The following is a 72089-nucleotide window of genomic DNA, read 5'->3' as shown; positions in this document are numbered from 1 at the left end:
AATGCAGCTACATTTATACAATAGTCTTGGTCAGCATATATAGATTCATGTAATACAGCATCCTTGTAAACACAGTATTGAACTAAAAGTTTGTGTCTTTTCCTTGGCACAGGGGTCCCCACAAAATTAGGGGCCCCACAAACTAAAGTTAAAAAAAATTGACTTGTTTTTTATATTGACGACTTGATTATAGTAGACACTTTAATCAAGAACAAAGAGTTATCAGAACAAAAACTTTTGTGAAAGGTAAACTTCATTAAGTTATTTAAAAAAAAATTCAAAAAAGTTTCTATAAACCATTTTTTTTTAAATAGCATTTTGAACTCAAAGTTATTGTACTTACGTACAACAATTTTTGAACTTTTTTTGAACTCAGTATTAATTTTTGAACTTTTTTTCAACTCATTATTTTTTTTTGTGTGCAAAAAAAACAACAACAGATTAAAAAAAACGTTTTTTTTATTTGCAACTCTTCTTTTAACCTTTTATACTTTTAACATTTTAACCAATTGCTGATTTGAGAGATAGTGTGTTTAGCACCCTACATTTATACTTTATGTGTCAAAGCAAATAATACTACTGTATATTTAATATATTATATTTAGGTCAATTTTTAAAACACAATACATTCAACTAAGGTTTCTATATTTGCAAAATAATCTCTAATGTGTCAGTTTTTTTTTACTTTTAAATAATGATACAAAATTTTATACACACAGACAAACAATAGTTATTAAAATAATGTAATTATCATAAAAAATAATGAAGTATATACATAGTCAGCAATAATATTAAATTTAAAATTATAACAATTCATGGTTGTAATTGTTCAAAATATAATACAATAAATTATCATTTTATATAACCCATACCTGTCTACTTCTGGGGGATCCATTAAATTTTATACAAGTAAAATACTTTTGTAATACTCATAATTCAAGTTTCCCAGACAATATATACATATATAATTTTTAATTACCTTAACAAATAATTTTTGCTTTTTAATGACGAGTCCCGTAAAACGTGACGTAAACTAACTGTCCAAATGGTTCGTGTTTCACTTAATTATCACCCATACTCGGTGTAGTTAAGGCGATTTACAAACTAATCGAATTCTTTTATTTTAAATTAGCTTGATTATATAAGCGTATTATGTACAAACAAAAGTTTAAGATGTTATAATTTTTTTCGCTTCAGGTTTTTTTAATATTTGAAGAAACTTTTCTCTTTTTTAAATAATTTTCTAAACCTTTTTACTACCCCTAATAGTGAATTTAAAGAACACCATTTTGGAGTCTTTAGATCACTTTCGCTCATCGGCGTTAACATGAATTTAGTTGAAATCTTTTGAAAAAGTGCCTTAATTTACTATAGATCCTAGTTCTAATCGGTTTTGACGTATATTAGCATTATATAGTTGTCAAAATACTATACTTCTATCAATTTTTACTAAAAATACTAAAATTGCGACCAAAAAAAGAGCTAATGATTAAGAAAAAGCGCCAATAAACGATCAGAACAGATCATATTTTTAAACTATGATGTTCATTTTACCTAAAAAAAACGTATTTATTTCAAATCTTATTTGAATTTGCGATTGGGATTTAAGAAGATTTAAAAAAAAAAAAAAAAAAAATTTACGGTCTGGGTTTTTTCGCTACAAACATTTATATTTTATGATACCGCAAAATTTATTATTTTAATTTTTTTTCGTCTTTTTATAATTCACAGACCTGATCATTAAACGGAAATATGTCGTAATCAACAAAATATCATACAGACGCTATAGTATTTCAAAGTTGCCTTAACTACACCGAGTAGTAATAGTAAAGTTTGAACTTGTATAATAACCATTTTATTCAGCTATTATTTGAACGATAAATGTTTTTTAATCAGATTTTAAAATGTTTGCTAAAAATTAATTACAAATTCGAAAATTTAATCAAGAATAATGTTAAAAAACTCCTTGTAAAGCAAAACGGGTATAAACGGAATCCTTCGGCAAAGCTTTTTTTTATACCTTAGGGACCATCCACATATATTATCAATAAATGGATGGTGAGGAGGGAGGAAAATGTGCTGAAAAGTTTGACATTAATTAACAATTAGTAGGAGGCGGTATTGAGACAAAAACAATGTCAATTTTAAAAACTATTTTTTCAAAGAAAAACTCTACGTTTACGCCATCTATGAGTAGATTTAAAAAGAAATCTACGTTTACTGTCATCTATGAGCAGATTTTAAAAAAAATCGCTAAAAATATAAAAATTATACCATAAAAAAACAATACCTTAAAAAAATGATAGTAAATACGCATTTTTAATTTTATTTTATGGGATGGGGTAAGAAAAACTGGCATAAACTTTAAAGGAAAGAACTGCCATATGACACAGTTTGGAAAATGGGGAGGTCAACAAATATGGAAAAATTACTGACATCATTTATGGACAATCCATTAGCCAAAGTATATTTCGTACAAACTTATTTATATACTTTTTAAATAAATATAACTTTAGTAAGATTTAATACTAGGCAGCAATGTGCTATAATTGACGATAAATGTAATATTATGCTATGTTTTTTACTAACATTAGCGAGCTTCCAAAAACCTCTACAAATCTTGATTGTTAAATCTTTACAGATGATAAAAACTTGGTTTTGTTTTCCAAATCAATGAACTTTTTAATATCGCTAAATTTAAGCCACAAAAACTTAAACGATGGCTACAAAAACTTAAAAGATGTGCTAACAAGTTATCATGAAATAAAATATGTTTAGTTTTTTGTGCGTTTCGCAAAACCAAATTGATATATTTGCTAATATAATGCTCATGGTAAAACACAAAATGGGATTAGTTTCTACTCGATTTACTACAAAATTCTATTAAACTAATATAAAGAAATTTAGCATAAACCAGGAGATCAAAAAAAATGAGAAAGAAAAATTTTTTCAAAAATATTTAAAGTAACTGTTTTTTACAAATTTCTTTAATTTTTATTTAAAGTTTAGAAATTAAAGCGTATAAAAATACTTTTAACTTCAAAACTTTTCTTTATTTTTAAAAAGTAGTTGTACATTACAGGTGATGGTGCCCATTAATTTCTGCACAACTGTAATTGTCATTTTCTTGCTTATGGTTGACCATTCTTTTGCAATTATTGTACTGAATTAATAGCGGTGCCTGTTTTACACAAATATTCTTTACCAATATCCTAATATTTTTTGATGAATATTGTGGGCAATTTGGTGGATTGAGCTTTTTTGGTACAAAACTAACCTTTTTTAATTTATACCACTCAAAAGTTTTTTTAAAGTAGTGGCAACAAACAAGGTCGTGCGATTGAATGAGTGGCAAAAGTAGCTTTCAAAGACACTCTTGAATATAAATTTTGATTTTAAAGTTGATAACGTCAAAAAAGATTTACTCTTTTTTCAACAAGTACAAATTGCTTGCCATAAAGAGCCATAAGCTTGCCATAAAAGAAAATTTTTCCCATTTTGTCCACAAGTTTGTATTTATATTTGTTGCTGCCACGAACAATTGAAGTGTAATATTTGTCACCAGAAAGTTAACTAAAGTCAAAATTTATGTAAGTTGTGTTTTATGTAAGTTTGCGTAAAATGCAGCCATTAAATTTTGTCAAAACTTGGGTCCAAAGTTATCATGCTCGTATCTTGGTATTGATATTTTGTTTGTTAGAACGATTTGGGTATTTAATTGCTCGGAAAGACTTGTAATAGTAGTATTTCTTTACTTTTCTTACCAAAAAATTAAAAACTTTGTACTTTTTAGCTCTTCCTCTGTTAGACAAGCCTAAATTTCTTTCAAAAGAACATCGAATCTTATAAACCACTGATTTATTGTTAAAATTTTTTTTTCTTCTTTTTTCATTTCGTACACTTCCAACAGTATATAAAGAAATTCTATACATACTGATCAAAAAAGTTCTATATATACTGTTACAGTCGCAAAAACTATATAGTTTTTGCGACTCGCTTGTAGTTCCATGATGGATTTTCTTTATGAGTATGCAAGATTTTTTTTCGATTTTCAAATTGCTTTGATGATATTTTAATAAATAATAATTTGATTTCTTTTTATTATGTTTTTTTTTACAAGTACTATCATTATTTCATTAAAATATTATTATTGCTTTTTTAATATGTTAGTAATTTATTTTATAAGTGGTTTCCGCTTTTCATTTTTTTGATCTCTTGATTTAAGAGCCCAGGTAACTTCATAGTACAGTTATTAGAATTTGATAATTAAAAAATCAAAAATTAAAGATTTTAGTGAAAATTATCACCAGTCATTTTGAAGAGTTCGTTTACTTTTTTTATTCAGCCAGGTAATTGCATGCTAATACAATTGCTCGATGTTATATGTCTATAATTTTTATCAGTTGCATCTTATACTTTACATGATAATTATTATATATATATATATATATATATATATATATATATATATAATATATATATATATATATATAATAATTTTATTATAAACACTTTCGTGTTATATCAAAATTAATCTGCAAATTTTTGAACTCTATAAAGCTACAATAATGTAGATTTGTACAAACACCCTACAAAAAATGTAGCGAGTTTGTCAACATAATTTACGTGAGTGAAACATCTACATTCAATGTAGATAACTAAAAGACAAGACATTTATAAATAAAAAAGCAATACTATTTGTAGTTACAGTCCCTGGCCAATCTATTTGACGCACTCGAGTTTTTTCAGAATTTATCGCATTATACCAGTTTATATATTCGAGTCCGAGTTCGATTCCCACCACGTCCCTGGAAGTACCGCGCTCAACTTGTTTCTCCGCGCAGCGGCCTTATTTGTCAAGGTTCGTGTTTCGGAGTTATTGAGTTGAGAGAGGGTGATAACCACAAGTAGCCTCCTCATCTATAGTGGCCTTCTCAGCTTTGGGGAGGTAAATTATTTAAAAAAAAATAAAAAAATATGCAGTACATTCACATTTAAACATGGATGTGATAAATTTTTATGTAGGAAATTTATTATACAATTCGCGTTTGTATGTATTTTCCATATATGGTATTACAGTGTGAGTCAATTAGTACATTAACGCGTATAAGTCGAAAGCTGCTTCAGTCGTGTTTGCGGTGGCTTCAGTTGCGGACGTGTTTATCTGAAATGTTTGCTTATTTAGTAGTTTTACAGTACGTATTACGCATTTAACTGTTTATTTCGTGTGAAACGTTTATAAATAATAATAAGTTTGAACACTTTAACCATGGGTAAAAAAGCCGATCTTACACCACGCAAAAAAGCTGAAATAAAGGCCCTTGTGACTTTCAAATTGCGAAATATCACGAAGATTAGAGATATCTGAAGCTAGTATACGACGCATAAGACAGAAAATTGAGTCAGGGGAAGAATTGATGCCAAAACGAAAGAAAAAATGCGGCAGGAAGCCTATTTTCACTCCAAGGGCAGAAAGATCTTTAAAGAAAATTTGCCTTGAAAACAGATTTGCTACCACAAAACTGATAACATCGCAACTCCAAGGTGTTAATGTGAATGGTTCTGAACGCACTGTTTGAAGAAAATTAATAGATTTAGATTTTAAGGCCTGCCGCCCTGCCAGGAAGCCCAAGTTAACACCTGCAATAAAAGAAAAGCGTCTGACGTGGGCCAAACAGCTCCGTGATAAAGATCTGGACTTCTGAAGATTGGTAAGTTGTTACAATTTCTTTACAGTTTCTTCACAAATAATGCATTTAACCTTTTTCTATGATGACAGAAGACCAGCACAAATGTTTAGTGTTTTTTGTTGCTATTTTTTACAGATCTGCTTCAGTGATGAAAGCACATTTAAAATTTTGCAGAACAAAGCTTAGTTTGTGCGTCGTTGTCACGGAGAAAAATTTCATCCTGACTGTGTTTCCGCAGCTCCAAGAATGGTTTCCAAATGGGGAACCATTCACTTTTATGAAAGATGGAGCTCCTTGCCATACAGCTAGATCTGTTAAAGCTTTTTTGGCAGAGCAAAATATAACTCTGTTGGATTGGCCGGATAATAGCCCGGATCTGAACCCCATAGAAAACGTTTGGGAGTTGATGAAAAGAGAAGTGGCTAAAGATGTCATTACAGATAAACCTCAACTCATAGAAAGAATAATTTACGTCTGGAATCATCATCCTCAAATGCAGGAGACGGTACAGTCCTGCATTGACAGTATGCCGCGCAGAATTAAAGCTCTTCTAGTGGCTAAAGGTGGCTCAACAAAATATTGACATTTAAGTATATTTATGTCCGTTTTCTTTAAAGAGTCAATAAATACATATTGTTCTTTCATAATAATGTTTTATTTGTAATATAATATAGATAATCAAATGGATAAGCAAAAAACATATATTGCACCTGGTAAATACACAATTCCTTTATGGTATCACAAGATAATTTCCATTATTTATAAAATTTTCTAGTGCGTCTAATAATTTGGCCAGGGACTGTATATAATGCTACATTAATGTAGATTAGTCCACCTCTACAAGTAGTGTAGATTTTTTGTCTACATAACTGTACGCGAGCGAAGCAAATAAGCAGGTTGTATAGAACAATTACAGCCCCGCATTTATTTAGACAAACGTTTATGTGCTTGAAGCATGTTAGCTTTGTTGGTTAGGTCAGAAACAGAAAACCAAATCAAAAAAAAGTTAGTTTCCTTTAAAAAAAATTTATTTTTCTTTAGGAAAAATTAAAAATTTTTAAGGAAAATTTACATATTCTGATTTAAAATTTACCGATAAATTTACCAATTAATTTTACTGGTAAATTTTGAATTCAGGTTACACAACTCTTTATTACGGTGTAGAAATACTAACGTGTCTACTGTTTTAGGTGCCCAAGATGCATGTCGTCAATTGACTGCATGACCAGCAGCCCGGAAAACCCATTTTGATGGCACTATTGTCGCAAGTATGCACATTTAATTGCAAGCTAAAATAGCATCACTATATTTCCCATCTTCCTAGTTTGAAAAAAGAAAGAAAGAGAGACAAATTTATAAAAATGTTGGAAAAGTATACGTTTTACCAATATTTAAAGGTGGAGATGAAACCAGTATCTTGAATTTTTTTTTTTTTTTTTTTTTTTTTAAACATCTTCGCTTCCAACAAGGCTGCAAGCAGCCACTAATTAAAGTTGGAAGTTACTGTAAGAGAAAAGATGAAGGTTGTAGAGCAAGATAACGATTGACAGACGATTTAAAAGATTGCAAATTATATGAATCAGGAAAGCAAGATGAAGGAAGCGAATTCCAAAAAACTGATGTTCGAGGAAAAAAACTAGACGAATAAGCGTTTTTGGAGCACTTAGGAACAGTCACAGAAAAAGGATGACACTTAATTGAATGACGAGTAACACGAGAATGAATTTTAGTAGATGGCACAAGAGACGCTAGCTCTTTAGAGCAGTGCCCATTATAGTATTTGTAGAAAAGAGAAAGAGAAGCAACATTACGACGATGTGATAATGGTTGGAGGTTGGCTGCAAGAGCAGGTCCAACAATGTTTACAATGCGTTTATGCACCTTGTTTAAAAGAGAAAGAGCATCATTAGAAGATCCGCCCCAGATATGGCAACAGTATTCCATACAAGGCCGGATTTGAGATTTATAGAGATAGAGAATAGAATCCAGAGTAAGAAAGTGACGAGCTCGATAAAGAGATGCAACCTTAGCAGATGCTAATTTTGTAACCGATTTGATATATGGTTTCCAAGAAAGATTGGAAGTAAGGGTTAATCCTAGAAGATGAAGAGTAGGTGACTCATCGAGTACATCACCGTTCATAAATATAGGAAGATCTAAATTATTGCGATAACGATTGGCTGAAAAAAATTGAGTTTTATCTGAATTAAAGTTTACCAGCCACTGTGAGCCCCATGCTGTAGCAAAAGTGAGATTCTTTTCAAGCTCAAATGCCCCCTCCAAGCAATCAGAGGGTGATGGTTTCTTATCACGACAAGAATAAATGGTACTATCATCAGCGAACAATGCCACCTTAGATGTGAGAATATCTGGAAGATCATTAATATAAATTAAAAAGAGTATAGGGCCAAGGATAGAACCTTGAGGAACCCCTGAAGTTACAAAATAAGAAGAAGAGTGTTGTCCATCGAGGACAACTTTTATGCTACAATTGGAAAGGAAGGATTCAATGATCTTAAAGATGTTGCCGGATACACCATAAGAAGAAAGCTTATGGAGAAGACCAGCATGCCAAACTTTATCAAAAGTTTTTGAAATATCAAGAGCGATGGCCTTAACCTCTCCACCTTTATCTAATGCACGATAAAACCTGTCAGTTATTACTGTTAGCAAATCAGCTGTAGAACGAGAAGATCGAAATCCATATTGATGGTCAGAAAGTAAGTTATTAGATTCAAGATGAGAAATTAAGTGTTTGTTAATTAAAGATTCAAAAACCTTGCTTATGATAGGAAGAAGACTAATGGGACGGTAGTTAGACGAACCGGATCGCTCTCCAGAATTTTTGAAGATAGGGATAACACATGCCGCTTTCCAGCAGGCTGGAAAGCAAGACTCTGAAAAGCACTTGTTGAATAGTTTTGAGAGTATAGACGACAGCTCCGGAGAACACTTCTGCAAGACAATAACAGGTATGTTGTCCGGGCCACAAGCTGTAGAACAGTCTAGGCAGGAAATCACTTTAGATACAGATGCTGGAGTGATATGAATGTCAAGCAATGGATCAACCTGTTTGTTGGCAATATCAGGTAGAACGCAATTAGTGGAATCAAGAGATGATATTGATGAAAAGTTTTTAGCAAACAGTTCGGCTTTGTCTTTAGGTGAGGTGACAAAGTCTGAACCATACAAGAGAGGTGGAATTATAGATTTGCCCTTATTATTGATATTATTAAAGATTCTCCAGAAGTCACGAGAGCCTAATTTTTGAGATGAGATACGAGATTTCATGACCTGAGAATAGCGGGTTTTGGTGTTAGACAAAACCTTTTTACAGTTGTTTCTAGCAGTAATAAACAGACGTCTGTTTTCTGGAGAATTGTTTTGCTGATAAAAATGGAAGTAACGGTTTCGATTGGCAATCGCAGCAGCACAGTGTGAGGAAAACCATGGAGGAGAGTGAGGGTTGACCTGGAATCGTCGAGAGGGAATAAAAGATTCCATGCCAGCCTAAATCCACAAAGTTATGTAAGAAGCACATTTGTCGACAGGAAGTTGAAAGATTTCTACCCAAGGGCCATCACGAAGAAAATCACGGAAAGAATCCCAGTCAGCTTTACGAAGAAAATTACGGAAAGAATCCCAGTCAGCTTTTATATATATTGATCAATCAAATACTTGAATGTAACAGTACTATAGTTCACCAGATCCTTCAAGTCTTACTCTAATTAATGTCATGATCGTTAAAATCACCCATAATTATTTTACAATTTACATTTTTTGGAAATAATTACAAACTCTTTATATTGATTTATTTAACTCAATGGAAATATAGGTTATTTGTAGGTACATCTTTTAATTAATGTTTGATGATTTCTTATTACAGATTGAACACAGATTTTGATGATTAACCACATATTTTTTCATTGCTAACAAATTTAAATTTTTAATTTCCAATTCCTATAAAAAATTATAAAACTAGAATCAGTTATCCTAAAATATCCTTGTACTCAAATTTGTTAACTGATATGTCATTACGTTTATATCAAATTATCTAAAATCGGAATTTGTTTTCACACGTGACTTTTGCAACCAATAGACGCGCTTCCGGTACTATAAGAGTATTTTCTTATACTACCGACTTTCGGTACTCTATCCACGGCGATAAACTTTATGCCTCAGTCAAAGACTTTGACAAATTTAATTATTTTTTATAATTTGTAATTAAGGCAATAAATTTTTATTATTATTATAAAAACCTCTTTTTTTGAAGCAGCAAAAGTAAGATTTTCTATTTAAAATTTGTAAAGTTAAACTTTCCTTTAAATAATGTTATTTACAAGTAGAATTTAATGTTGCAATTTAATTAATAAATCAATAAATCAAAATTTATTTACAGACTCAAGCCTTAAAAAATAATAAAGATACAGTAAGTATAATGAAGAGAATAAAATTATTACAATGTATAAACAAACAAAAAAAGGAATTACAAGTAAACTCTTCTCTCTAATTATTTATCAATAGAATTTATAAGAACCTGTTTGAGTTTACAAAAGATTTTATAATGAGGTTTTCACTGTTCTGCAACAATAAAAAAGAATAAATTGTTGCTTACGAATAACAAAGCTAAGTGGATGGCAACGATGTCTTACAAATAGCTTGTTAGCACTGCTCCGAGGTGGTTTGTTTAAAATCAGACAAAGTGCATTATTATATGCAACATTTAGACAATGGAATAAGTCTTTTTGCAGAAGATACCAAAGCTGATAACTATAAATAAGACTGAAGAAGGCATTAAACAACATGATTTTTGTTTGAAATTGTGCTGACCAGAACTTCTTATGAATGATGTTAGCTTTAGCCTATAAAAGAACGTATTTGTTTTAAAATATCTTTGTCATCATGGTTATCATTTAAGATCAGATGTCCTTGGTATTTATATTGATAAGTGTACAAAAGAATCATGTTAGTTAATGTAAAGCAAAGTTTTTATCACTGGTTTCATAACTTTTATATATGATTTTTGAGACTTGTTATTGCTAAGTTATATCATGCTTCCAAGCAAAACTAGAGCATAAGTCAAGTAGGTTCTGGAGGCCTTTGGCTGAGGGTGAACATAGGACAATATCATCAGCATAAAAGAGATAGTTAATGAGAGAAAGACTCAAACAGCATCCTATGGGAGTTGTCTTATGTTGAACACTAAGATCATTTATGTATAAATTAAATAGCATACCTCCTTGTTAGCGATTCCTGAGCGCAATGAAAAATATTTGATTTTTGAGACAAAAAAAAATGTAATTTTAATGAACTTAACTCTCATATCTTTTTTTATAATAAAGCCAGAACCTTGAGGTTTTTTGTATCTTATAATCATATAATTATAATTAGTTTGACCCAACTTCTTTCCAACCACATAAAAAAAGTACTATGTTTAAAATGGTTTCTTTTATATATTATTCATGTCTTAAGACCACAATTAATAAAAAAACTTCCACAGGACACGTTTTTTCAAAAGTAGTTTTTGAAGGTAAGATTTCCTTAGCACCAAAACACATCTAATTTGTATGAAGGACAACCCCTTTTGTAAAAAAATTATCAGTTTTTCCAGCACAAAAAATGCAATAGCTTTGGTTCCAATTAACTTCTAAAGTTGAAAGACCCCTCATTTTTTTAGTCTTTTTAAGCTCTATACAACTATGTTAGTTATATAGAAATATTTTGACAAAAAAAGTTCCTCTGGAATGGCTACCTTTGTCGCACTCCGATACATTTACTATTTACCAATAGTAAATGTATCGGATAGTAAGCCAGCCAGAGGTTTGTGCTGTTTGACAAGCATACAAGACAACGAGTAAGTCTAAAGTAACAACAGAGATGATTTTAGAGAGTTTCAAAAGTGTTATGTCAAAATGAACTCTATCAAAAGCCTTATTGATATCAATTAATACTACATGTATATTTGAGCCACGAGACAAGTAAAAATTTAAAAGGTCTTTTAAAATAACAACGAGAATAAAAATGCTGTTTTCTTTTAAAACCAAGTTGGTTTGGAGTCCCAGTGAAATTTTTGTTTACATGTGAAACAAAAATGTGTTCTAAAATCTTGATGAAAGTTGTAACCAAAGCATTGGATGATAATTAACGGAGTCAGAGATGTTACCACAACAGGAAAAATAACAGAGTGTGCAGCACCGTTACGCAAATATCCATGACAAAAAATGGAGGAAAAGTATAACAATAAATAATAATAATAAATTTAAGTCATTAGTGCTGGTATGAAGACAGTGGTCTAACTGAAGTCCAAAGTGGTCAGCTGTTTTTCATGGGTCATAAGTTTAATGATAGATTAGACCTCATCAGGAGTAGGTGTGCATCAGTTTTGAAAAGTTTACAATGATTAAATGATTATCTATACAGCATGTTGGGTTTACAGAGTTAAACAGTGCAATAGTGGTTGTACCATGACATATATATTAGCAGGACAAGAAGTAGAGTCAATAGAAGGAGGGAGGCTACATTTCTTATATGGGTTACAGTAGACCAGAAATAAGTATAATTCTTATTTGCTAAACTGCTTGCCAACTTAAGGATTTTATGATATTTTCTATTTTTTTAAAGTATTTTGTATAGACAGTTAATCTGCCTGATATGCTCAAGTGAATTATAAGAACATTTCTACAGTTGACTACTTCAAACAGATCTATGTTGATTGAGGACACTGAATTAAATACAGTAGAAGTGTACTCTTTTATCATATAGGTTGACATGTCATTAAAATTTATTTTGATAGATCTTTTAAAAATTGGATGAGTAGTAGCGGAGGGAGAGGTATCAAGTTTAAATAAATTATCAAACATTAAGGGTGAGTGATCAGAAAAATTGGTAGACTGAACTATATTAAAGTTATCAATCAAGCTTTTTGAGAAACAAACAATGAGCAATCCTAGAAGTGGTGCCCCATGCCAGTTATTTTATATGTTAAATTATATATATATATATATATATATATATATATATATATATATATATATATATATATATATATATATATATATATATATATATATATATATATATATGTATATATATATATATATATATATATATATATATATATATATGTTGATATATATATATGTTGATATATATATTATATATATATATATATATATATATATATATATATATATATATATATGTCAACCTTTTTATAAATTGTAGTTTTTCTTTATCAACTACATTTTCAATGTAAATTGCAAATGTGTTTAATCTCTAGAAATAATAAAATCAATTTTGTTGTAATCAACTTAAATTAAATATGGCTTCTGTTATTGCAACTCACCAAGATACTAAACAAATGGATTCTACAAATTCTCAAAAACGAGTTGACTGGAAAAAGCAAAAAGAGTTAGAGGAAGCAAGAAAAGCTGGAACTGCTCCTCCTGAAGTTGATGAGGAAGGAAGGTAAAGTACTATGTACAATTGTTTTTTTTTATTAAAAAAAGTATAATTTTTCACATATATTTATTTCCCTAAGACCACAGACATTAAAGTCAAGTAGGTTATTCATTTTGATTTTAATAAACTTTGTACCTCTTGCTTATGAAGCAAGTGCTCCACCATTAAATTATTACTGCATTTCCATTGCAATATATATATATATATATATATATATATATATATATATATATATATATATATATATATATATATATATATATATATATATATATATATATATATATATATATATAAATTAGTAAAAATGCTTATTTACTTTTTTATTTCTTCTACACAGTGTTTCTCCATCAGTAGGTTCATCAGGAAGAGTCCTGATGAACCTACTGATGGAGAAACACTGTAGAAGAAAGAAAAAATTAGATAAGTGTTTTTACTAATTTATTATTGCTCTGTTCTCTAAGAACATTGAGCACTCTATTTGTAGAATACACTAACATAATTTATATATATATATATATATATATATATATATATATATATATATATATATATATATATATGTATATGTATATATATGTATATATATATATATATATATATATATATATATATATATATATATATATATATATATATATATATATATATATATATATATATATATATTGCATTATATATATTACAGTATTATCTCTCCCAAGTATATGGCAGAACTATTTGCAAAGAAATAATCTCTTGAATCAAATGACCATACTTTTCCTGGTTTATCCACTGCTAGACATCTAAATCAATTCTGAATCTGTTGCTTTAGTTATTTTCTTTTATTATTCTACAACTTGTGGACCAGATAACATTCCTGTCACAGTCTAACAAAAGTGTTCTCTTTTAATAAATGCTTTGCTAAATCTTTATTTTCCTTCATGCTGGAAATCAGCATCTATGGTTCTAATTTTTAAAAAACTCCGGTGATTGCTTAGACCCCTCTAAATCTTGTCCAATCAGTCTTCTTACAATTATTTGCAAAGTCTTTAAATCTTTAATTAGCAAACTTCTATTATCTTGAGTCTAACTACTTACTCTCTAACAATTTATATGGATTTCAATCCTCTCGTTTCCTGCTGGTTTATTAACAATTATTATAGAACAATTCTATTGTGCATTAGATAGAATCAGCGAGGAAAGACCCCCTCCCCCATTAATACATACAATATTTGTATGTATTGGTTGTTAATTATTTAAACATTTACTATATACTAAAAAATAAATTTAGTAATTATTAAAATAGTAATTGTAATGAATGCTGTGCAACAATTTCTTTTGTATAATTATAAGTTCTATTTACTCAATTATTAGCAATTGAAACATTATAATTCTTTTGGGTGTAATTCTGCATGAAGGATTTCTTGTATGAATGTATATAAACTAAAGGTAGTGGAGATAAGAGAAAACAATGAATAGTTATGATTTGTTATGTTCCGTGTCCTAATTTTTAAACTTGGTATAAAAGTTTATGCATATTTTGCGAATAAGACACAAAAAATGTAGTGAATGAAAATGCAAGTGTAGCAATTTCAATTATATAACAAATAACATAAAAAATACACCTGTTTCTTTGTCCTTCAAACATAAAATATATATTTTAAATATTCATAAAAGACTTTCACTTTATACTTCTACAGTATTGATAACAATAAATCGTGGATAAACTGGCAAAAAATGTTAACTCAAAAATCGCTGTTTAGAGAAATTTATCATTAAAGTTTTCTTCCAATTTAAAACTTTTATAATGTTATTAAATTGCATTTGGTGTTGACTGTATAAATACACCATAATGGTAAGTGTTTATTTAAGAAAGTATTTGTAGCTTTTATTTTTTTTAATTTAAAAGCTTTTAGCCTGAATAAAATCCCATTTTATGAGTTAACATTAAATGTATTTATATAACCAGAGAAAAGATAATATTTCATTCCACTTAGTGTATTTTGCCAGTTTGTAGGGCACTGTAAACTTTACAATACTGCATTGTTAAGTCAAAACTGCCAAAATTTGGCTTTGAATAATAACTAATTTTTCTAATTTTGAAAAAAAACCTTAATTGAATATTGTTAAATTATTTGAAAAAAAGTAATTTATTATAGATTCATTCTTTAAATTGATCACTTTTTCATAGATTTCATTGTCTTTGAAATGAGTTTTGCTATAAGTTTTTGATTCTTTTTTTCTTCTTATGTATGGTTAATAACTGAATGATAATTTCAACTAGTTATATCATAGATGTGTATTTATTTCTCAGTCTATTGTATTTTTCTTAAGGAAAAATTGACCAGCTAAGATAAAAAATTTGTTAATTACTTCATTTTCTCTTTTTTGTTTCCATTTGTTCTCTTCTTTGTTTTTAGTCCCAACTTAATTAGTGGTTGTTTGCAACGTTGTTGGGAGTGAATTTTTTTTTTAAATAAATGAAGTCTTTGAAGCTTCAGAAGCCTTTGGCTTCATAAAGCAAGAAATTCTGAGTTTGATCCCCATCACGGTCCTGGTATTACTGCACTTAACCTTGTTTCTCTGCACAGTGGTCTTGTTTATCAAGGTTCATGTTTTGGAATTATAGAGTTAAGAAAAGGTTGTAACCACAATTAAAGTAACCTACTTGACTGTAGTGGGCTTCTCTGCCATGAGGAGATTAACATAAAAAAATTATATATATCTTCCTAATATAAAAAATCATGTAAATAAACATAAAGCATGCTAACTTTTTATTTTTATTTTTTAGAGATATTAATCCTCACATTCCGCAATATATCACATCAGTACCATGGTATATTGGAGCTAATAGGTATTGAATGTATTTATTTATACTGAAACAAATTAGTAATATTTTTAATAATAATAATAATATTTGCATAAGTTGTTATATAATTAGTGAATATTTTTTTTTCTGGCTGTGTTTTATTTGTTTTGTATAAAAGTTTAATTCTTAAGTTTAATTTTCAATGAACTTTAATAGGTTTATTAACTTTTTTATTCTGCAAAGTCTTGAATTTTTTTTTTCTCTTAAATTATTTGTATTAAAAGACAGGCCTTGTAATGAAGTGGGGCGATTGCTCTGTGCACATGAAACATGCATGTAAATAGCCTTCCGGATGTGGCAAATAGCGCTCGCTAGTTTTGTAACAAGAGTAAAAAATTGCGCTTGTCTGAAGAACTTGTGAGGAAGAGAATTATAAATTGATTTTATAAAAAATATTTGTAGTATAATTTTTTTGCTGAAGTCAAAATATGTTTAAACAGTAGAGTTAGCATATTGTTAAATAAAGAATGCCACGCAAAATTTATGTGTGACGTGTCTTAATTTATGCGGCATAAGTTCAAATTAAAAATCTCAGTGCATAAGAACCAATGATTTATTTCTTCTGTTTGAAAGCTAAATTCAGCATAATCTTTTTTTTTTAAATTCCAGTTGAACTTTATCATATTATCTGCCTAATCTTACTCTGGTTCAGTGGACCCTAAAAAACTGTAGTTAGTTGAACCATTCGCTAACTACAGTTTTTTAGGGTCCATTTGACTAAAAACTTTGCTTTACTAGAACTTTGACTTTGAATTGCATAAAAGTCCATATAATAAAATATCAAAACTTGTAACACTTTAATAAAAATTCCAAATTTAAATGTTCAAAAATTGAATATCTAGCATAATACTTATAAATATCTAGCGTAATTTTCATAAATATCTTATAAATAAATATCTAACGTAATAATTTATCAAACTAAAACTTCACTTTTTGTACAGGTTCGATCACATTCTATTAATTAATGACTATTATAATTAAAATTCAAAAGCATCAAATAAAATTCAAAACGTTGGAATATCTAATTTTTTTTGTCAAATATAATTTAATAAACTAAATATTTTTACTGATATCTTCGAATCGGTTAAGCTTATATTGAAGTCTATAAAAAAAGTTGAAGCTAAATGAAACTAAAAATTAAAAAAAGGAAGTTTCAATAAACAATACGTTTAACAAATATATTTGTCATACGTATTGTTTATTGAATCTTTTGGAAGTGTGGTCACAAACAACAAAAGAAAAAATGTAACGTCACTAGTTTCACAAATGCATTTCTCAAAATATATGTCAGTTTATAAGTTATTTATATATTATATTTGTATAAGCAGGCCTCAGTGGGATTAAACGAGCACAAGATTGGAGAAACGTTCTCCTAAAAAGTACATGGTGAGTCATGCAAGCTACTCCTTTAAACAGCTTCATACGAGAGCTTTTGGTTTTTGCACAAGCTATGTTTATTCATTCAAAAAATTGCTTGCTAAATACAAAATTTGGTTTTATACTTGTTGCAAGTCTATGTTTGTAAAGTTAATGTTATAAGAATATATACATAACAAGCGTCATTTATTGCGCCGTAAAAAATTCTTTAGACGAGAGTTGTCTTTGGATTTTTACAAAAGCTATCAGTTTATTTATTAACAACATTACTTATTTGATAAACAACCCTCGGAGTTAGGAAAAATGAGGTCGGCAATAATTTGCTGACCTCATTCTTTTAAAGGTCGGCATCAGGTCGGCAAAAGAAGTTTGATACAAAGGTCTTACCATTAAACATAGAAACGAGGTTGGTAATTTTTTGCCAACCTCAAATTTTTTAAGGTCGGCAGTTAGGTCAGTATTGCCGAATGCCGACCCTAATTCCGAGGTTTGGATAAAATATTTTGACTAAGAGCTATAAAAGTTTTTACTTCTTATAAAAATTGTTTTGCATTTTCTTATTGTAATAGAATGCAGGCATTTTATGAATAATTACAACAATAAAAAATTCAACAATGAAAAGTGAATAATATATTTAAATAATATTAAAATAATTAACATATAAAATATATAATTCATTACATAATTTAAAAATTTTTATGCAACAATTTAGAGTATAATAATTTTATTTTTCATCAGATAATTAATTTTATATTTTATCAATATAATTTGGAGTAAAATAGTTTTATATTTATCAGATAGTTGAATCTAATCAAAACATTTACATTTAAATTGGTGCTCTTCTTAATTTTTTTTTGCAACAACCCTACTTTTTAAAAAGCAGTTTATTATGCATTTATTTTTTTTTTTTTTATAAAAATAACTTTAAGTTTTTCATTTTAGTTACAAAGATCAAATCTAAAATTAATCCTCAAATCTAAAGTTGAGGATTACTTTTATGCCAACTGAATTGACTAGCCGACTGGCCAGACAAGCTGACTAAACTCGTAAAAAAACCGACTTTAACCTTAAAATCACCTTCTTTGGAGGACCTCACCATGGATGGCCTCATGGCAACCAATTTCAAACTCTGAAAAGAGTTTGAAATTGGTCCGAGCGCGCATAATCATGGTTGTTGATAAAGTGTTTCAGCTTTACAAGTGGGACAGTTTTTTGGAACACTTTACAAGTTTACAGTTTTATTGCGCTGGGCGATTTTATTCATCACATGCACTGTATATATATACATATATATCAAGCTTGGTCGTGAAAGGTCGTGAAAAAGTACAATTTTTCTTCTTTTCTCTTTGTTATAAAATACAAGTAAACAAAATATTTTTCTTTTCTTGATTTTAAACAATGAAAGCTATATGTTTTGTTTGGTTTTTAAAATGATTTAAAACAATTTAAAAATTAATCATTTTGCTGTATTTAAATTACTGTAACCAAGGATATATAAATTCATGTTATATGGGAGTTATTTCTAATATAAATGTTTAAAAAGGAATTACAACCTTTGTAAAACTGCAAGCTATTATGGATACTTTTCCACTTGTAAGGTTCTGATGAAAATTTTGGGGATTATGGTGGTAATGACAATATAATTACATCTACCATCTTGGACATAATGGTGAGCCATGCAGCTCAATGGGTGTTGTGTTCATTTAATGATTAGCAAAATAGAAAGAAACTAAAAAGTTAATGTTTGCTTCAACAATGAATTTAAATCAAATAATTTATTAATGTCAGGTTTCTGGAAAATTCCAAGATAATACAATGACACACTGGGAATTTCAAACTTCAAAATTTGCAAAAATGAGAAACACTAGTACCCACTTATATTGGCATACTTTTTTATTGTTATTTATTTATAATATATGTTACATGAAAAAGATGTGGTTTGTAAGTTTTAGCTAGTAAGCTTGTATATCTGTAGCAATACAACTATAGATGATTATGCCCTATGGTAGCTGTATTAGTTATTAGTCTTGTTTTAATTAACAACTGTTAATAGTAGATGTATTGACAACCTCATCAGGTATTGCATTCCAAGTATTTGCAATCTGATTGTTGAAAAGTTTAAATCAAACTAGGCAGTTACTATTACTTATATGATAAAATTGCTTGAGATAATTGTCAAAATGTATAATGGGTCAACATACCAGCTAATTGAGACAGTTTTGTTTGAAATTTGAATTTTTGAATTAGATCCCCATTTGTTTCTTTCACTTGGTGAAGTTAGACCACATATAGCAGATTTTGTGTTGCAGTCATAGGGCTTCAATTCTTGGAGCATTATTACAACACAATTATCACAACACAATTATCACATTTTTGGTGCTCTGTGATAAAACTATTAGGTCTACTTGGAGCACCTTAAGTACTAAAACAAAAAAAAACAAAAACAATGCATATGTTCAATTGTATTAGTACTTGTTTTAAGATGAAGAAACCAGGTGATGATCAGAATTTGTATTTGGTAATATTAGGTCATATCTTTATTTTTGTATTTGGTGTAAGTATTTTTGGTTGTTTCATAAACCAGTTGAACCAAGCATTTTTTTTGAGTATAGTTTTATTTTATTAACTAGCATTTTTTTGAATATAATCTAAAGATTCATAGTTTATTTTTGTTGTAACAAATAATCTTTTTTTAATACAAAAATAATTCTAATTAACCTAAAAATTTGCTTTTAAGTGGTATTTGCTATTTTGTATACCTTTAATCAGTATAGTCTTACAAGCTCTTTAATTGTTCATCAAATAGTTTCAGTATTTGTTTTTCAATTACTTCATATTAAGTTAAAAATTTAAAATAAAAATACTATAAAAAAATTATTCAAATAAACATTTTTCTTGTAAAATACAGTAACAATATAAGTAATTTTGTTTAATTTTGTTTCAAGTAGAAATGTTTTTCAGAATATATTTTAGAAAGCCCTAATTACATGTATTTGTATTTATACTTGTATTTGGGAATCTAGAATTAATGCATTTGTATTTATATTTGATTAAATGTATTTGACCTCAACCTTAGTAGTGATAATATATTTTAGATGTAGATGTACATTAACTGTAGAAGTTTTTTCAGATCTTTATTTCTCTGCTAATAATGGTGTGCTTTACAATACCTAATATTTTCTTTGCAACAACAGTAAAATCACTTTTTTAAATGTTGTTGATTCTGTTTAAATTCTTTTGACTACAGTTTGAGTTGTTTTCATTATTGAAATAGGTGTGAGAGACAAATTTGGATCAGTTGATGTAAATAAATTTACATTTTTGGATGCAAGTGGCTGGATAGCCAGCTAGCCACAAAAAAGAACACAAAACTAGCTGCGGCTGGTTTATAAAGAATGAGGCTGGCTAGCCGGCTGAAAGTGGAAAATATCCTCTCTTGTTTTTAGTTATTACTAAATTTATAACACACCCCTAAATTGTTTCACAGCAAATTAATGTTTTCGTGTATAAAAATAATCATATTCATATTAGTTGGGTCCAGTAAACTTCTGTGAGAATTAACAATCAATCCAGCAGTTGAAAACATGGATTCTACTGCTACACTACTTGATGGAATACATAAATATTCATTCGCCAAATGTGCCAGATAGGGAAATTTTTTATGGTTATTTTTACAAAACACCACAGGATCTTTTTCTTTTTCTGTTGGCAGACAATTAACATAATTATTTACTTCCCTTGCTAGTGTTTGATGTTTACTTTGATCATGATTTGGTAGCGTAGTTTTTATTTCTAGAAGCAGTAATTTCTTCGCAGTTGGATAATTTTCTAAAACATAATGATTTTAATTGAACATCATAATGGTTTTAATTGAACAACATTTTTGGTCAATTGAATGTTTGTTTAATATTTGATTAGTTAAAATTAATTTTATTATTTAAAATTTTTATTTTATTTATATCATAACTTTTATTTATTTAGCTTACCGTCTTATTTTATATTATTTAGCTTACCATCTTTTAGTAGTTTATTGTCATTTTTATCAACTGCATTGTTAATTGCTGAATTTGAATTTAAACTTTCTGTAAAACTTGATAAAGTCTCTAAGAGTATATCAGTTGCATCATTATTTGGAAAGATGGATTCAACTGCTGGATCTAACAAACATGATAATTTGGCTGTTTTTGACAGTTTCAGACGCTGTTTTAATTTTGAGCTACAAGCTAATTTAAGCTTTTTTATCATAGGTAAATCGTTAGAAGATACCTGGAGGAATGATGCAACTTTATGCTTGACCAATGGCAAAATAGAGAGAGAGTTACCCCCACTCACAACTTCTGTCAAGTTTTGAAATGGTTTAAGGAACTTTACAAGTTCGCTTAATAATTTTAGATCAAATTCATCTAGACACAATTCTCTTTTTCCAATTTTTTTTACACCATTATATAACTGTTCAATAGACTCTGTCATAAAAAGTGCACTGTTCCATCGACTACATACTTGGAGTTTTAAACTTTTATGTTGTTCAGATTTGTATTTTGAGTTCTCTTCAAATAGATTATCATTTTTTTCATATTCATCCTCACTATCTACAATAACCGGATTGTCATTTGGGTTTAATTGATTCTCATTTGATATTAGTTTAATTGGGAATTGTTCATCAAGATTAACAAGTTCTTTTACTTCAGCAATTTTTCGTAATTTATTTTAAACATCCACATCATCATTTGTACACAAAAATTCGTTAATTAGAACAGTAGATTTGAAGCTCAAACATGTAACAATATTTTGACATTTCTTGAGCAATTTTAAGACTTCAGAACATTTGTTAAGACCATCAGAAACCAGAAGTAAATTCAGCACATGAGCTAAGCAATGTTGTGGCTCTTCACTACCCAGTAGACTAGAAGTCTTCATCATATTTGCAGCACCATCGTGAACATTATGCAAATGTAACTCTCCATACTGCTTGCTAAACATATCTTTAATAACATTCTTCATAAAATCTGCAATATTTTCTGCTGTGTGGTTTTCCAGTGGTGTACAAGCTAAAGTAAAAATTTTTCTATCCCATTCACTGGTTATTACTGAACACTTATATATGACAGTTGTTTGTATTTATCTGTCAAGCCATCAAAGATAATAAGAAATAAGAAATATTTGTTATCAAATTATAAACCGATAAGTAAATAAGAAATATTTGTTATCAAGTTATAAACCGAGTCAAACCATGGAAGTAAAAATTATTATATTGCCATGGTCAAACGAAAAATAAGCGCAAAAATGAAGTAAGCACAACAAAATTCATAAAAATCAGAGAAAAAAAAAAAAAGATTGAGCGTAACATTATAGTTTTAAAAAACAAAAACTGACCATTTCAGCTGTATTTTAGCGGCGGCTGCATTTTGAATAAAATAGTGGCTATTAGTGGCTATTAATAAAAAACTGGCAGTAGTTGGATATTAACTAAATTGGGGGCAGCAGATGAATAGAGGCGGCGATTACCAAGTCTATACATGGTACAGAAGTGATGCAAATTGATCAGTAGGTAATTGGATCAATTTTAAAAATTTCTTTAAAAAATAGTGTTATATTCACTTCAAGCAATATTTTTAGCACTATTCCTTGTTTCATTAAAATTTGAAAAATCAAATGGAGTTGCTATTGTGTTAGCACATGTTTTAAAAACAAAATTTGCTTATTAGATTTTCACAAGTAGATTTATAGCATTTAAGTGTCTTGAGATGTTTTTAAACAGCTTCTTTATTAAATGAAAGGTTGAAAAGTGAAACAGGTAAGTGTTTGGTAATTAGAGGTAGAGTTTTATTATGAAGTTCCATAGCAAAGATAGATTTGATTATTTTGTTCAATGTATTGGCAATTAAAACTGTATCGCTAGAGAGTTTATGAGACAAAGAAGGCAATATGCTGATATAATTACTGGCAGTAGAGCTGCTTGTAAAGCAGGCAAAAAGTCTATATGTATTACTTTTGTTGTATGTTAGATAGTTCAAAAGAATGGGTTACAGCTTAAGTCTCTCTTTACAAAATTTGAGTATACTTTGATTTATTAATCAGTAAGATGATTTTTTGTTTGCTGTGAGGATTGAGAAACCAGAGCTCTTTCGCCCTTTTGATTAACAATAAAAATCTTTGAGTTAACCAGGGTAGTTAACATTTTATTTAACAAAACATTTTTATTTCATCAAGTGAAAACCATTTTTAGTGGTAATAAAGATTATGAAAGTATATAAATGTAAAGTATTTTCATAAATAATAAAAATTCATAATATTTTCATATTATTTCTATTATATTTTAATTATTCCAATTTCAGCCCTTGGAATTAGGAAAAATGAGTTCCAGAGGTTAGATATCAGCATCAGGTTGGCAAAAAAAAAAAAAAAATTGACATAAAGAGATTATCATGAAACAGAGAAACAAGGTCAGCGATATTTTGCTGACTTTAAATCAATGTCAGCCCTAATTCCGAGGGCTGTATTTTTGTTATTATATTTTTATTATATTTATTTTATTATTATGTTTATTATCTAATTATTTATTAATACAATGTTAACCTACGCTGAATTTAATTTTCAGACCAACTTTAAAACATCAACGTTGTCAACCAGAAAAGAAAAAAGTATATGCAGGTTTAGAGGATTTTTACAAAAAGGGAGTTGATGAGGTTATTTTTTAAATTTCTTAATTTTAATTCTTATTAATTTTTTTTTTATATTAATTTTAAGTTTTATTATATAAATGCCATCAGAATTTAAAGTTTAAAAAAAAAATTTTAAAAAAAAATTAATTTCTAAATTGAAATTTTAGGAAAAAATTTCAACAAAATTTAGAAAGGGTGCATGCGAGAACTGTGGTGCTGTTACACATAAGAAAAAAGACTGCTTAGAGGTGTTTGTTTTTAATTGTTTTAAATTTCATGTAATTAAATAGTTAAAAAACACTTTTCCATATTCAATAACGCAAAGCATTAGTCTTTTTATTATACTCAAACATATTTTTAGCGTCCTCGTAAAGTTGGAGCAAGATTTACCGGTGATGACATAAAACCTGATGAACTATTGCCAGTAAAATTTATATTTTTTATGTTACAACACAGTTATAATTAGTTCATAGTTTGTAAATAGTTTCAGTTTAATAAGCCAACAAGAATTTTTAAATGACAACTGGGTATGTAGGTTAATGTGTTTATATAGATTAAATAAAATAGGATTTAGATTAGTTTAGACTATTATTAATAAAATTTATTTTGGATTTAAGTTAGCACAGCACTAATATTTTTTGATGATTTTAAAAATGTTAACTTCAGACAGTGTTTCAGACAAAGAAGAAATAAAATAAGAATCAAAAATTTTTTTTTTCATTATATGAAATATAATGTATAGTTGCTGTAATAAATGTTTTTTATACATACTATCTATCTAATACTCATATGTTATTATATAATTAAGAATACTGTCTATCTAATCATCATATGTTATCATATAATTATACTAATTTCAAATAAGGGAGTTTTGTCAAAACAAGTTGTTAGGATCTGGAAACAAGAAATGTTTTATACATAAATGTTAATTTTTTTTAATTTTTTATTTCAATTCACCTCCTCAAGGCCATGAAAACCACCTCAGTTAAGGAGGCTACTTTTAGTTTTCAACCCTCTCTCTATAACTCCAAAACGCGAACCTTGACAAACAAGGCCTTTGCGTGGAGAAACAAGTTGAGCGCGGTACTACCAGGGACATAGTGGTGATTGAACTTGGAACTTCTCGCTATGATGCAAGCGCTCTATGACTACACCACTACTGCTTAAATGCCACCCCTATCGATGCATTTGCATCATTATCCTATAAAACAACATATTTGTGAAATGGTTCCATTGTATTTGTATAACTCTAAACTTTTATAAGGTTAATAATATTTTAATAGAAAATTAATGCGAAGTTATTTCTAACTAGACCTTGTTTCTCAAATGGTTACAAATATATAAATAAAAACTAATAACCTTAAAATTCATTATATGTTTATCAGGTAAGCCTGAATCAGCATACTTGCAAACACAATTATTTAAGCTTACAAAGTTTCTTTTATCAAACAGTTAAACTATCAACAACTTTTCTACCATAAATATATGAGTATCTTTAATTAAGAAATTGTTCATTTAAGCGACAGTTGTTGTAATGATTCCAAAATTTCTAAAAATTTGATGAGATTGATAATGCCCAAAAACATTTACAATTATGAAGTTGAAACTTCCTTACATATCTTAAAGGAATTCTTAACTACTTTGGCAACTTGTGTTCATATTCAAATTAAAAAAAAAAAAACGCTGTTGTGCTGAATTTTTTTGAATAAAACTAAATAATTTTTTTTTAATCTGATGTACTCCCAACAAGACTGCAAGCAACCTCTATTAAATTGGGAGTTATTAGAACAAAAGAATAGAGTTATTACCATGGAAATGGTTGGCAGAAGAAAAGTTGTAGGTTATATGAGTTAGAATAACATGAAGAGAGTTCCGAAGAATGAAGTGCTGGGAAAAACTAGACGAATAAAAGGTTTTAGAGTCTGCAGGGACAGATACAGTAAAAGAATGAGACTTTGTTAAATGATGAGTCAAGCAGGAATGAGTTTTGCTTGATGGAACTAGAGATAATAGCTTCTTTGAGCAGGAACCATGATAGTATTTGTAGCAAATTAAAAGAGGTGCAATTTTACGACAATGGAAGAAAGGCTCAAGCTTGGCAGATAAAGCAAGTCCAACTGCATTTACAATGCATTTGTAAATCTAGTTGGACTTGCTTTATCTGAAGAAAGAACCTTGTCTAGAAAGAGCAACAATAGAACAACTAGCCCAAATATGCAACCTTAGCAGACGCTAACTTAGCAGTTGGTTGTATATATGGTCTCCATGAGAGGTCATTAGTGAATGATAATCTAAGAAGATGTAAAAAAGAGGACTCAGTGGGAGGGTTGTCATTCATGAAGATAGAAATTTTAGTAGTATTGTGATAGTTGTTTTTAGTAAATAGCTAAGTTTTGTTGGAGTTAAAATTTACAAGCCACTGTGAGCTCCTCTCTGTTACAGAAGTGAGATCAGATTCAAGATCGGCTGCCTGGTCTTGAATCTGATCTCACTTCTGTAACAGAGAAGAGTTTTGTCAAGACAGGAATATAAAATTAAATCCTTAGCAAATCGAACCACTTTTAGATGCAAGGTTGTCAGGAAGATCATTAATGTAGATTAGAAACAAAACGGGACCAAGGATAGAATCTTGAGGTACCCCAGAAGTTATTGGAAACAAAGAAGAGTGTTGGGCTTTCAGGATGACTTTAATAAAGCGGTTTGAAAGAAGCATAGTATGCTTCTTTCAAACCGCTATGAAAGATAGTATGGTATGAAAGATAGCATGGTATGCCGATCTTCTCCATAAGAAGCAAGCTTATGGAGAAGATCGGCATACCAAGCTTTGATGAAAGCTTCAGACATGTCAAGAGTAGCCCTAGCCTTGTCACTTCTATCTAATACATGATAAAATCTTTCAGTCACAACAGTTAGCAAGTCAGCGGTAGAGGTAGAGGATCAAAACCGTATTGATTTTCTGACAGTAAGTTATGTGACTCAAAATTGTATATAAGAAACTTGTTGATCAAAGACTGAAAGATCTTGGCAAACTGGAAAACAAGACTCAGTCAACCACTTATTTAATAATTTTGAAAAATTAAAGAGAGTTCTGGAGAACAATTTTGTAAGACTGTGACAGGTATGTTAGCTGGACCAAAAGTTGTAGAAGAGTTTAATTGAGATATGAATTTAGGAATGGAAGCTGGAGTGATTTGAATGTCTAACAATGGGTTAACCTGTTTAGTTGGAATGGAATGAAGAGAACGACCATAAGATTTGAGAATCAAGTTAGAAGAAAAGTTCTTTGCAAATAGTTCTGCCTTATCCTTGAGAGAAGTAATATGATAAGTGAAGGAGAGATGGAATAAAGGGGAGATGGAATGTTAGACTTACCTTTGTTAATGATGCTGATAAAACTCTCTAGAGCCTAACTTCTGAGATAAGATACAAGACCTTAAGAATAATGGAGCATAGCATCAGACAGTAGCTTTTTCATTGATTTCTTGCAATAATAATTAGGTGTTTGTTCTCAAGAGAGATGTTCATTTGAAAAAGATGAAAAAAAATGATTTTAATTAAATGTAGCAGCTGCACAAGAAGGTGAAAACCATGTAGCAGAATGGCGCTTGACTTAGAACTGACGAGAAGGAATAAAAGCTTTCATTTCTGCCTGAATCCAGCAGGTTACGTAAGAGGCACATTTATCAGCAGAGAGAGAAAAGACATCAGCCCAAGGGCTGTCGCAAAGAAAATCATGAAAAAAATCCCAGTCAGGTTTAGTGTAGTAGTAAGTAATGGGATGATAAGATGAGTCCGAAGAAGTAGTACGAGATAAAATAATTCTAACGATTATTAAAAACAAGTTGCTCTACAAAAATCTAACAACCAAATATTTAATTTTGCTTTTAATTGTATTATAAATATTTTAATTTCAATTTCATTGCAAATGTTTTTTGGGATTTAGTAAAAAATTATACAATTAGATATAGTTTGCTGATTGTGAAAGAGTACTTTGATATCTTAAAAAAAAATCCACAATGATGTCATAACCTGAAACTGCAGGTTGAGGTGTATATTATAAAGACTCTGAAAACCAAAGCAGACAAACTTCAATGTCAGTTTTAGTTTTATTGATATAAATTTATTATTCAGATTTAAAAAAAAAAATTAAATTTAGGGGGAACATTTTGATGATATTTTTGTACTTTTTTAAACCAGATCAAAACTCATTGACAAATGTCAAATTGACTAATGATTCATTAAAAATTAAGATATTAAAAAAATATGGTAAAATTTTAAACTCTTTAAAGTTTTAAAGTTTTAATTTTACATGGTAATAACTTTTGAGTTTTAATAAAAATTAAACTCAGTTTAAACTTTACATGATCATATATTTTGGATTTAAAAAAAAAAGGAAAATTAAACTTTCAATGGTTGTTATTTTTAGGTAAAATTTTTTAATGATTTATATGTTTAGCTCTTATATTTAAAAAAAGATTCCAATCAGTTCTAAGTTCAAATCTGTTTTTAAATTCTGGTTGGATAGCAGCCATATACCAGTTGTTGACCCAACAGTTGAGTGAATATTATGAAATGTTATAAAAATGTTATCATTAAAGCTGAATAAAGACCAAATAATTTAAAAATGAATAAACAACATATATTTATTTTAATACATATGGAGATTGTTACTCTTAGTTGTTATGGAGATTGTTACTCTTGGTTGTTATGGAGATTGTTACTCTTAGTTAAGTTTAAGAAGTTCAATAACTTTGGGTAAAAGTAAAAGAAGAAAAAAGAAAGAAGGGTAAAAGTGAAGATTTAAAAAATGAAGTTGTGTGAAAGAAGTGAAGATTGAAGTGAAGTTGTGTGTAAGAAGTAAAGATTGAAATGAAGTTGTATGTAAGAAGCAGAGATATAGTCAAGACACTAAAGACCAAGACCAAGTCTAAGACCAATATAATTGGGCTCAAGACCAAGACCAAGATTGAATGCTTCAAGACCAAGATAAAGACCAAGACATCAAAAATATTAACCCAAGACCAAGACCAAGACATTGAAAGTTTTTACAAGACTGGGATTTAGACTTAGCTCTAAAACTCAGGTTTATGGTTCTAAGGCCGACTGGTAGTTAGGTTTCCCTAACTCTGTTGTTGCACTCAGAAAGACCGATTCTATCAACAGCTGTAAAACATTAGAATACTAACAGTGCCATGTTGCACATTAGGGCTATGATTTTTTTTCAACCCCATGCTCCTGTACTGCAGTTTGATGAACTTTTACCTAAAAAGCACAAAATGAACTATTATTTGCATATCTTTTGAAAAAAGTTCATTTCGCTATTGGAAAATTGATTTTGACATAAGTACTACTATGTATTCAGATGTATTTAAAATGTCATAGTCATGTAGTATAATAAATTTTCAATCCAACAATGACTCAGACCGTTGACCTTGCTCTTGCTTGTTGCATTGAAGGAATAGAAGGTGCAATTTGTTTTTATTTTTACATGATGAATACATTTCCTTCATTACTTTGATTGCGTGCTCTGCACATTGATTACTTCTGGGGATCTGTAGTATGGATGGCTCTTGCTTCCAGTGACTTTTCAAAGAGTTTAAAGCCTTTTTGCATGGATTTAGCCAAGTTATTAAAGTCGTTTTCGTTCTACACTCGAGTGAGATAAAATAAAATTTTTTTTATTATCTCTCCAGCCTGATATTTCGAGAATTACTTCTATTCCGTTATCAAACTGTGTTTTCAGTTTTTCGTACTCCATCATCAGTTGAGATATAAATGGATATTCGATATTCAGCAATTGTGTTTTACTTCCAAGTTCTTCACCCATCACCAAACAGAGGGTTGCAAATTTACAATAATGCAATAATTCAACAACACCATTCTTTTTTCCAGTGTTAACGCTGGTGGCATCTGCAACAATCATCTGTATTGAATTCCATAGGTGAAATTCATCAAGGACTTTAGAAATTCCTTGAGCAATAGTTTTTCCCCTGCCATCTACCAAGCCCAGCACATCCAATTTGATTTCTTTTCTCTCATTTTTAAGGACAACCACTTGATAATTGATTCTGTTGATGTACTTGGTATCAAATTGTAAGGACCAACTTTCCATATGCAACTTTTCAATCATTTCTTTTTTAGCTTGATTGCCTCTTTGATTGTTGACTTGTAAATAACTGGTTGACATGGAGTTGGGATGTCAATGCCTTCACGAGCCAATTGCTTGCATATGTTAGCCGCTTTGTTTGTTGATACTATTGTGTAGGTTGCCAAGTTGTGCAAATTTGCTTTTATGATGTTTTCTGTTTTGGTGTAGGAGTAGTCTCATCTTCTTCTTCACCATTTTCATGTTCACTGTTGTCAGTCTCAGAATCACTAAAACCAGGATAGTAAGATGATGAGTTGGATAACCTATTAGAAAGTTTTTGTCTTTTAGAAGGATGGATTGTTTGTTTACTGACCGTTTGTCCTGTAGAGTATCCCACTGTTCCTTTGCTTTCCACTTAGAGATGGTACAATTACTTGTCCTTGCAAGATAACCATGTTCCATCCACTTTAGTAATATCAAAAATTTCATCAATGGGTTTGTAGCTTCCCCACTTGACACATTCACCATAACATTTCAGTATTTTAACAAGCTTTGCTTGTATAACTTGATCAGATACATGAGGAAAATTCAGTTTATTTTTCCACAATTTGGTGACTTCTTTGGAAATTCCTGCTATTCGCTCCTTTCTTCCTTTGATTTTCGGTCCAAGGAAATAGTAGCGTCCGATAATTTGCTTTTGGAGAGGCATTCTGCACTTTTCTTCCAGTGAATATTCTTCCAAAGGGACCATTCTTCCTTTATGAGAGTCTTCAAATTTTACCAGGTTATTGGTCCAGACATCCTTGTTCTTCTGAATGCTACTATTGCTAGGCTTGTACGTCGCCATTTGTTGCTTTTGTAATGACTCTAAAATTAGATGAGCAGCTATATATACACAATATAAATTGTTCTAGAATATTATATACACAGTCTAAATTGTTCTAGAATATTCTAAATTGTTCCAGAATGTTCTAAATTTTTCTATAATTTTCTAAATTATTCTAGAATATTCTTTAATTGTTCCAGAATATTCTAAAGTCCTTTCTCAAGATCACGGTTTGATCTCTCTAAAACTGTTATCTTGTTCTTCTTCATCATTAGAATCCCTCTATCTTCATACCTCTTACAACTATTTTTAAGCTTGCTGGAGCTATTTCCGTGATTTTCTTTGTGACAGCCTTTGGGTAGAAATCTTTCATCTTCCTGCTAACAAATGTGCTACTTATGTAACTTCTTAGATTCAGGCTGGCATGGAATCTTTTATTCCCTCTTGACGATTTCAAGTCAATCCTCACTCTATCCCATAGTTTTTCTCTCATTATGCTGCTTCAATTTCCAATCATAGCCATTACTTCCATATCTATCGCCAAAACAATTCTCCAGAAAACAGGCGCCTGTTTACTATTGCTAGAAACCACTGTAAAAAAGTTTTTTCTGATGCCAAAACCTGCTATTTTCAAGTCACAAAATCTTGTATTTCATCTTAAAAATTTGGCTCCCAAAACTTCTGAAGAATCTTCAACCGTGCCTATCATAAGGGTAAATCTGTCATTCTACATCTTTCATGATTCAGATTTTGTTACTTCACCTAAAGACAAAGCTATTTGCTGAACACTTTTTATCAATCTCATCTTTTGATTTCACTAATCACATTCTACCTGATATAGCCAACAAACAGGTTGATCCATTACTTGACATTCATATCACTCCAGCTTCTGTAGCTAAATTGATTTCCTGCTTAAACTCTTCTACAGCTTATGGTCTAGACAACATACCTGTTATGGTCGTGCAGAAGTGCTTTCTGGAACTGTCGTCTATATTTTCAAAACTATTTAACAAGTGTTTATCAAAGTCTTGTTTTCCAGCCTGCAGGAAAGCAGCATCTGTTATCCCAATTTTTAAAATATCTGGAGTGCAATCTGACTTGTCTAACTACTGTCCCATTATTCTTCTTCCTATCATAAGCAAGGTTTCTGATTCTTTATTTTACAAACACATAATCTTTCATCTTGAATATATCAACTTACTTTCTGATCATCAATATGGATTTTGATCTCCTTGTTCTGCTGCTGATTTGTTAATGATAATAACCAAAAGGTTTTATCGTGCATTAGATAAATAAGGAGAAGTTAGGTCTATCGTTCTCAACATTTTTAAAGCCTTTGATAAAATTTGGTATGTTGGTTATCTCAATAAGGTCTCTTCATACCGTGTATCATTTACGTATTATTTACGTATTATTTACGTATCATTTACGTATTATTGCTGTGTAAAAAGAATACATAAACAAGTAAAAAAATAATAATATAAATAATTTTAATTAAACATTAAAAAAAAATTAAAATAATTTTTTTTTAAATTCTCCTAAAATAATATAAATTTCAGTTAGAACCTTGTCAAACCAACGTGACAAACTCTCATTGAAAGCGGGAAGTTGTGGCGATCTTCGGTTTGTTATTAGTAACTAATCCATACATTGAGTTGATATTTTTTGTAAGAATCAATAAAGTAAAAGACAGCAGAGCTCCAAGACCGAGACCATGACCAATACTCTAGGCTTTCAAGACCAAGACTAAGACCAAGATTTTAGGCTTCAAGACCAATACCAAGACCAAGACAGTTATATATGAGTCTCGAGTGGTCTCAAGACCTACATCTCTGGTAAGAAGTGAAGATTGGTGTGAAGTTGTGTGTAAGAAGTGAAGATTAAAATGAAGTTATGTGTAAGAAGTGAAGATTGAAGTGAAGTTCTGTGTAAGAAGTGAAGATTGAAGTGAAGTTCTGTGTAAGAAGTGAAGATTGAAATAAAGTTGTGAGTAAGAAATGGACTATAAAATTCATTAAGCAATTATCAACCAAAATCACTTTTTTTAATTTGACTTATGACAAACGAAATTTTTTACTTGCATTCTTAAAACAGTAGTCATACTTTTACAAACTGTTTCATTGTAATTAGTTTGATGTCAGGGTAACTGCTATGCTCTCCCACTCGTATAAAATACGAAGTAACTTTCTTTTGTTGGTCTAAATGAATGTAAACAACTTTCATGTTCCCATATCAAGTCAACCAAATGTGAACAGGATTTTTAATTTTTTTAAATTTTTTGTTATTTTTTTTTGTCTAGATTTTTGTATCTTTCTTACATATAGCTGAACAAACTAACAGTTTTTTTTTTTTTTTGCCTAATAGAAGCAAAAAATGTGGGAAAAAAGAACTTTTTTTTTAAAACATAAAAGTTATCAAAAAAAGAATTAGCAACTAAAACAGAATTAAAATACTGCTGTAATATAATATGTCTATTAAAATACAACAAAAAGAGAAAGAATGATAAAACAGAAAAAATAAAAAAAGTAAACATGACCTCAAGACATTTAAATAGAAACAAGATGAAATCTTTAAAAAATATAAAGAAAATGTTAATCTAATATAGTAATGTAAGTTTTGTAATGAAAAATATGAAAGTTTAAGGAAAAAAAAAAAAAAATTAAAAAATAAAAAGTATAAAGGTTTAAGAAACAAAAAATGTAAAAAATTTAATTATTATTTACTTTTCTTATTTTACTTTCACTACTCTCCATATAACTTTGCAGACTTGTATTTTATTTGTTTGTAATTTTCTACACTTTTTAGTATAAAAGCTTTTTTGCTTAGTAATGTTTTTTTGGAGCAAGAAAAAAGCAAACAATAAAATCATGCTGTAGAGGAAGTGTCAAAAAATGCATAAACTAAGTTAAACTATGATAATAACAAAGATGATAAAAATGATGATAAAAATGATGATAACAAAGATCATAACAAACTAATGAGATTTATGAGATTCATTATTTTTGTGATTTTTTATCACTTTTAAATCAGCTTAGGATATCTTTATGAGATCCAAAAGTTAAAGGTGTTGAGCCTTAACATCTTTAACCTTTGGACTGCTTAAATACTTAATAGTGTTTGCAAATATTTTGTTTTAAATTGTAAAAGCGATACTAGTGATACATAATTGAATTGTGTGTATTAATTATGTATCACTAATCAGTTACTCTTCCTGCTGAAAAGCCTCATTTTTATATGAGTGCTTTAAGCCCCCTCATTCTTTTTATATAACAAAAATTATTTGTCTAAATTAGAGTGCATTAAGCTTCTTCATTCTGTAGAAAAAAGTTTTTTTGGTTATTTGCTTGGGTAATTAATGGAAAGTTTAGGAAAAAACTTAAACATTTCCAGTTATAAATTTTTTTTTGGTATTTACTTGGTATTTACATGGAAAGTTAAGAAATAATTTTTTTCTTTAATTAAATGGAGTTTGATGCACTTTAAGGTATATGCTATATGTATATGTATTAATGAATATTATTTTTTAAAAGATCTTATGTGTTTTTTAAGGGAGAATTAAACTTTGACTATGATGGCAAAAGAGATAGGTAAATATTATGTTTATGAATAAATTTTTCATAGTTTGAATAATATCTTGCGAATAATAACACTCAACTTTTAAAAACTTAAAAAAAGATTTATCAAAGAATCAAAATGTTTAAAAAGAAAATAATTTTTAGCCTCATGAATTGAAATGTTTTTTTGATCAAAAATTTATCTAGTTTATTAGTCAAATTTAGTCTTTGTTAATCAAATTTTCAATACCTCCAATAATACTGCCTATACCTGCCATAACTACATCATACCTTCTATAATTACATCATATCTGCTATAATAACATAACACCTGGTATAATTACATCATACCTGCTATAGGTAATCTAATAACTATAATTAATTTATTACCAGCACTCACCAAACTTGATTTTTAATATATTTTTTTAAAACCTTACCAGTATTGAACTATTGATAGTTAATCAAAACTAAAATTAGTTTTTAATCAAGTAAGTTATTCATTCTTATTTTTTTTTAATAAAGTTAATTTGGTTTTGTTTTTTTACTTTATAAATTTATTTTTATCTTCAAGTAGTACTAGCAACTACTTCTATTTTCAAGCAGTAGTATCAATTGCTTATATTTTTTATACTATATTTTTCTTTTTGTATTTTTTCTTGCATTTGTTTAATTATTTTATTAATTTTCTGCATTATTATTAAAAGTTATTATTAGGATATAAAAATAAATAATTGAACTTTCACTCATAATTCTTCTGAATAAATTTTCTGTATGAATTTTCTCTAGAATCTAAAAGAAAAACTTTTTTAACAGTATTACAGTTTTTTTTTACAAATTACAATACAATTTTAATTTCAAAACATGCAAGCTACATTTTTTTTGTTGTTATTTTGCATTTCCTTAAAGTATTAATATACCCTTTGGGTATATATAATAATATAAGAATAATAAGGTTATATAGAAGGCTATATAAAGTTTTTATAGAAAACAAAATGCAGTTTTGGTTGCATCACAATAGCTTATGAGTTGATTATTTTTAATATAATTGGAGTCTTATTGAACTCGTTTTTAAATTAGTTAAAAGTTTTAATAAATTTGATAATAATTGAATTAATCACTGTTATTTTGGCAATGGAGTCTGTTATTGTTTTCTCAAAACTGGTCCCTTTTATGTTGTTCTGATCATTGAACCCAGTCTTTGTAGCTGAAATTTCTTAACATATTATCCAGTCTTTGTAGCTGTAGTTTCTTAACTAAGTACCTAGTCTTTCTAGTTGAAGTTTCTTAACAGATTGTTAACTGATTTAAATTGATTCCTTATTTGCAATCTTTTAAGTCATCTGTCAATCATTATCTTGCTCTATAAACTTTATCTTTTATTTTCTAGCAACTTCCAACTCTAATAGTGGTTGCTTGCAGCCTTGTTGGAAGTGATGATGTTGAAAAAAAAATAGAAAAAAAAAGAAAAACTTGTTAACATTAATTTTTGTTGCACTTATGTATACTCTTTTCAGTTTTTAATGTAAATGTTATAATGTAAAACATTTTAAGTACCGACACCAGACAGACACTGCATGTAAGAAGGCTAGATACAATTGCCTTATTACAATCCTATTTTTAATTTTGATGGCTTACTTTTTCTTATCCCCTAAAACAGGCATACTTTATTAGTTATTGATGCAATGTTTTTTAAATTTCAGGTCCTAGAATATATTTCAGCCAGTTTCTAATTTTCTAAATTCTACTAATAACTTATTGTAAATTTAGACAATTTTCAAATATTGTAAATGTATATACAACCCTCGGAATAAGGGTCGGCATTTGGCAATGTCAAATAACCTAACCTACAACCTAACTTAACCTTGGCAATGCCTGACCTAACTGCCATAACCTAACTGCCGACCTAAAAGTATTTGTGGTCAGCAATTTTTTGCCACCTCGTTTCTATGGTTTGTAGTAAAACCTTTGTATCAAATTTTTTTTGCTGACCTGCTGCTGACCTCTAAAAGATTCTCTTTTTTCCTAATTCCGAGGGTTATATATATATATATGTGTGTGTGTGTGTGTGCGCACGCGTGTGTGTGTGTATATATATATATATTTTATGTGTGGAAAAAGTCAAATGCTTTGGTAAAATCAAAATAATATCAAATAGTATCCTTAGATTTAAATTGTTTGTAAAGAAAGTTGCAGATTTCAAACAAGTTGTAAAGTTAAGCAAATACAATTTAGGATCAATTAACAATTATGGACAAAATTCAAAAATTTAGAATTCAAAATTGAACTTTTTATCTTGCATTTTTAAAAATTTATAGTTATATAAATAGTTTAATGTAACATTATTTATGATTTCATATTTAGATGGTCTGGTTATGATGTCAATGTACACAGTAAAGTTCTAGAAGAATATGCTAAAGTTGATGAAGTATGACTAACTTTTTTTTTTCTTTCAATATTTTGTTTTATTATTATTATTATTATTTTTTAATCTGATTCACTCCCTTTTTTATGTTTGTTCAAATTTACGGTTTTACTCCCTTTTTTAGGTTTGTTCAACTATATATAAATTTATACAGGGCATGTAGATTTATATAATTATTTAAATAAGTATATAAATTCATATAATTGTATATTGTTATATAAAGCTCTTGTTGCTAATCCAATTTCAATATCAATTAGTGATATTGTGTACACCAGTTAAAGTTGATAATGGGGAGGAGGGGAAAATACCATTTAAAAGTTGGAAAAATTGTGTTTTCTAAATTAGTTTAAAGAATTATGTTATTTTTTAGGCAAAAAGGCAGTTAAAAGCTGCTCAGCTGGAAGAAGAGTTACAATCAGGGAAAAAGATAACTAAATTGGTATTTTATTGGTCACTTCTTTTTTTTAAGTAGTACTTTAATTTTCAAGTTTTTTTTTTTTTTTTTTGTAAAATCACCTCAAGAAAGCTATACTGTAGTCAAGAAAAAAAAAAGTTTAATATTTCAATTAAACATTTTTTTTCATTAGAATAATGATGATGAAGAAGAAGAAAAGTATGCAGATGAAGTAGATATGCCTGGCCAAAAGTTTGATGCAAATGTGTAAGTAAATATGCTTGGCTAAAAGTTTAATGGAAATGTGTACCTTTATTTTGCATAAATTTTTTTTACAAATACATGAACAAAAATAAACTAAATTTTCTTTGCAGGAGGCAAACTGTTCGAAATTTAAGAATAAGAGAAGATACAGCCAAGGTATTTTTTTACATTTAATAAATTTATATTTAAGTATAAATTCAAATATGTTATGTTTTTCTAAAGTATGAATAATTATAAGTTATGTATTAATTTATGTATATAGTTGATATATTATTTTTATACATTATTATGTATTATACATATTATGTATTATTATACATTATTATTATTGTTATTATACATTATTATTATTATTATACATTGTTATATATTATATATTATATAGTATTTACTGTTTATATGTTAGTTTTATGTACATTTGTACATTTTGTTGTTATTTTTTATTATCATATTATTTTATTTTATTATTTAGTTTTAGTCATGAAAAATTTTAACATACTAATAATTCTTATTAGTAATATTGTTTTTGTTAATTTCTATCAATTTGACTGTATTCATATAAATACATTTTCTTAATATTGTGCTATTTAGTTAACAATTGATAAAAAAATTTATTACTGACATTATGCTTTATTACTTTTTTTATACATTGTTAAATATTTTTTTTTATCTCTTAACTTTTACTTTTGTTTAAATATCTTTAGTATTTATACAATTTGGACCCCAACTCTGCCTTCTATGATGCTAAAACTCGTTCAATGTATTCATATAAATACATTTGTATTCATATAAATACATTTTCTTAATATTGTGCTATTTAGTTAACAATTGATAAAAAAATTTATTACTGACATTATGCTTTATTACTTTTTTTATACATTGTTAAATATTTTTTTTTATCTCTTAACTTTTACTTTTGTTTAAATATCTTTAGTATTTATACAATTTGGACCCCAACTCTGCCTTCTATGATGCTAAAACTCGTTCAATGAGAGAAAGTCCTTTTACTAAAGGTGGTGGGGCTGGAAAAATGCAAGTAGAATTAATATTTATTTTAAATTTATGTTTTTAGTTACACAGTATATAAATTTTCATTATTAATTATCCGTAATGCATAAATATAATCTCTGATTTTTTTTTTAATTCCAAATTATTATTTCACCAAAAAGGTGACTTTGAAATTATTTAAGGAAATAAATTCAAAGTCACCTTTGAATTTATTTCCTTAAATAAATTGGATACACCCTACCAGGTTCACTATCCCACTGTTCAACTCACCTATTTGTCGCATCAATTCACCTATTTGTCGCATCAGTTCACCTATTTGTCATGAAATCAGGTTTGAATCTTTTGTCCATTCTTTTATGTGCTTCCGCTTAGCACCTCTTCACTCTATCACCTTTCTCTTTGTTCTTTACCGTTCTCCTTCTTTCCAAGACTGAAATCTTTTAGATATGATTTCTGATCAAATCGACCATGCTCTCTCTCTTTACCCCAATATTGTTGTTATTGGTAACTTGAATGCTCATCACACTGAATGGCTAAGCTCTAAAACCACTGACCCTGCTGGAACTAACGCTGGTAACGTCTGCATTTCTCAATCTCTTACTCAGATAGTTAACTTTTCGACTCGTTTTCCTGACAAATCTAATCATTTACCTTCACTCCTTGATATATGTCTTGTCTCTGATCCTAGTTTGTGTTCAGTTTTTCCTTTTTCTTCCTTAGGTGGTTCTGACCATGCAATGATCTTTTTAAGTCCTTCATCTTGTACTTCCTTTTCGGACTCACCCTATTATTGCACTACTTCTACTCTAGAGCTGACTGGGACTCCTTTGTGATTTTCTTTGTGACGGTTCTTGGGCTGATGTCTTTTCCCTCTCAACTGAAAAATGTGCTTCCTACAAAAAAAATGTGCTTCTTACGTAACCTCCTGGATTCAGTCAGGAGTGGAAACTTTTATTCCTTCTTGTCAGTTTTAAGTCAAGCCTCATTCTACTCCATGGTTTTCACCCTCTTGTCAGCTGCTATTTCTAATCATAATCATTTTTTTCATCTTTTTTAAAAGAACAACTCTGTTGAGAACAAACAGCTATTTATTATTGAAAGAAATCGATGTAAAAAGGTGCTGTCAGATGCTAAGCTCCATTATTCTCAATTCACTAAATCTTGTATCTTATCTCAGAAGTTAGGCTCTTGAAACTTTTAAAAAGTATTCAACAGCGTCATTAATAAAGGTAGGATTAACATTCCATCTCTAATTCATGGGACTGATCTTATTACCTCTCCAAAGGATGAGGCAGAACTATTTGCAAAAAACTTTTCTTCTAATTCAGTTCTCGAGTCTTATGACTGTTCTCTTCTTTCCATTCCAATTAAACAGATTAACCTATTGTTAGACATTCAAATCACTCCATCTTCCATTGGTAAAGTCATATCTCGATTAAACTCTTCTACGGCTTGTGGTCCAGTCAACATTCCTGTCACATTCTTACAAAATTGTTCTCCAGGGCTCTCTTCGATTTTTTCATAACTATTTAATAAGTGCTTGACTGAGTCTTTTTTTCCTGGAAAATGGTATCTGTTGTTTCAATTTTCAAAAACTCTGGTGAACATTCTGACCACTCCAATTTTCATCCAATCAGTCTTCTATCTATTATAAGCAAGGTATTTGAGTCTTTGATAAACAAATTTCTCACATCCCATATTGAGTCAAATAACTTGCTGTCAGACAGTCAGTACGGGTTTTGATCCTCTTGCTCTACCGCTGACTTGCTAACCGCTGTGACTGAAAGATTTTATTGTGCATTAGACGGAGGCAGAGAGACTATGGCTATTGCTCTTGACATATCTAAGGCTTTCAATATGTCAAGAGCAATAAAGTTTTGCATGCTGGTCTTCTCCATAAGCTTGTTTCATATGGTGTATCTGGGAAAGTTTTTGAGATAATCACATTGTTTCTTTCTAACCGCTTTATTAAAGTCAACCTGAAAGGTGAACACTCTACTTCATTTCCAGTAACTTCTGGGGTACTTCAAGGTTCTATCATTGGTCCTATTTCGTTTCTTATCTACATTAATGATCTTCCCGAAAACCTTACATCTAGGGTAGTTCTTTTTGCTGATGACTCAACTTTATACTCCTTTCTTGACAATAACTCTTCTCTTTTCGATTGCTTAGAATAGGCAGCCGATCTTGAATCTGATCTCATTTCTGTAAAAGATTGGGGCTCACAGTGGCTTGTAAGTGTTAACTCCAACAAAACTTAATTATTTACTGCAAACAACTATCGCAGTACTGTCAATATTTCTATATTATATTCTATTATATATTGAGAACTTGAAAGTTGTAATTAAGAAAAGTAAGATGTAATTGAGAAATAAAATATGTAATTTAGAAGTCGCAATATGTAATTAAGAAACACAACATGTAATTTTAAAATGTAATTGAGAAACCCAACATGTAAATAAGAAATCGCAATATGTAATTTGAAAAACAAAAGTTGTAATTAAGAAATTGTAATATGTAAATGAGAATACATTATTTGTAATTGCGAATTCAATGTAAGCTTAAAGGTCATTATAAAAGATCTTCTTGGACCTGCATTTTAATAAGTTAATAATATCAAAGTTAGCATTTGTATGAACCAGCAATACAGTAATACAGTAATGGAATTGAGAGATTCTTGTGTTATTTGTCAATATGTTATGAATAGAAAGTCTGTTATTAAATTGAATCGGTGCAGGCATTTATTTCACTAAATTTGTTTACAACCACCTCTGGAACAACCAGAACCACCTTGTCCAATTTGTGGACATAATATACATACAACTGAACAAGTTGAAAGAAAACATTATGTTTTATCTTCATCGAATGATAGAAGAAGAGTAATTGAATGTGCTGAGTGAAACGACGATTGGGTGACTTTGGCGTAAACTTTAGGTGTCAAATATAAGACAGCATACAATCAGGTTCGCAGCAGAAATTTAAATTTTACTGGAAGAGGTGGTTTTAAACTAAAAAAATTAACCGATGATCAAATTGAAGGAACACTAACATGGATTTAAAGTGACTGTCAGTTGACATTGGTGGCCATTAAAACAAGGATATTAAGACAATTTAATATTAGCGTCAGCACAATCCCAATTGCCAATTACCTCAAAGGCAGACTATTTTCATTTAAAAAAGTGCACAAGTAGCCTACAACCATGAATAGTAATGAAAACAAACAAAAAGAGCTGAATATATTAGGAGCATTTTTTGTAGAAAAACACAAGGACGTGCCAAACAGGGGAAAAGAGCAATAATGAAAATACCTTCTTCAAAAGGTGCAAACATACATTTGATTGCAGCTATATCAACAACAAATGTCGTCTTAATGGAAAAGTTGCAGAGGATCATTTAAAGCAGGTTCTTGTAACAAGTGGATGTTGGCTATGTTTAACCAGTGGGTTACATCCGGAAATTGTTTAGAGGATTTGGTCGTCATACCAGACAATGCTCCAAGTCACGCTTTTTTAAAAAGGGTGTTTAAAAATTCACCGGCTCAATTAAATTATTTGTGTTTTATTTATTATTCATCTGAAATCTCAATTAAATCTTTCACAAACAAAAATAAAAAATGTTTTAATTGACAATAGGATTTTTCCAGTTACCGCCTAAACCTCAAATGCCTTTTTCATGGCTTTATATATCTATTAAGGGATATATAATTTATATATCCTAATGATATCATGTTATTATTTCCAGTCTTAAATTACAAAGTATATTAGGACTACAAAATTCAAAATACAAAGAACTTTGTATTCTTTATAATTTTCGCAATTACAACTTTTATCTTCTCAATTACATCTTACGATTTCTTATTTACAACTTTCATGTTCTAAATTACATCTTACTTTTCTCAATTACAACTTTCATGTTCTAAATTACATCTTACGTTTCCTAATTACAACTTTCAAGTTCTCAATTACATCTTGAAAAGGTGTAGACAAGGTCCAAAATTGCATTGTTAACATAGTTGGACTGGGTCTATCTACTAAGCTTGAGCCTCTTTCCTATTGTTGTAAAGTTGCATCTCTCTCTTTTCTACAAATACTACCATGGTCCCTGCTCAAGGAGCTATCATCTCTAGTTCCATAAACTAAAACTCATTCTCTCTTGACTCATCATTCATCAAAGTCTCATTCTTTTACTGTATCTGTCCCTGCATGCTCCAAAAACTTTTATTTGTCTAGTTTTTTTCCCCGCACCTCAACCCTTAGGAACTCTCTCCCATCTTCATTTTTTCCTAACTCATACAACCTTCAACTTTTTAAGTCTTCTGTCAACCGTTTCCTTACTCTATAACTCTATTCTTTTTTTCTAGTACTCCCAACTTAATAATGGTTGCTTGCAGCCTTGTTGGGAGTGAATCAGAATAAAACAAAAAGACCAAAAAAAAAACCCATAGCTGAACATGTTTTACACACACAGCTCAGGAACACCATACTCTTGTTCCAGCAACAAGAGTATTGAATCTCCTTAATTAAAAAACTTATATACTTTTTTCATCTATCTCATTTTCTATTTTTTTTCCTTTTTATTCTTATACCCCTGTGCATTTTTTACTCTCCAAACTGTTTTAAATCAAAAATCTACATTTTCTGTGAATCCATTACCTATAAGCTGTACAAATGTTTGAGTCTACTCTCAAATTTTTTTGTTATCTCAATATGGCTCAATTTCAACTTTATTCTGAGTTTTACAATTTATCTAAGCTCATTATATTTCCAATTTCTATCCTGAGATCATTACATTTTATTCTATTTAAATTCAAATCTGAGTTTTTTAATTTTGTCTTATGACATCTGCATATACAGAAGATGTCTAAGAAAATTCTTATGAAAGCAAAAAATGTAAAATTTTGTTTTGATTACTGTCTGTTTGATACATTCATACATTTCTTCAACTTCTTCATTTCTTTAACTTCTAAATGTCTTAAGACGCCCTATCAAATGCTTATCATCGGAGACAAAAGTCATTCACAAGAAAAATAATGTTATGCTTCTTATTTATCCAGTTCATCATATCTTATTCAATTTTAAATTTAAGATTTATTGTTAAACGTATTTATTTTTTTTGGCAACAAAATCCAGTGCATCTTTGAACCTTTTTAAATTTGCACTACCCAATTTTGTTTCATTTATTCTGAATTCTACATTTATGCACTAGAGAGTTACAAGAAATTATATTAACTATAAAATTACAAGAAATTAATGGCGTCATAAGCGCAGTTTTTTCTTGATTAAAAGTGATCACCCTTTAAGTTTTTTGCCTTTTTATTTGGGTTCTTTAAGTTATTTATTATTTATTGTGTAAATATGTTTATATTTTATTGTTTAATATACATTAGCATAATCAAGAATCATTAAAGATAATTTTACACAATATTGTTAGGAGTGGCCCAAGTTATGGTTGGTTTTGCTGATAATTTCTTGGCATATAATACCGATTAATTGCAAGGCCAAGTATTTTTCATACCTAAAGTTTTAAATCCCAACTTTATTCAGACAGTTTTTCAGACAAAAATAAAAAAATGATAGTAAAAAAATAATTTTTTTCCCCCCTAAGAAATCTTTATATCTAGATTTTACCTTTTCAAACACTTAACAGATATATGTATTGTAAATGGGTATTTGATTATGACAGCATCAGCGGAATAATTGTAGTATGACAGCATCAACAGTGTTTCTTTATTCTATTTATCTATTTGCCTGAATGATTTTATGATCATAGTTTGCATTTGAAAACCTTATGCTTCATAAGTAAACTATGTTCCGAAAAAAGTATGCAAAATATATTAGAACAGTATATATATATATTTCCTTTTTTTTTTAGGGTTGATTATGTTGGGGATAATTTTGTTCGAACAACTGGACAAGTTAAAGATATTGCCGGCGCACAATGTGAGAAAAATTGATATACTAATTATAATGTTAGGTACCTGCTCATATTTTAGTAGTATTAGTATCATAGGTACCTGCTTAAATTTAAGAAGTATTTATATGTTAGGTACCTGCTCAATATTTTGAGGTATTAATATGTTCGATACCTGCTCAAATTTTAGTAGTAATATTATGTAAGGTACCTGGTCAAGTTTTAGTAGTAATAGTATGTTATTTAAAATTAGTGCAATCAATATTATCATTTTACAAATGTGTATTTATGATTTTTTTTTATTAGAAAAAATGTAAAAAAAGTAAAAATTTGAAATTAGTAAAAACAAAAATGATACAATTAATAAAATAGAAAAAAAGGCTTTTATTATTTTATTTATTAATGTTGATTATTATGTAGATTAATGTAGTTTATTATGAAATGAAAACTAAACCAAACAATAAAAAAATATAATGCATAACCATAAATATAATAAAATAAAAATATAATGCATAACTATAAATGTCACCCATTTTTAAATTACTTAAGAATTGATGCAATAAACTGAATTAACCATTTAAACAGTGGAGTAAAGAAATAAAAGTGCTGTTTACAAATGATTCTCTTTTCTCAACTTTGTGCCATTATTATATATGAAGATTAGTGATCAATGTTTGTCCTGAGCAACATGTTATGATATGTTATGACAGTTTGATATTACAAAATATCAAACTGTCATAACATATCATAACATGTTGCTCAGGACAAACATTGATCACTAATCTTCATATATAATAATGGCACAAAGTTGAGAAAAGATAATCATTTGTAAACAGCACTTTTATTTCTTTACACATTGAATCATCAATGGCTGAAGCAGTACACTACACTGATTCTTATTTGTTTAAAAAATAAATTCAATTAAATTCATTTGATAACTGGATCAAACAACAGCATTATAACAAAGAAACTCTTAAAAGTAACAACATGAGCATTATCATTGCATATTTATGTCAGCACTGTCCCAATATATTTTGCACACTTAAATTTGCTGAGTTGAATCCAAACAGATTTTTCAGAAAAAATGAAGAAAAATGAAATTTTTTTTTTTTTTTGCTGTAGCAAAAATTATTTAGACATAAAGCTAGATAATACCTACCCAAATTCTTAGTCAATTTATATAATGAAGCTCCACAGCTCTCTATTTCAGAAAAAAACTTGGTATAACAGCACTCCTTGCATGTTCTATTTAATTAAGTCAGTTGTATGTATGCTCCACGAATGTTCTACCTATTTAAGTCAGTTGATGTATGTGCACTAGTAATCAGTCTTAAAAATAAAATTAAAGTTGATGTATGTACACTAATAAATCAGTCATAAAAATAAAATTAAAAAACAATAAAAAAATAAAATAAAATTAAATAATAAAAACAGTATAAAACATTAAATATATATATGTGTATATATATATATATATATATATATATATATATATACATATATATATATATATATATATATATATATATATATATATATATATATATATATATATATATATATATATATGTGTGTGTATATATATATGTGTGTGTATATATATGTGTGTGTGTATATATATATATCTGTGTATATATATATATATGTGTGTGTGTATATATATATATATATATATATATATATATATATATATATATATATATATATATATATATATATATATATATGTATATTCTGCATTGACATAAAAATATACATGTCAAGTAAGTTTGCTTTATAATAGTAATTTAAAAAGCATTTTATTTTTTAAGCATTTGTAATTAATTTAATGGTTTTGATTTTAAGACATAATTTGTTCTCAAAGCCAATTTCTATTAACTGTTGACTCTCAAAGTCAACAATTTATAGAAATATTATTTTAGCTGACTTTTTTTTTCTGAAAATGTACTAGTACATGTCCCGCACCCAAGCATCACTTGTTAGAAAACGTACTAGTATGTGTCCCGCATGCAATGTGTTAAAAGAATTTTATGTAAATAGTTCTCTTTTTTTTGTTTTTTTGTTTTTTAACTATTTTTGTTTTTTATTGAAAATCACATTGCTATTTAAAAAAAGTTAATTTGATTAGGTGCATTATAGTAAAAAATCATACCTTTACTTATATAGCAGTAGGCGCAGAGGATAAGCAAATTAAGTGTACTTACACCAACTATTATAGTTAGAGGTGCAGTGGAGCACACATGCATCTGTTAAGGGTTTTCATTTGAGCATGCACTTTTTAAATCAAAGAAAAAAAATCAACCAATCAGGCATCACTACTATGCCTTTAAAAAAAAAAATTAAAGCAATGGTAGCATTGCGCAAGCAACATGGTTTAGTAGAATACATTTTCAATTTCAAGTTATTTTTATGAATATACTTAAATATATACTTTTGTTCAGTATTTGCATGGGAAGCTTATGAAAGAGGAGCTGATGTTCATTTACAAGCTGACCCCACAAAGCTTGAACTGTTGCACAAAACATATAAAGTCAAAAAAGATGCATTTAAAGAAGAGCAAAAAGGAGGAATCTTAGAAAAGGTAGTTTTAATTCAATGATGATGATATTTAATTGATGATGATGAAGCTGGTGGTGATGATGAAAATGATGGTGATGAAGATAATGGTGATAATGATCATCATCACATATCATATACATCATGATAATGATAATGGTGATGTTGGTGGTGATGATGATGATGATAATAATGATGGTGATGACAATAATTATACTATTTGCTCTGTATTCTTAGTATGGTGGTGCTGAACATTTAGAGTCTCTTCCAAAAGAATTGTTACTTGCTCAAACTGTAAGTACCTATAATAGTTTTTATAATTAAAATTTTAAGTGTATATATATGCAACCCTCGGAATTAGGGTCGGCATTCGGCAATGCTGACCTAACTGCCGACCTGAAAGTGTTTGAGGTCGGCAAAAAATTGCCGACCTCGTTTCTATGTTTTGTGGTAAGGCCTTTGTATCAAATAATTTTTGCCAACCTGATGCCAACCTCTAAAAGATTGAGGTCGGCAAATTATTGCTGACCTCATTTTTTCTAATTCCGAGGGTTGTATATATACGTTTGTGTATTCTATTAAATTGCTATCAAGCTTTATAAAAAAAATTTGAAGTTTCTCACTAATTAAGCAGCTTATTACTGAATACATTGGTAGTAGAAGCAAAAAAATCCAAGTTAAACAAAAGTTTAATTGACAGAAGCCAAAGCAAAATGTTTAACACTTTTTCAAATACTCATATTATTGTAAATAAATAATAGTCTGTTATTAAGTTATTTTCACTTTTCTCACTTTTCTCTCTTTTGAGGACAATGATAAACACTCCAGTATTAAGGACAATGGTAATAACTATTTGATGATCAAATATCTCAAACCAGTTTATAAATTTATAAAAAAGTTTGAAAACAAGCTCTTGTTTGGCTTGTTTTGTCTTCTTATAGAATATTGAAAACATAAATTATTGAGAATGTGAATGCAATCAATTGGAAAATATGTAAAGATAAGTGTTTGGCTGCTTTGCTGTTTTCCTTTATTGAGAAGCATCATTTATCCATATTGATGATTAGAAAGTAAGTAATTAGATTCAAGATGAGAGATTAAGTGTTTGTTAATTAGAGATTCAAAAACCTTGTATATGATAGGAAGAAGACTAATGGGACGGTAGTTAGGCAAGTCAGATCGCTCTCCAGAATTTTTGAAAATAGGGATACAGATGCTGCTTTCCAGCAGACTGGAAAACAAGACTCTGAGAAGCACTTGTTAATTTGTTTTGAAAGTATGAATGACAGCTCTGGAGAACACTTCTGCAAGACTACAACAGGTATGTTGTCTGGACCACAAGCTGTAGAAAGAGTCTAAGCAGGAAAACACTTTTGATACAGAAGCTGAAGTGATGCAAATGTCAAGCAATAGATCAACCTGTTTGACTGTATATCAGGAAAAACGCAACTAATGGAACAAGAGATGGTGTTAATGAAAAGTTCTTAGCAAACAATTCAGCTTTGTATTTAGGTGAGGTGACAAAGTCTGAACCATACAAGAGAGGTGGAATAACAGATTTGCTTTTATTATTGATAGTTAAAGATTCTCCAGAAGTCACGAGAGCCTAGTTTTTGCGATGAAATATGAGATTTTATGACCTGAAAATAATGAGCTTTGGCGTTAGACAACCTTTTTACAATGGTTTCTAGCAATAGTAAACAGTTGTCTGTTTTCCGGAGAATTGTTTTGCTGATAGATATGGAAGTAAAGGTTTCGATTAAAAATTGCAGCAGCGCAAATGTGAGGAAAACCATGGAGAAGAGTGAGGCTTGACCTGGAATTGTCGAAAGAGAATGAAAGACTTCTACCCAAGGGCCATCACAAAGAAAATCATGGAAAGAGTCCCAGTCAGCTTTAAGGTAGTTGTAAGAGGTACAATGATAGGGGAATTCTGATAATGAAGAAGAATGAGATAATAGTTTTAGAGAGATCTAACCACGATCAGAAGCACCTATGGGTAAATGTGGAGAAACTGAGCACTGACTAGCATCAGAAACAAAACATAGGTCAAGTAGAGAAGGTAAATTATTTAGGTTGTCTTGAAAGCGAGTTGGAAAGTTGATTATTTGAGAGATTGAGAAAAGCAAAAGTTAAAGGTCTTAATGCCAACAGAGTTACTGACGCTTTTTGGTGTGATGGGCATTAAAGTCACCAACAACAACGATATTGGCTGATGGATAAAGAGAGAAGGCTTGGTCAAATTTGATCAGAAATAACATCGAAAAGAGTGCAGTCTTGAAATGAAGGAGAGCGATATAGAACAAAAGAGAAAGGCGATAGAGTAAAGTGGTGCTAAACGAAAGCACGTGAAAGAATAGTCTGTGGATTCAAACCTATTTTTGCAACAAATGGGTGAATTCTTATGAATGTAAATGCCTAGACCAAGCATGTGACTATTGGAGTCTTTAGGAATTAAAGGAAGATAATCATCAACACTAAGATCGCAAGATGAGACAGCTGAACTCAGATTAGTCTCACAAAGAGCAAGTAGGTCTGGTGAACTTTGCAAGAGATCTCAACAGAAAAGTTTCTTCAAAGACCATGAATATTAGTGAATGATAGATTTAGAGAACTAGGTGATGATGATGGTTTTTAGTGTTTTATAGTTTTTGGTACTTTAGTCGTTTTAAATTTTTTAAAGAACTTGACTCAACGTATAAATAGTGTTCAGTACACTATTTAATCGTCCAAGCAATTGCCTCATTACTATTAATAAAACCTAAGCCAAAACAAAGGGTTCCAAATCTGGCCCCAATAATGCACACCAAAAATACAAACAGGGACAACATCCATGCGCAACATGGCACTGTTAGTGCTCAGGTATTTTTCAGTTGTTGATGGAATCAGCCTCTCTGAGAGCTGCCACAGAGTTTGGGAAAATTGACTACCAGCCGGCCTCAGAACCTTAAAACTGAGTTTTAGAGCTGTATCCTCATTAGGAGATAATAGAATGAGTTACCTAGTCATACAAACAGATACAAGCAAAGCCCATGCATTAAGTCAAAAAGATCCAGCATTCAACATCCTAAACTGGAAACAATGTATTAAAAATATATCTGCACCAGCCTAATAAATGAAGAAGGGGTGCGAGGATGGGCAACAGATTGAATCTGTTTATTCCTTAAGTCTTTGCATAGGAAGCCTTCTACAAGACAGTAGCTGGATGAATTTAACATTTGCTCAAGATGAGTTTTTTTATTGAGACACCATTTCTAGCCTTTACTCAACCAAGAGCCCCAAAGGCAGGGGTTGTTTTAAGTTGGAGTTGACTTCTCCTGGCTTTTGCTCAAAAAAGTGGATCCTACAAAGCAGCAGGACATAAAGCAGGTTGTACTGGGTTACATGTTACCAGTAGCAGGATAACCTGACCTGACAGTAATCTCATAAACTTTCCCAGATATGAAACAAGCTTATGGAGAAGACCTGTATTTAATATAGGAATAAAAATTTAAAATTAATATAAACTATTGTTTTCTATAGTTAATAACTGTTTTACCATATTTTTACCTCCTTACCAAACCTTTTAACATATTTTATCTATTTTACCAGGCATTCGTTTCTACAGTTCTATTCAACGCCCTACCAAAAATAGTATTAATTCTAATAAAACTTTATTAAAATTTTTTTTTTTTAAATTGTTTAAAAAAATTTTTTTTTGAAAAGTATTTTAAATTCCCTGTGTAACCTAATATTTATTACTGGATGAAAAGTTTCACTCGTTTCATTTTGTTTCACCAAGTATTACTATCTAAAACAACATCTTTACTTTATCTAAAACAACAACATCTTTACTTTATCTAAAACACAAGTACAACAAAATAATACAAATTAGTAGTAGTAATACCAATATACTTACTTATATTTATTAGAAAAAGTTATTAGAACTGATAAAAGAATTTTCTGAAAAAATAAATTTTTAAAAAACATATTTTCAACTTTTTCTTTTACTGCCTTTTTTATATTATAATAATACAGAAATATATTATAATAATGAGACTGAAAATATTTATTTGTTATCATGAGACAGAAAATATGTTTTTCAAGGTTGTTATCCGTCAAATATGTCTGAGACATATTTTCTGCCAATATAAAATATGTCTCACATATTTTCTATCGACATATTTTGACATAATTTTGTGTCTGAATTATTTTCTGCTGACATAAAATATGTCAGACATTTTCTATCGACATATTTTGACATAATTTTATGTCTGAAATATTTTCTGCTGGCATAAAATATGTCAGACATATTTTCAATCGACATATTTTGACATAATTTTATGTCTGAATTATTTTATGCTGACATAAAATATGTAAGATATATTTTCTATCGACATATTTTTACATAATTTTATATCTGAATTATTTGCTGTTTGATATTCTTGAAGAAAAAATCAATCTAACAAATTTATTGCGGATTTCAGCTTAATTTACAGAGTTAAGTAAAAATAGTTTAACAAATTTGTTACTTTTTTGCAATCTATTATGCTTCATAAAACTTTTACTTTAAACCCTATAAGCAAACATCAATTGTTTCATAAAGGTCTTTTTCTGCCCTTTTTAGTGATGTATCATTTAATAGTATTGACTAATATTGACATTAATTGACTTATTTATTGATTATGACTTATTTATTATGACTAATATTGACATTGATAGTATTGACTAATATTGACATTTGATATTATTGACTAATATTGACTAGTATTGATGCATCATTTGATAGTATGTGATAGTATTGATTAGTATTGATTAGTATTGGCGCTTTCCCTTATTAGAATGTAAAAACCATCTCAAGCTGAGTTTTTATTACTGAAAGTGGTTTTTATTATTATGACTAAACTTAAAATTATTCCTTTGATTAAAATAATAATAAAGAAAAAAAACTTTTTCAGTTGTTTTAAATTATTAGTTGATCCTAAAAAAAATTTCATTAAGAAAAATTGAATTCAAAAGATTCTACGAAAAAAACGGTTCACAGTATTTCAAAAAATTTGTGCCAAATTAAATTCATTTAAGCTGAAGAATTTAAAATATTTCACAAAAGTTATATTCAGCTCATTAAATTCATATTAAGAAGACTAACCGGTAATAATTTATAACTAATTACGAATAATATACTTTTAGTTATAATAGTTATGATTTATTTAACAATAAAATAATTGACAATTGCATTATAACTGCATAATTAACTGCCATAGACTTGCATAAAATGTGTTGAGTGAAATATATATTGGAATAATTAGTTTTTTCGTTTTCCTTACGATTTAAAGTCAAAAATGGAGAATAATTTATTGAATGAATCAACTATTAATTAAAAATAACTAAAATGTTTTTTTTAATTATTATTTTAATCAAGAGAATAATTTTAAGTTTAGTCATACTAATAAAAACCATTTTCAGTAATAAAAACTCAGCTTCAGATGGTTTTTACATTCTAATAAGGGAAATTGCCAATACTAATCTATACTAATCAATACTATCAAATACTATCAAATGATGCATCAATACTAGTCGATACTATCAAATGATACATCACTAAAAAGGACAGAAAAAGACCTTTATGAAACAACAGATGTTTGCTTATAGGATTTAAAATAAAAGTTTTATGAAGCATAATTGATTGCAAAAAGCAACAAATTGGTTAAACTATTTTTACTTAACGCTGTAAATTAAGCTGAAATGCGCAATAAATTTGTTAGATTGATTTTTTCTTCAAGAATATCAAACAGCAAATAATTCAGATATAAAATTATGTCAAAATATGTTGATAGAAAATATGTCTTACATATTTTATGTCAGCCGAAAATAATTCAGACATAAAATAATTCAGACATAAAATTATGTCAAAGTATGTCGATAGAAAATATGTCTGACATATTTTATGTCAGCAAAAAATAATTCAGACATAAAAATATGTCAAAATATGTCGATAGAAAATGTCTAACATATTTTATGTCAGCAGAAAATAATTCAGACATAAAATTATGTCAAAATATGTCATTAGGAAATATGTCTGACATATTTTATGTCAGCAGAAAATATTTCAGACCTAAAATTATGTCAAAATATGTCTATAGAAAATATGTGGGGCATTTTGTGCTGGAAGGGAATATGTCTGAAAATATGTCGACAGATCTGCAAGACATATTATGTCGTAACAACCCTGATTTTTTTCATCGCTTTTTTTTTTTGTGGAAATTTGTTTATATTAAACTTTAATATTTATATTAATATTTAGGAAGAATATGTTGAGTATTCGCGATCTGGAAAAGTTGTGAAAGGTTTGTACATTGTTTTGTACTTGGTTTTAAACATTTTAAATTTGCAGGTCAAGAAAGGTTTTTGCATTTTAAACATTTTAAATTTACAGGTCAAGAGAGAGCTGTTACTAAATCAAAGTATGAGGAGGATGTTTATCTCAACAATCATACAGTACAATTAACTTTTTTTTTTTTTTTAATTTTTCAAAATTAAAAATTGTTATTTTTACCATTATTTAGTCTGCAGAATTAATCTGTTATTTTTACACATTTTAATCTGCAGAATTATTATGTTATTTTTACCATATTTATTTATATTATACTTTACTATAATTAATCTTTTGTTTTTATACTGTTGTAATGTTTTATATCAAACAACAATGTATCATCTATATTTTAGTCTGTATTTGGATCTTACTGGAACAACTTCCAATGGGGTTATCAATGCTGCCATTCTTTTATTAAAATGTCATATTGTACAGGTGAAGCTGGAAAGTTAGCTTTGAAAGTAAGAAAACTTTACTTAGTTTTTTGATTTCAATTAAACTCACTACAAAAAAATATTAAAACAAAAACATTAACATTAATTATTAGAAGTAATTACGTTCTTAATTATTAGAAGTTTTAATAAAAACATTTTTACAATTTTTCTTGTCTATAATGCTTCAAATAGTCTATAATGCTGTTTTATATCGAATCTGTTTTATTTGTAATTTGAAGTTTTTTTTAGATAAAAGATAAACTATTATTAGTTAATCTTTTTTCTAAAAAAAATTGAGAATTTAATATATTAAATTTGCACCTAGTTGCTTAGTTGCATTCTGGATTATTAAGTACTATAGATGTGTTTTAAAAAAATGAACTTTATTCTGAAAATGTTGTAGCTGTTATTGCAACATCTTCTTAAGTTTAAATTTATTATGCAAATTATAAAAAAAAAAATTGCATGCTTCTCTTTTTTTACAGAGTGGTGTTGCAGATATTTCTCCTTCAAATAGTTCCAGCATTGCACAAAAGACTTTAGTTGATGTTGGTTTAGTTATTCTATTTTTGTATTATTCTTAAGTGTTATTAAGTTATTATTTCATAATAATAATAAATTTAATAATAATATTAATTGAAAAATATAAAAGTTGAATATATATATTATTCTTAAGTGTTATTAAATTATTATTTCATAATAATAATAAATTTAATAATAATATTAATTAAAAAATATAAAAGCTGAATATATATATATTATTCTTAAGTGTTATTAAGTTATTATTTCATAATAATAATAAATTTAATAATGATATTAATTAAAAAGTATAAAAGTTGAATATAAATAAAAAGTAATATTAATTTTGTTTTAAATGTTGAAAATTTATAATTTTTAAATAAATAATTTTTGAATTATTAAATAACCAAATTTATTTAATCATATCATTTATTTAATCATATCATATTTAGTATAATTTTTTAAAGTTGTAAATTTAAAATCATAATTTAATAATATAAAATAATTTTTTAATTACTATTAGATGCACAAAGAATCTTTTAAAGATAAAAAGTCTAAAGATAAAATGGCTGATGAAGATCTAGAAGCAAAAAATGAACGCCTTAAAAAGGTAAGTTCTTAATAACAAAACTTTCAACTATTGTATTAATAAATAAGAATTTAGAGAACTTTAGTTAGAAACGTTTTTTTTTAAAGATGGTACTGCATTTTTTAATGCTAATTGAAAAACCATCTTGAGCCTAAGCAGTTGTAGAATATAGTTTTAAAACATTTTTAGAATATATCTGCAAGTTTTGTTCTAAATAAAGTTTTTATCTTTTAATTTTTGTTTTTTTATATTTCATTTTTTCATATTAAATCTGGAGTTTTATTTTATCTCTTGGAGCGCAAAATCATTTTTGAAAATTTTTAGGTACTTGTGTGTTGTTTTTGTGACACTTGTATGTGGTTTTTAATACAATTGACAGATCTTCCTTGTTTGCACTTTTTAATGAGACAAAGTATACCAATCATTACTGAAGTACTTTTCATTGTGAGAGAAAATGGGTAAAAACTAAAGATTCCTTTATAAATTACTTTGAAACCAAAGTAATTTAAAGCCAGATAAATGAGCTAGAAAATTGATTGAATGAACTGGAAAATTGGTTGAATGAGCTGGAAATCTGGATGATTATATCTTGATATAAAAAGTAGTAATGAAGTGATGATAACATATAGATTTCATGTTTACTACCCGTTAAACAGTGTGGCATTTAGCAGAAAACAAATTGATAGATTTTTCAAATTTGATGAAACCGAATCATTTGTTTATTTTGATCATTTTTTAATTTTAATTAATCACCAATTGAGCAAATTTAAATTTTGTAAAAGGTCTGGACTCTAACAGTAAGGTTAAGAAGTTACTTAACCTTCCTGTTAGAGTCCAAACCTTTTACAAAATTGAACCATAATCTACAATTTTAACTTGAGAAGTATAAACATCCAACTATAGCAATTGCTGAGGTTGATTTAAAGAAGTAATTTTGTTTGAAACTGAACTTAGGCAGTATTCAAATACTTGATCTGTTTCAAAACCTTTTTTTCTAGATGGACAAACAGGAGGGTATTTTTTTTTTGGCTAATATTGTTATATCAAGATACATTCAACTCATGTTAAACCCATCAGAACTTGGAAGTTATTAAAACTCAAAAGCACACAGCTTATGTAAGTCTTTCTGGCTTCAGCTACCTAATTATTATAGGCAGGTATAATAACTATATATTAAAACCAGAGATCGCAACCTATTAATGATACATATATATACTGTTGATATATATGCTAAATTTAAAGCCTGTAGTTGTACATGCATTGCTTGCATGGGTCAAATTTGCAATCATGGTGCTGCAGCAATGAATGGAAACTTAAATTTGTGGATGAAACTTAAGTTGTAATATTTGTGGATGAAACTTACACTGTAACGTTTTTGGATGAACCTTAAAATGTAATGTTTGTGGATAAATTTATATTATAATGTTTGTGGGTGACACTTATCTTGTAATATTTGTCTTGTTGATTGTCATTTATCTTTACAAATTTCTTTTTTCCACTTGACTATTTGTATTTTTTGCACAACTTATAACGGCACAATTAGCTTTCAGCATCTTTATATATAATTGCTGTTTTTCAGCTTTTTAATTGATTAAATTTGTTTTCTCAAGTTAAAAAGGGTGATCTTATACGCTGTCTCTATTCTTACCCCTCCAGCGGTCTCAATTTTCCAAACCTTAAAATTTCATAATGGTGCATTACAAATCTGAAATGGTGTATTAGATAGAAATCGAATTTTTTCACAAGCACTTGACACCTTTTTCTGGATCTGGTTTGGGTCTAAATTTTTTATATACTCTCTTTTATAGTTAGTTAAAAACTTTCATGACATTCTGCTCTGGACAGTATGGTGGGCTGCTTCCTTAGGCACGAATTCAATGCCATTTTGTTCATACTATTAGTGACTTTTTAGAGTTGTGGATTGTAGCCAAATCAGCTAAAGTATTGTGGGCTTTTTTATAAATGGTAAAAAACCTTTGTTTTTCAGTTGCTCATACTGCTTAGACAGAAAAGTATTTAATTAAAATCTTGTTAAATAAGTTAAAACATTTATGTGTTTCTAAGCAACCCAAACTTTTTTGTGCATTAGTATCACCAAAAATGAACTTTGTAATCTGCTGTGTGAGTGGTATGATAAATGTATGCGGAATTATAGGGAATCATTTTTGATCTTTGGAAAGAATAAAGTATAAGACGAAAAAGTAGCGCGTTTAATGTTCAATTTTTTAAATTAAACAAAGAAGATCATAAAGGTTATCAATGCACCTTACCTTGATAGTCATTGTAGACAAACTTCAAAAATTTGTTGAAAAAATTGGATAATAGTTTCAGTTTGTAAGGAGTTATCTGTCTTTGAAACGGTTGACAGGAATAATGTCGAAAAATGAACGTTGGAGTAGTGTTCAATATATATTTAAAAGACCTAATGTCGCCAAAGAAAGGAATAGAGTCACAAATAGTAAAAAAGGAATAATGTTTCTAATTTATTGTTGTTTTATCAGAAATACTAATATAGTTAAAAAATAAAAACCGGAATAATGTCACAATTATATATTTTTTTCCAAGAAAAATTTAATATATTATAGCTGGTACATGCCAATATAAAAATATTTATGATTAACAAAAAAAATTCTAAAGTTCCAAATAAAAAATAATTAAAAATAATAAACCCTCAATTGATGTAGCGGCACTCCTTTGATGTTCTACATACTCAGTTGATGTATGTAAATTTCCTGCATGTTCTTCCCATTTAGGCAGTTGATTTATATACACTCCCTGCATGTTCTGATTTTTTAGATCACTAGGTTGATTTGTAACTCTTTTTTTGTTTTGTTTTCGAAACCATTCATTAAACTCATTTGCGGCGTTACTCCTTATTCTGTTTTTCGACAATCAAAAAATGCGACAGTTATTCGTTGCGAGATTTTAAATTTTGCGACATCATTCCACCACACCAAGTAAATTTCCAGTTACCCCTGTATGGATCATTTCATGTTTTTATGTCAGGTTAGCTTATATTCAAGACTTGAAGTTATCACGCGCTTAAATCATATTATCCCCCCCCCCCCCCTCTTTTTTTTTTTTCCTCGTTTATAGAACATTTCTTATATTATTAATAAGATTTTTATATAAAGTGTCAGTAATGATTTTATATAAAATCTTCGTAAGTTCATGGAAAAATAATAAGCAAATGACTGAAAAAAAATCAACTCTTAAAACTTTGTAATTTTGATCTGATCATTAAGTAACTCTACGCAAGCTACAATGGAGATTATTTGGTTTTTGATCGTGTTTATATTAAATTAATATTTTTTTAGGCACTTATATTGTTCATATTTTTTAGGCACTTCAAAAAGAAGAGGAACATATAAAAAATATGAGTTCACTGTTAGAAATAGACGAAAGAAAGCGTGCATATAATTCGTTAAACACGGAAAACCGGGAACCTACGCAAGAAGAAATGACCGCATACCGTATAAAAAGATTACGATCAGATGATCCTATGGCACAGTTCTTGAAATAACTTTTAGAATAATATTTTGTAATTATTTTGTATCAAATGATTATATTTAAATATATGTAAATAGTATGATGAAACAATTTGATATACGTTGATGCGAATATTTCACTAGATTGATGAAATTATTTCACTAGATTAAGTTTAACTCAGTCTAGTGAATTATTTCCGATCTTTTAAATAATTTTTAAAAGATAAAGTTTACATTTTATGGTAAAAGTCGACAATGCAAATGTATATTTATGTACAGTATTTATAGTAAAGCTCTATCTAAAGATAATTTTAATTTAGTTTAATTCCAACTAATTGTTCCAGATTTGATAGCAAATCTCAATTTTTTCCTGAACCTGTTATAGAGTTTATAGAATCCCCTCCTACCACTTCAAAGGACTCATAGGTTCCCCTTGGAACCATCCAATTGTTACGAGCAAATGCTGCTTCTTTGACTGGTTTGCTTGGTAATGTGGTTTTAGCAGGAGTGTAATGAGTGAGGTAGCTTCCATCAGGCTCACATGTCACAGTTATATATTATTCCTTAATAGCCCTCATGTAAAATTTTACTTGTTAGAGGGTTGTGTTCCAAATCAAAAGTTGAGTCCTTTTTTCCATCAACAAACTTTTAATAGATTCTTCATCAATTCATTGTTCTTCAGACATTCTTGCTTTTTCCATTATTGGTTTCCTTGCTCTTCTTACTTTCGTAGGATCAACTGCTAAATATCAGGTGACAAATACTTTGCTTCAATAATGTCTAAAAGAAATGATGTAAACAGCTAATATTTCTGCTGGTGAAATATCATATCTTTTCAAAACTTCTGCAGTATGGCTAATTGACATTAAGTTTTTTTCTCCGATTACTGTTTTGAAGTGGATTTTCCGAAACTATTTCGTCATTGAAATCTGAATCATCCTCAAAGAAATATTCAAAAGCATTGTCTTTTTCTATCTTTTTTTCTATTTCTTTTCTTCTCCAGAATTCCTCTTCATTTTCTTTTCCTCTTGCGAAATCTGGCTAGCGGTCTTTTTAATATCATTTAAACCCATCTGGTACTTTGAAATTAGCCATGTAAGTTGAACCATTCATGAGTTTTTTTCTCTTTGATACAAGTACACTTAATGTGTACTTTATCAACGCAAGAATGATTTTTTAGGCAATTCTTATTTTATAATACAATTTCACAATTGCAATTTGTAAGACAATTTAATTTTCTTCATTAAAGTTTTCCTTTTAACAACCACTGGAGGTTTAAAAAAGAGCATTTGCTTTCATCCACTTCTGAAGAACAATATCAGCTAGTATCTGAGAGAGGTCTCTTACTGAAATATTCCTTCTATGAACAAAAATAAACATAAAAAAAATACTAAAATAACTAAAATAACTAAAATAAAAAGCGAGACTCTGTTTTGATGTATATTTTATAATAAATTTTGAGTGTCATGAGATATTGCCTGTTAACATCTTCTTCTTGAAGTAAGGTTTCTTGGAACAAGAGACCTTTTCTCAAGATATCTCTTAACGTCGGCACAGCAAAAAAAAAAAAAGAAAAGTAGAATTCTTTTTTATATAGTTTGCTAACCGCTGAAAACTCATTAAGCCTTAATTACAAATACTTAACAAGCGAGAACTAACTTAAACTTCACCCCAAACCATAATTACAACATCATTATTCAAAAATATACTTTCCATTACAGTCATTTGTGTGAACTTTAAAAGACATCCTACATTGATACAATAAAAGTATGATTTTATTTTATATTTTAATGTCGTATTATATTTTAAATTTTTTTTTCACCCTTTGCCCTAAATGTGAATAACTTTTTTTGTTCGTTAAATTAAACATTAAATTATTAACGTTTCATAAAATAAGGTAACAGGGGAGACCGGGGCTAGTTGTCTACGTTTGTACTCTTTGAGCTTTTTAGCCCTAACGGTAAAATATTTTATAAATAATAAAGCGCAGTTTTAAAGTGTATGAATTTAGGTAACATTTTTAACTTGCATTCATTATTAAAAATGTTTTCTTTGAGCCCTTCTGGGGCTCAAAAAAAAAAAAAAGTTAGCCAACTTACACCACTCCTGAGTAAGTTGGTGCAAACTATAAAAATGATTATCAATGTATTATTAAGTGCAAAATTTTTTTACTTTTTATTTTGGCAACAATTTTAAGCTAAAAAATTACTATTACTATTATCTGGTACCAAATATTATTGCATATAACAGCCAGAACAGTAACCTACTTTTTATCTGTGGAAAAAACCCTAAAACAAATTTTTTTTATTATTTTGCAAAAAAAAATTTTTTCAATATTCTTTAAAATTGAAAAAAAAATTAATTTTATAAAAATATATATTTTTTCCCATAATAAATACTATGAGCCAACTTGAAAATTTTGTCCACTTACCCCAAAGCAAAAAAGAAACGATTAAAATATAGTAATAAAAATGACAAAATTTTTCGTTTTTAATTATAAAGTAAACGTAGTTCGAAATTAAAATAGTAAAATTCACGTTGCAATATCTTATTACAATAGTTTAATTTATTTTAAAATATATTAAAGTAAATAGTAGGTAACTTCAAAAGTAAATATTTTAAATGAAAGTCTGATAACGACATGGAAATTCCTAATGTTGATTTCGTTCTATTTGTTAAATGATCTAGATTTTCAAATTTATGATGCTAGTTTAGTACTTCTAAAAGTGACAGAAACTACTATATTGAAATCCGTAAGTACTAAATAACAAATTTACTTGGATTTGAATTGCGGAAATATTTTTTCTTTAATATTATTAATATGCTGATAATTTTTCAACAAAATAAGGTCCCGGTACTGAATAGAATAAGAACATAACTTAAGATTAAATTTTTGAGTAACAAAGTTATTTTCTGAAAACTTGGTGGGGTATTTATGGCTTACTTCTTTAAGATAAGGATGGAATATCGTTGGGGACAGTCCAAGCTTTATTTTATGCATGAACTGTATGACTAGGAATATGTTTACGTAGAAGTTTACGTAGAAGTAGCTCACAAGGCACAGTTCTTGTTGCTCAAAATATGATTCTGTATGCATATTTTTGTTTAGTATAATAATTTTTTAACTTAACGTAGCTGGGGCTTGCCCATGCAATACTGCCGTAAGTTAAATAGCTATGTAGGGGAAAGGCGCCTATGATGGCATAGCGCCTATGATGGCATACCGGTCATATTTCCATTAAAATTAGTTTTGGTAAAAAAATGATTAGACCTACATGACTATACTGACTTTACATTAGTTTTAGTGAAAAAACGTCCCTTGTGCACAAGTATTGTTTTTATAATCAACAAAAATCGATTTTGAGATGTGCTGTTGTAGTTTTATTTCCTTCATATATTTAAGATTGTGATTTTACTATTAACTGTGCAGAAATGAAATTTTCATGCATTTTATATTCAAGTTTTGTGTATTTAGTGGAATAGTTACTTTAATTTTATCTTTTGAACAAACCAGACACAGCTTGTTTTAATGAAAATGATGACTTTTACTCATGATGGCATACTGACGAGTTGGGGGTGTTGAAATATTTACGAGTTGGGAAAACCTTTTTTTTTTATTAGAAAAATTTATTTTTAAGTAAAGTTAAAAGAAAGCGATGCTCCAAAATTTTTTTTTGGTCCAAAAAATACGTAAAACGCAATATATCCTATGCGCATGCGCAAAATTTTACAATGCTGATGTGTAGCATGAAATGGTAAATTAGGATGGTTTCGAGTAATTTCTGGCTTTTCTGAGGGAAGACTCTAAGGTTAAATGAAATCATTAAGTTACCTTGTTCCTAACTAGCCCCATCCTCCTTTATGCCATCATAGGAGCAGTGGTTGCCTATGATGGCATACTAGTGCTTTTTTTTACAATAAGAATAACTTTAAAAAAAAATAAATTTGATGAAAACTCCCAGGGTAATTATTGTTCTAGATGTAGCAAGGAATGTATCCATATCAAAACTTTTATTATTGGTCTTCAGGATACTGAATAATGAAGCTTCAAAGTTAAGTATGTCATCATAGGCGCCTTTCCCCTATAAAGGAAAAATATAAACATTTTAAAGACCTAATATCTAAAAGTGGTTTTGCTTTATACTCAGTGCAATGTTTATTGAAAGTTTTCTTTCATGACTGTTTATATGATTCCTCCATGATAAACTTTCGTCTTAAATAACATCTAAAAAGTTTACAGCTGCTTGTCTCGTAACACTTATATCATTAATTTTAAGTATTTTAAAGGAAGGTTTTCTGTTTTGGGTGGTTTTTGAAATAGAATAAACATAGTTTTGTTTACGTTAAGTGAAAGTTTATTACAAACCATTCATTTACTTTGCTTGTTACAACTACTTTAAAGAGGGTTTTAGTATCCCTATGAGAATAAAAAATATCCCTATGAGAATAAAAAATATCCCTATTACTTCAACTCCTTTTAATATCCCTATGAGAATAAAACAGACTGGTAATCCGCAAACAAAATAAAGTTTAATAAGTTTGAGGTAAGAGATATATCACTTATATTAAGAGAAAATAGTAACGGTCCTAAGATCGAGCCTTGAGGAACTCCACATTTTATTATACTTTTTGTCGTTTTAACATTTCCATTTTGAATGTATTGCTGTCTGTTTGATAGGTATTCTTTAATCCATAGTAAATTATTGTTTTTTATTCCATAATGTTCAAGTTTTTTTAAAAGAATGACATGGTTGACGGTGTCAAAAGCTTTAGACAGATCAATAAAGACTCCTAGGAGTAGATTGCAAGAGGCGAAATTGAGTGAAGTTCGACTTTAACTTTGAAGTCTAACTTTGTCAAGTTAGACTTCAAAAAAAACTTGAGTAAATGCGTAAACAAAACTTGAAAATTTCAAGATCGCGCTTGAGAAAGTCAAACTTGAAGGACTTAACAGGCGTTGATTTGAAAGCGCAATCGGAAAAAAAAACTTTGCAACCAATAGCGGCAGAGTATATGAGAAGGGAATACCTTTTAAAAAAAGCAAACTAACTATATATTTTTAACTAATATTTCTCAGCTTTATACCTTAAATTACAAACTTACAAAAATAATTTAAAAAGTGTTACAAAAATAATAAATTTATTTTTATATTTTTATTAAAACTTGGTAATTTATTAAAAAACACTGGATTAAAATGGACATCCTCGTGTTAACTTCTATTTAGTCCAAGCCTCTAACTACAACGTAACAGCTGATTAACATTCAAATGGCATATATGCTATGCGGTTATCAGCAAAGCATATATGTCGAACATAAGGTTTTTATTATTTAGTTTTCTTGTTAAATTTTTTATAAGAAAAAAAGATTAAACTCTTACAAGGCTGCAAGCAAACACTAATTACGTTTGGAGTTAAAAGAAAATTAATTAAAAAATATGACAACAGTTTTCAATACCAGGACGAATATAATATTTATAGAGATAGAAAAAAAAATTGGTAGTAGAAAATGGTTAATACAAGTTAGATGTCATCTAATGTACGACAGAACTTATTTTTGTTGTTATGGAACGATAGGGTCAAAAACTGCATAGATCAGAGGCGGATCCAGCAACTTATGGTCTTTAAGATAGCTAACTTCTCAACACGAAGCAAGCTCAAAACAATTATATGTTTAAATATTTTATGGGGATAATGGAATTTCGGAATTTAAATTATTTAAGTTTCAAAAAGCATAAAAATTAGAAGTACATTTTTAGGATACAACTACTGATCCAAAACAAACTTTCTTTCTTGCTTATTACATATCGTCGGGGATAGTGCAAAACCGCGTTACTAGCATTGGATACTACCGCGTATCTACAGACATTTTTTTTACTGGAAAAGTTTAAAATTTAAAATTTTTTTTATTTCAACAGATTTTTGTTTCATTTTAGTATAAAGAGTAGAATTTATGTTTTTTTTAATGTCAACAATAGATATTTGCTGTTAAAATTATCAATATCCAAATATAGTAGCCAATGCTAGTTACGCGGATTTGCACTATCCCCTACGATATAGCATTTTACAATATCAATATTATTATATAACAAATGACCAAATAAGTCACAGAAGTTCATATTAAAATAAGGTCTTCTGATATTATCAGAAAACTTGAGGTATCAGAAAAGCCAAAAAGATAACAAAAGTATTATAACATTAAAATAAAAATTTTCAAAAAGTATTGACAATTACATATTAATACACCAATTTTATTAAACACAATTAAAAGGATTATTTTATTAGAGCATTTCTATGTTTTTGAATGTTATTCTTATTTCCAAGATAATACTTTTTTTTTAGATTGAGTTCTTCAATTAATTTATTAATAAAAAAAGATTTTCTTTGTTGATACTTTTTGATTATTGTTGTTTTTAATATTTGATAAGTTAAGTATTTATACAAAGAATCGATTCACTATTTTAATTTTTTCAACAAAACCTCTCGTCGATGCTTTGGAACCATTTTCCTCGTTATAATTTTACATTTAATCGTTTACCTAAAGATCATTTTTTTAAAAGGCAATGTTGTGAGTAGAGCAAGATACAAAATATAAAATTTTTTGGTTTTATTTGTAAATCGATATTGCAAACAAGTTCCCAAACAACATTCCATTGTCACACCAGTGCTGATAATATGGGATGTTGTCCCCTAAAACATGGACTGGCAGTTGAGCTTCTAAAACCTGTTTAATTGCTGAGTTGGTAAAAACTCGTGATCCGTGAACATATCTTGTTCATTGAATACAAACAGACAAAATTTCTTTTAAAGTCTATTTTTATATAGTCTCTGGCGATATTAGTTAAATTGTTCTTGTCATGCCCGTTTTCAACAAATATTTTTATTAAAAAATGAATTTCCTGTCGGAGGTTTTTTTGAGAACATATTCTTTTTGCACGGCATAAAAATCCTTTGAATACGCTAGTGATATTATTAGGATTGATATTTGAATTTGGTTTAAGTCGAATATTAAAAATTGCTTCTTTTCGATGTATTTGAAATTCAAAAGCTCCATGCATTGTGTTCGTAATTTTAATATTTAGAAAATTAAATTGTTTTTGGTGATTTTCGAGTTCAACAGTGTATTTTATGGCAGGATTTTGTTTGGATATTTAGAAACATTTGTTGTTGCTTTATTGAGTTAAAGCAAGCGTGACAATCTTCTACATATCTCATGATAGTTTTTGGTTTATATGTTTGAATAGCAGCTGTATTGAGTGCTTTTCTTTCTATATTTTGTAGAAACGCTTCCACAATAACAACCATTAAGAACAATCCAAAAGGATCTGAATTAGGTATTATTCGGATTTTGATTTCATATAAAAAATAGCAAATACTCAACGAAAGTTCTATTAATTGGTGTATGTCTACAAGGGAAAGTTTTATTCGTCTTAAAGTCGTCGATATCATTATTTAATATATCAATAATAACTGGAATAGCTTCGTTAATGGGTATGGACGGATATAAATTAGCTATATCAAAAGGAACTTGAACTTCATTGGGATCTATTTCCCAATGTCTGAATTCATTAACAAAATTATTTGAATTAATAAGTCTATTTTTGTTTTTGTTTAGTGTTGGTTAAATGATATTAACGAGGTATTAACTCTGGTGATACTGAACATTCCAAATCATGCCAAGGTACGTTTTACTGGTTGAACCCAAAAACCATATCAGTAGCTCCAGAAAATCATATTCGGAAAATTCGAGAATATTAAAATTATTCTTTAAAATTCTATTTTTTAAAAGAAAGAACAAAAAAATAAGGAATGTTAAAATATTCAAGAAATATTCAAAAAAAGTTTAATATCTATTTGATACGTTTTATTTGAAAAACTCTAGCCAAAGATTCTGATATCACTAAGTCTAATACGTCTTTTGTTTCCTTGTTATTTATTTGAAATGTTTTGAGTATTTAATGTGACCACATATATAAACCTGAATATTGAATTTTTTAAACAAATTATAGGAGTAATTGATTGAATCTACAACCTGTTTGTTCACTTGTTTGTTTGTTCATCACTACGACCTTCTACTCTACAGATACACCCACCAGAAATTATTTTTGAAACTGTACAAAGCACCATATTTACTCAATATTGTCATTATGTAACAGCGGCGGATGCAGGATTTTTCGTGAGTGTTACCTGTTTTTTTTCGAGTTGCCAAAATATAATCAGCGATATTTTTTTGTAAACCCCTATCCCAGGCCAGCGAGGGGAGAGGGGGTGGGAAGCTTGCAAAAAAATATCGCCGACTATATTTTGACAATTCGTCAATAAAGCGGCATCAGTACTCTATTATTACTTACTTGGCATTATTTTCAATAACCCATATAAAACAAAACTAATAAAAATATTGCCTTGGCTATTCTATTCATAAATTAGACATTTTTTACTTGCCTAACTTATTTAACGAAGTGCACCAACAAGAAGGTAAGTCATAGGACTTTGAACTGCGTCTGTAACCTGTCTTGTGGCCTAAGGTTAGCCATCCATTTCTGGATTCTTTCCTTTTCTTGATAGGCAGATTATGCCAAATTTTTTTAATAGTTTTTTTTTTTTAATTTTTTATGTTGGCTTTTCTAATTTTCACTAAATATAAGATAAACTTTAATATTAAATAAAATAAAATACAGTAATATAGTCAATAAACAGAAAAGAAATTAATAAATTAATATTAGGTAAAAACCAACTCTAAGCGTCGTTCCCCAAAAACTGAAAAAATATTTAAAACTCTTTCTACATCAGGATTTATTTCTTGATGAATAAACATCAAAGCTAAAGGATTAAACCTTGACTCTGTAATACAGCTTCGCATAAAAGTTTTAAATCTGCGTATAACAGAAATGCTCCTCTCGCATTCACAAATAGTAATTGGAGTTGTTCCCATTATTAAAAAACCTTCTCTAATGTTTGGGAAATCCCTCATATCAATTGACTTTAAAGTCTCTATAATAGTGGATGGGATCACAGATCGATTGTTCCAAAATGTTTCCCACAAATCTAATTAAGCATGAATTAATGTAGGATGAGGCATATCGGATATATAAAAATGCAAAAGTTCCATAAAATCTAACTTCTAAAAACATTTTTCTTCATATTTTTTTTACAACAGTTGCAGGAATACCAGATAAACCTTTGTAAGCATCTAACCTCATCATCTCACCTTCATCAAATCTATCTTCTAATTCAATTATTAAAAGATCTAGTAGAGGAGATATAATGAAATATTTGAAATAATCTGAAACTTTATCAGTGGGATAATTATCCCTATAAACTCGTCTGCCACAGAGCCTTGGTTTAACTTCTCAAATATCAAGAGTCTTAGCTAGATCAAGAGAAATTAAGCACCATTTGTTATGATAGACATCAATATTTTTTTTTTAATCAAAAATTTGAGTTTTTAAACAATTTATTTCATTACACTTTGTAATATATCAAACGCTTTAGTTTGGAGAACAACAGTGATGGCATAGAAATAGTCCATTAATTGTTTTGTTAAAACTTAACTTACAATAAAAGAAAAATTTGTCATAAGATTAAAAAAATATGAAGCTTTTGAAGAAGTATCAACATTATAACTTTTACCTTCATTGTATGCCTTTTTTTTCTATTGAATGAAAAAGCGATATGTAGTTATCAAAAAAAGCATCCAGACCTCTAAGTTTCTGAACCCATCTAATTCGACATGTATCAATTAATTTTACTTGACCAGGAAAAATGAATTTATTGAGACAACTGGCACGTTTAGGTGATAAGTTAAAATAATATGATTTACCTTTGATTTAAACAAGAACATTTCTAACACTCTGAACATTGCATGATTTACTAACAACTAAATTAAGTTTATGGCATGCACAGTGAACAAAAATTGCCTTTGAATTGATCAATTTAATTCTAAATGAAATACCTTTTAGTTTACCAGGCATTGCCCCAGCAGCATCATATCCTTGACCTCTACACAGGCCCGGATTAAGGCGTAAGCAGTGTAGGCTTCAGCCTACACAACCACGAATTTAGGGGCACGGGCACTACATACTATCCTTTTTTTTTTTTAAACTAGAAAAATTGTACAATCTGTAAAATAATTATTGGCAATAAGCACAATACTATCCTGATGTTATTTTTATTTAAATAATATCGGAAATTTGAAATAGTAATAATCAATGCGTTTTGTCGTGCGGTCTTCTAAACCTCGTTTTATTTTTAGATTGTTATTTTTCCGTAGAACTGGTCGCACACCGATAACGTATGTGGAGCCGCAGACGGCAGACAATGCCAGTGCGTTTACTTATTTATATTTGTCGCAGCTCCCCGCCGATGGTCATAAATTGGGTAAAATAGTATTTATACTATTTTACCCAATTTATGACCATTTTTTTAAATTTTTTTTAAATATTTTTTTTTATTTAAAATATTTTAAATGATTTTATAAAATATTAAATAGTATTAGTATTTCGTATACACGCGTCACGTGCATCGAAAATTCCTCCGTTTGATCGTACGTATGTTTTGTTAACACTATTGTAACTTGTAAATTTAAATTATAAAGGTTTTACTTTAGTGCGAGTAGTGCGTTTTATATATAGTTTAGTGTTCGATATTTATGTAAAAATGGATCAGAAACGACATATTAGTGGAGCCCAAGCGAGAAAGCGTGTAATTTTTAAAAAAGAAAAAGAAGTGATTTTACTTAGTAAAATACCTAGGTTAAATAATTTTTTCAAACAAATAAATAACATTACCCCTAGTTGTGTTGAAGATAATAAACTAGAATCTTCAAATGATATAACTATTACTAATAATTGTTCTACTACTTCTATTCAATGTACTGCGTCTTCTTCAGATCAATCAGTTGTTGATGTAAATGAGGAATCAGAAAAATCTGAGTTAAATGTCATTCCTAATCCTTTTACGCAGAATTATACAAATAATTTTAAAGATCCAGCAGATTGGACAAATAGTAATATATGTCGTAATTATATTGCAAAATTTGGATATGATCAGAACATTGATGCAGATTTTACCTCATCAAAACGATTTTATTCTGATTATGATCGTTATTGTAGTAAATCAATCTTTACGAAAAATCGAAAAAGCGGAGAAAATGTTTCACGGAAATGGCTTGTTTATTCAATTTCAAAATTTGTATTATTTTGTGCTCCATGCAAATTATTTGGATGCAGTACTCAACTGGGAGATGCTGGATTTAATGATCGGAAAAATGGACATTTACTTATTTCCAGGCACGAAAATTCTTTGGCACATAAAAATAATACATTAGTTTTATTACATTACAAAGTGATGTAGGTAGAATTGACACTCAATTGGCAACACAAGTGACTGATGAAATGAATTACTGGAAAGCTGTTCTTCATCGAATTGTTGAAGTAATTAAATTTCTCGGTGCATGAGGTTTATCATTCAGAGGTGATAATGAACAATTTAACAAAATTAACAATGGGAACTTTTTGGGAACGTTAGAGTTACTTGCTAAATTTGACCCTTTTATTGCTCAACATATAGAAAAATATGGGAATAGAGGGAAAGGAACTCCGTCTTATTTATCATCCACAGTCTATGAAGAAGTTTTACTTTTGATGAAGAATGATATAATTAAAATTATATTAAAAGAATTAAAAGCAGCCAAGTATTATTCTTTAATTGTTGATTCTACACCTGATATAGCAAACGTCGATCAACTTGTTATTGCATTAAGATATATTTTACCTAGCGGTGTACCTGCAGAAAGATTTTTAATATTCATTCCAAACAGTGATCATAAATCTGAAGAAATGAGCAATGTTGTAATGGATTTTCTTAATTCACACAATATACCAATTGAAAATTGTCGCGGCCAGAGCTACGACAATGCGAGAAATATGTCAGGTCAGTATTCTGGATTGCAGTCAAGAATTAAAAGTTTTAATTATTTTGCAGAGTATGTACCATGTTCTGCGCATTCTCTTAACTTGGTCGGAACGTGTGTAGCAGAAAGTTTTAATTCTGCTACTTCAATTTTTTTGCTTCTCCAGGAACTATACAATTTTTTTTCTAGTTCTACTGCACGTTGGGACATTTTAAAAACATATTTGAAGAAAAATCTTAGTGTAAAAAATTTATAAGTAACTCGCTGGAGTGCTCGTTTTGATGCTTGCCATGCTTTATTTAATTCTTATGCATTTATAATTGAAGCTTTGCATAGTATAGTTGATAATCAGAAAGAAAAAGCTGTATATAAAATAGAAGCTAATGGGTTGCTTGCAAGATTAAAAATTTTAGAAATTGGTTTAATGATATGCATATGGAATTCAATATTAAACAGGTATTTTTCACTCTATAAATTAATTATTTTTAAAAAATAAATTATGCTTTCATTTATTTTATTTTATTAGGGTCAGCTTAGTAGATAAATAAATTAATATAAAGTTTAATATGATTTTAGTTTTAATGCTACAAATAAAAAATTACAATCAACTGACATTGATCTTCATACAGTATTAGACCTATATAATGGCCTTGAAAATTACTTGGTACAGATCAGAGATGATTTTGATGTTTTTGAAAAAAAGGCTGTTGAAATTACTGATTGTTCGGAGTATTTCAAAAATTCCAAGAGAAAAAAAAAGAGAAAGGTATGTTTAACTTATTAATTTTAAAATACACATAAAATAGTTTGAAAAAAGTCATAAACATTAACAACATTAAAAACTATTTTTTTTAAGGCTATGGCTGATGAATCAAGATCTCAACCTCTCACAGAAATCACAGGGAAAATAGATTTTATTAGAAATGTATATTATGTGATCATTGATACTCTTAAATGTCAACTTAGTTCAAGAAGACAAGCTTATGAAAAAATATCAGATATTTATGGGTGTATACCCACATTGTATAAAACACTGAGTTCTATTGTTATAAGGAACACATGTGAAACTTTGGCAAAATATTTTATTGATGATGTTGAAAACTCAAGCTTACTTATAGATTAGTGTATTCTTTTTTCAAAATTAATTTCCACGGATAAAAATGTAAAATCTGTTCTCTCTATGTATAAGTACATCAAGAACAAAGAATTAGAGTGTATGTTTCCAAATTTAGAAGTAGTTATGCGTATGTACCTTAGTACAGCAGTTTCAAACAGCTCAGTCGAAAGAGCTTTTTCTGTACTTAAAAGAGTAAAATCCTACTTGAGGTCAACCATGAAGGAGGAAAGACTGAATGCATTAGCAATATTTAGCATTGAAGCAGAATTGGTTGAAAAATTAGATTTTAATGATACTATTAACACATTTGCCCATCAAAAAGCAAGAAAAAGAAAAGTATAAAATAATGGTTTGTTACTTTTTGTAATACGATTATTTAATATTTTTATATATCTAAAACATATTTTGTTTAATTTTAATTTTATGTTTTTATTTGTTTTCACATAGGTATTATATACATGTACATATTGATGTGGCTAATAAACCTAAAATAAAGTTTTATTATTTATTCAAGTATCGAGTAGAGAAATATGTAAAAAAAAAATTTTAATTGGGGGCACCAAATTTTTTACAGCCTATGGGCACTGTAGACCTTAATCCGGGCCTGCCTCTACAATTTT

The 72089-nt window shown here is 28.7% G+C and overlaps 3 protein-coding genes across 3 annotated transcripts in view; 2 read left to right on the top strand and 1 right to left on the bottom strand.

Annotated features, from left to right (window-relative positions):
- The window catches only part of LOC100204994 (E3 ubiquitin-protein ligase MARCHF5), a 15428-nt gene extending 14380 nt beyond the window's left edge, over positions 1-1048 (bottom strand). The window contains exon 1 of the mRNA XM_065792319.1: positions 873-1048. Within this exon, the coding sequence (XP_065648391.1) occupies positions 873-895 (23 nt within the window). The 5' untranslated portion in view covers positions 896-1048. The remainder of the gene's footprint in view (positions 1-872) is intronic.
- Positions 1049-12971: 11923 nt separating this feature from the next.
- Positions 12972-58554, top strand: LOC100213219 (pre-mRNA-splicing factor SLU7). The gene is made up of 20 exons (XM_065792318.1): positions 12972-13157; positions 15925-15987; positions 23978-24065; positions 24209-24289; positions 24403-24465; positions 34505-34542; positions 36871-36934; positions 37302-37370; positions 37519-37592; positions 37700-37745; positions 38524-38621; positions 44469-44536; positions 46949-47088; positions 47301-47357; positions 53347-53389; positions 53479-53540; positions 53769-53876; positions 54335-54397; positions 54892-54978; positions 58301-58554. The coding sequence occupies exons 1-20, from the start codon at positions 13012-13014 to the stop codon at positions 58478-58480; spliced, it is 1638 nt and encodes a 545-aa protein (XP_065648390.1). The 5' UTR covers positions 12972-13011; the 3' UTR covers positions 58481-58554.
- Positions 58555-69097: 10543 nt separating this feature from the next.
- LOC136078462 (uncharacterized) lies at positions 69098-71475 on the top strand. Its single transcript, XM_065794233.1, has 5 exons — positions 69098-69789; positions 69912-70480; positions 70610-70808; positions 70929-71118; positions 71209-71475. The coding sequence occupies exons 1-5, from the start codon at positions 69098-69100 to the stop codon at positions 71473-71475; spliced, it is 1917 nt and encodes a 638-aa protein (XP_065650305.1).
- Positions 71476-72089: the final 614 nt, after the last annotated feature.

The sequence above is a fragment of the Hydra vulgaris genome, chromosome 03 (genome assembly GCF_038396675.1).
Source record: "Hydra vulgaris chromosome 03, alternate assembly HydraT2T_AEP".
NCBI lineage: Eukaryota > Metazoa > Cnidaria > Hydrozoa > Anthoathecata > Hydridae > Hydra > Hydra vulgaris.
This window is presented reverse-complemented; position numbering and strand designations above follow the sequence as displayed.

Bases quoted from the DNA above. Each gene is read 5' to 3' on its own strand.
- LOC136078462 (XM_065794233.1), top strand. From the start codon at position 69,098: ATGGATCAGAAACGACATATTAGTGGAGCCCAAGCGAGAAAGCGTGTA. The intron at 70,809-70,928 runs GTATTTTTCACT...ATATGATTTTAG, and splicing joins TGGAATTCAATATTAAACAG to TTTTAATGCTACAAATAAAA. The intron at 71,119-71,208 runs GTATGTTTAACT...ATTTTTTTTAAG, and splicing joins AGAGAAAAAAAAAGAGAAAG to GCTATGGCTGATGAATCAAG.
- LOC100213219 (XM_065792318.1), top strand. From the start codon at position 13,012: ATGGCTTCTGTTATTGCAACTCACCAAGATACTAAACAAATGGATTCT. The intron at 54,398-54,891 runs GTTGGTTTAGTT...AATTACTATTAG, and splicing joins CACAAAAGACTTTAGTTGAT to ATGCACAAAGAATCTTTTAA. The intron at 54,979-58,300 runs GTAAGTTCTTAA...CATATTTTTTAG, and splicing joins AAAATGAACGCCTTAAAAAG to GCACTTCAAAAAGAAGAGGA.